This window comes from Macrotis lagotis, chromosome 1, assembly GCF_037893015.1.
Source record: "Macrotis lagotis isolate mMagLag1 chromosome 1, bilby.v1.9.chrom.fasta, whole genome shotgun sequence".
Lineage (NCBI taxonomy): Eukaryota > Metazoa > Chordata > Mammalia > Peramelemorphia > Peramelidae > Macrotis > Macrotis lagotis.
Window position 1 is genome coordinate 197,364,785 of NC_133658.1, and position 72,089 is coordinate 197,436,873.

Sequence of the window (72,089 nt, forward strand, 5' to 3'; positions counted from 1 at the left end):
CTATTATTACAATTTTATTTTATTTTGGGTCATTTTTTTTTCTTTTTGGGGGGGATTCTTGCATGGCAGTGGGGTTCAGGTGGCTTGCATGTCACATGGCTGGGTTGATTGTTGGGTGTACCAGGACAGATGTGGGCTCGGGTGCTCATGGCTCCAGGGCTGGTGCTGTGTCCATTGCACCACCTGGCCATACCTGCAATTATTACTTTTTTTTAAATTTTAGCTTTTTCTCTCCCCTTTACTTTATCACTCAAGCAAGTCTATATTTATTGGGGGAGGGGTATTTCATTTACTCTTAAACAAGAATATTTTATTAATGTAAAAAAATTATTTGTACAAAATGAGAATAAATATTAAATAAAATTAAGTTGAAAGTGAAAAAAAAATAAAAATAAAAATAAATGAACTCAGGTACTCCTGACTCCAAGGCCAATGCTCTATCCACTGAACCATCTAGACATCCCTATCCATATATTTTAGAAATAAATCCTTTATCAGAAAAAAACTAATTGTAAAATAGTTTTCCAACTTACTGCATTCTTTTTAATCCAGCTTATATTGCTTTTATTTGTGCAATAACTTTTTAATTTAATGTAATCAAAATTATCCATTTTGTTTAGATAATTTCTACATCTTGTTTGGTCATAAACTCTTCCTATTTCCATTGATTTTAGAGTTAAACTATAAATTATTCCTTGTTCTCCTGATAGGTTTATGATATCATCTTTCATGTCTAAATCCTATTCCCATTTTGACCATATCTTGGTATAGGGTGTGAAATGTTCTAGGCCTATTTTCTCCAAACTAATTTCCATTTTTCCCAGAAGTTTTTGTAAAAGAGTGAATTCTTATCAGATAATTTGGAGTATTTGAGTTTGTCAAGCAATACATTACCATAATGATTTTCTCCTATTCCTTTTTACCTAATCTACCACAAATAGGGCAGCTATGAATATTTTTGTACAAGTGATATGTTTACCTTTTTTCATAATCTCTTCACGGTATAAACCCCATAGTGGTATTGCTGTAACAAAGGGTATGGCTTTTGAAATTTTTTTTGCCCTTTATGTATAATTCCAAATTCCTCTCCAGAAATATTTGATGAGTTCCCATATCACTTCTATGAAAGCTCCTTTTATCCTTATGGTCTCTCAGGTTTTCAGTGAAAATTGGTGCTGTATTTTGTCAATGAATTTTACAGCATCTATTGAGAGGATAATAATTTTTTTAATTTTGTAATTGATATTGCCTATTTACAGCGATTACTTTTCTAATATGAATCAACTGAGATTAACTCATATGAAGTATATTTGATCCTAGTAACAACTTATTGTTTCTGTTAAATTTCATTTAAAATTTTTGAATCAACATTTATTAGTGAAAATGGTTTATAATCTTCTTTGTTTTGATTGTCCCTGGTTTAGGTATCAGTACAATATTGGTGCTATTTAAGGAATTATGAGAACTTTTTTTTCAAATAGTTTTTACCGAATTGTTCTTTAAATGTTTGAAAGAATTCAATTGTAAATCCATCTGGTCCTGAAGATTTTATGTGCGGGAGTTCATTGACAGTTTGTTCAATTTCTTTTTCTTTAATCGGGCTTTATAAGGTTTAATTTCCTCTTCTGATATTCTAGGCAATTTATAATGGAAACATTCATCATTTCACTAGGATTATTAGATTTCTTGGCATACAGTTTGGCAAAATTGCTTCAAAATTGCTAGTTTAATTTCTTTATCATTGGTGATGAATTCTCACTTTTCACTTTTTTTGCTTCTGGCCATTTGGTTTTCTTCCTTCTATTTTTAAAATCAAATTAGTCAAAATCTTATTTATTGTATCAATTTGTTCTTAAAATCAACTCTGAGTTTTATTAGTTCAACAGTTTTCTTACTTTCCATTTATTTTTTATTTTGTTTAATTTTCAGAATTTCTAATTTGGTATTTAGTTGGGGATTTTTTATTAGTTCTTTTTGTAGTTTTTCGTTTTGTTTTGTTTTGTTTTAGTTTTTTTTGCAAGGCAAATGGGGTTAAGTGGTTTGCCCAAGGCTACACAGCTAGGTAATTATTAAGTGTCTGAGACTGGATTTGAACCCAGGTACCCCTGACTCCAAGGCTGGTGCTTTATCCACTACGCCACCTAGCCACCCCCTGTAGTTTTTTTTTAATTGAATGAACAAACCATTGATTTCCTCTTTGTCTAAATTATTCATGTAAGTATTTAGAGATATAAAATTTCCCCCTATAATTTCTTTGTTACTGAACATGTTTTGGTATATTATCTCATTGTTTTCATAGTTTTGAACAAAATTAATTATTACTATGATTTTTGTTTGATACACTTATTCTTTAAAATTAAGCTATTGAATTTCCAGTTATTTCTGTCTTTCTTTTGCCTTTTAGTACACATGTTTTTTATTCATCATGATCTTAAAAATGCATTTAATATTTTTTTTATGTCTGCATTTGATTTTAACATTTTTATACCCTAAAATATTGTCAATTGGTGTCTATGTGTCATCTACCACTGGGAATAAGGTATATTTTTTCTATGCAAATTCATTTTTCACCAGACTTTTATAATATCAAACATTTTGATAATTCTATTCATGTCATTTACTTTATTTTTGTTATTTTCAAACTGATCTGATGGTAATTCTGAGAGAGAGAATTTGAGGTCTTCAGTCTATATGATTTTGCTTGCTATGTTTGCCTGTAACACATTTAGTTTGTCCTCTAAGAATTTGGACGGTATAGCACTTAGTGCACATATATCTTTAGTATTGCAATATCTTCATTATCCATGTAACCTTTTAGGAAGAATTCCTAAATAAATTTCCTTCTTTATTCCTTTTAAGGAGATATATTTTTACTTTTGCTTTGTCTGAATAAGGATTGCTACTTTCTGCTTTTAAATTTTTAATTGAATTATAATGTATTCTGCTCCAACCTTTTACATTTATTCTGTTATAAATGCGTTTCTTGTAAATAACATTTTGTAGCATTCTGTTTTCTCATTCACTTAGTATATTTTATTTAATGGACCAATTCATCCCATGTAAATTCATGGTTAAAATTACTAACTCTTTGATGTCCTACTTCCTATCTCTCCTCATTAGTACTGTTTTTCTTATAAATACATCTTTAGAAAGAAATCTAATCTGTCTATTTTCTTCCTCACCTTGTTTATTTCATTTTAGTTTTTTAGTTCTTTTTTGATTTCCATGATTTAGACTCCAGCTCCAAGTCAGTTTCTTTTTTCTAGTGCATTCTTTATGTACTATTTATTTTGGTTTTAATCACAATTTCTCTTCCAGTCCCGACTGTCAATTTGTATTTGTTAGAATATTGATGAAGGAAAAATGCAATTTGAACTCTTCAAAATGAATAAAATAATATGCTGTCACTTTATAAGTATTTACTATGTTCTATGTGTTTTAGTAGATTTAAGAAAAGATTGAAATAACCTTAAAATATAACTTTAATAAAAATTACTTTATATTTTACACTTACATGGATTTCCATGTTATTTTCTGTATTAGATACTTTGACAAAAATAGGTCTTCTAGTGGGACCTTGGAATAGAGTAAATAAAACTCCTCTCACACAAATATAATCTTGTTTCAGTGTCTAAAAGATTTCTAATTTTATCAGTCATCTAATAAGTATTTATTAAGTACTTATTTTGTTTTGGATATAGCATTGTAAAACAAGTTCAAAAGGAAAAAAAAAACAATATTCTTTAAAGATGGATTCTCTCCTCCAAATTCTACAATCATTCTTTTGCAGAGTAAAAGATGTGATTAGTCTTTGAGCTTTGTTGAGTGAATGAAAAAGGCACTTCACAGAAAATTTGTTGATGAGTCTCTCTGAACTTCACATGGCTGGTCCCTGGAAAACATATATGCACTTTATCATTTCCTAATGTATAGCATATTTCTCGCTTGATAGGATCTGCTGGTTTGTATACTCTTGAAAACTCTGGATCTTCTTAATGCCACAATTAAACAATGAGAAAGCTTAAGTGGATTAAGCAGTCATACTGAAAAAGTAGTCAGAAGTCATTCTAATTTCCAAAGATAAAATAAGAAAGCAAAATATCCATTGAATAACAGCTGTGGTTAATTAAGGAGAAATTCCATACCTTAAGTCTTTCATGAACGTAAGTCCAGGTGTCAATTAAGGAAGAAAAGAAAAAAGTTAGTATCCACTTGGAACATTTTCAAATGAGATGCATTATTTCATTAAAGTTTCATTTTAAATTAGCATATGGATGATTAATTCTTCTATTAGCTAAAATGTCTTTAAAAAAAAATTTACTCTTAAGGAGTTCTGGACAAGATAGCAGAGAGAAGATAGGCATTATTCTGATCTTCCCTCATAAATGATATGAAAAAAAATTGTTAACACAAATATGAGCAACAAAACCCAGAAAGAGAAGCTAGGAGAAGAACATCTACCTAAAGGTTTTCCTTCCAGGTTCATGGGTGAGCCTAGGCACAGAGGGTGGACACTTCCAGGAGTACAGGACAGTGTGAGAGCCCGAGAGCCTGAAAGCAGGAATGACCTGATCTATGGAAGGCATGGGGGCCAACTGGGGAGTAGAGGCATTGGTGGTGGCACTGACTATCTGGAGCTTTCTGGCAGGGTTGGAGGGTGAGTTCCAATGTGGGAGAGTTGCAGACATTGATCCCTGGGCACCTTTGCTCCCTAGGAACTTGGGGTCCATATGTTCCTTTCAGATGAAGCTTCTTCCCAGAACAAACACAATTACACCCTACCTCTTCCCTAGGTTCAGGTGTGAACAGCAAAGTTCCCTCAGTTCTAAATACATTGTAATTACTCTTCCCTAGGGCAAAACCAATCATAGTTCAAAGATAAAAGTTTTCATTAGCTTTCACCACTGCCTCCAGGCAAAGGGAGAGGGCCTCAAATAAAGGTCACAGTTACTCCAGAAAAAGCAACCAATGTACCCTACAGGATGGTACACATGAAGTTACTAAACCCAGTGAGTAAAGCCTGTACGGATCCCCAAACCTCTGTGAACCAGCCTCTCCCCAACCCAAGGTCTTAGGAAAATGAAGAAAGGCCAGCAATATTGAGGGGTCATAGAAAAATTCCTAGAAGAAAAGACCCTAACTCAAGAGACCTAGAACCTCTGAGGAGAATATGATCTGAACCCCATCACAGAATGACTTCCTCGAAGAAATCAGGAAAGAGTTTAAAAATCATTTGGAAAGTTTGGGAGAGAAAATTAACACTTTGAAACAAGGAAACAAATCCTTGGAAAATACAATTCAAGTAATACAAAATAAAAATAATTCTCTCATATCCTCAATTGTGCAGATGGAAAAATAAAATAATTCTCTCAAAACCTCACCTGGTCAAATGGAAAACTCTTACAAAAATAGAAAAGACCATTTGGAAAAGGAGTTGAAAAGGGCAAATGAAGAAAATTCTTCTCTAAAAAATAGAAGGGAGTTTGTGGAAACTAATGACTTTATGAGAGAGAAAAAGAGTGTTAAACAAAACCAAAACATCAGAAAAATAGAAGAAAATGTAAAATACCTTATCAGCATAACCATTGACATCAAGAATAGAACAAGAAGGGACAACCGAGAATTAATCATCTTCCTGAAAACATTGAAGAATAAAACAGCCTGGACTTAATGTTACCGGATTTAGTGATGGAAAAATGTCCTGATATCATGGAACTACTGGGCAAAATAGTTATTGAAAGAATCCATCGATCCCCTCTGGAAAGAGATCATACAATGGAAACACCAAGGAATATTGTGGCCAATTTCCAGAACTATCAGTTAAAAAGAGAAAATCCTCCAAGCAGCCAGGAAAAAAAAAACAATTTAGATACCAAGGAACCACAGCAAAGATTACACAGGACTTGTCTGTATCAACATTAATGTATCAAAGGGCCTGGAATGAGATATTCTGAAGAGTAAGGTAGTTTGGAATGCAGCCAATAATGCTCTACCCAGCAAAATTTAGCCTTCTCTTCCAGGGGAAAAGATGGACATTTACTGAAATGCAAGACTTCCAAAATTTCCTGATGAAAAGTCCAGACCTAAATAGAAAATTTAGACATCAAACAGAAGGCTCAAGAGACACATGAAAGGGTAAAGAAAACAGCAAAAAAAAGGGTAAAGGAAAAAACAAAACTGCTATCCAATAAAATGAAACTGGCTATATCCCTATATCCTGGGAGAAAGACTCTAAAAATGCTCAAGAATTGTAACTCTATTAGAAAGAATATACTTAGCAAGAAATGATGGAAACTTATGACTAAGATACAATGATTTAAAAACAATACTTCCCTAAAAAAGGGGACAATGATAAGAGGGGAGGGAGGAAAATACTTAGTTGGATAAATAGCATTATATTAAGAGGTACAAAAGACCTATTGTAATAGAGGGGATGAAGGGAGGAGGTGAGAATCACCTGAATCTTCCTCTCATCAGACTCATCTTAAACTTAATTTATACACACACTCAGTTAACTGAAGAAATTTATCTTACATTTCAAGTATTAAAAAGGAAAAAGGTGAGGGGAAAATGGGAAGAGGGAGGAAAAGGGGGAACTAATAGAAGGAAGTGCAGTAATAAAGAGAAAAGGGAAAAGGGAAAGAAAGGGTAGAAGGATTGACATAGGAGGGAAAACCCACTGAAGGGGGCAGTATTCAGAAACAAATTACTAGGCAATATGGATAAAGTGAAAAAAGGCAGAAATACAAATAGAGGGAAGATAGCATGGAGAGCAATAAAGGGTTAGTAATTATACTTTGAATGTGAATGGGATGAATTCTCCCTTAAAATGAAAGTGAATAGCAGAGTGGATTAAAAGCCAGAATCCTAAAATATGCTGCTCTATTGAAACACATTTGAAGTAGAGAGATACATATAGAGTAAAGGTAAAAGGTTGGAGCAAAATATATTTTCTTCAGCTGAAGTGAAAAAAGCAAGGGTAGTAATCCTTTTCTTGGACAAAGCACTTGCAAAAATAGATAGCATTCAAAGAGATAAGGAAGGAAACTATATCCTCCTAAAACATACCATAGACAATGAAGTAATTTCAATACTAAATATGAATGTACCCAATGGTATGGCATCCAAATTCTTGGAGGAAAAGTTGGAAGGGCTACAGGAAGAAATAGACAGCAAAACTCTACTAGTGGGAGACCTCAACCTCCTGCTCTCAGATTTAGATAAAACGAATCATAAAATAAACAAGAAGGAGGTTAAGGAGGTAAACAAATGGTTAGAAAACCTAGATATGATAGACTTCTGGAGGAAAGTAAATGGGGATAGAAAGGAATATACTTTTTTTCTTCTTCAGTATATGGCACTTACACAAAAATTGACCATGTACTAGGGCATAAATTCAAAATGTTCAACTGCAGAAAGGTAGAAATAGTAAATATGTCTTTCTCAGACCATAATGCAATAAAAATCATATACAATATTGGTAGAGGGAGATTAATTAAAATCCCTCCAATTAAATACCAAATTAAAAATTAAAGGAGAAATCAATATAATTGAAAGTGAGAAAACTATTGAAGTAATAATCAAAATCAAGAGTTGCCTTTATGAAAAAAAACAATAAGACTGATAAATTTCTGGTCAATTTGATTAAAAAAAAGGAAGAAGAAAACCAAATTGCTGGCATCATGAATGAAAAAGGTGAGCTAACCACCAAACAAGGAGGAAATTAAAGTAATAATTTGGAATTATTTTGCCCAACTCTATTCCAATAAATTTGATAATATAAATGAAATGGATGAATATTTACAAAAATTTAAACTGCCCAGGTTAATTGAAGAGGTAATTAAATACCCAAACAACCCTAATCTCAGAAAAAAAGAAATTCAGCAATCCACTATTGAAAACCCTAAGAAAATATCTCCAGGGCCAGATGGATTCACAGTTGAATTCTATCAAACATGTATGGAACAATTGGTTCCAATTCTGTATCTTTGGAAAAAATAGGTGAAGATAGAACTCTACCTAACTCTTTGTATGACACCAATATGGTGCTTATATCTAACCATGAAGAGACAAAACAGAAAATAAATATAGACCTATCTCCCTGATAAATATAGGTGCAAAAAGTGTAATTAATATCTTAATGAAACAATTGCAGAAAGTTATCATTAGGATGATACACTGTGACTGGATTTATCCCAGGAATGCAGGTTTGGTTCAATATTAGGAGAAATGATAGTTTAATTAACTTTATCAGTAAAAAACACTTATAAATCATATGATTATATCAATAGATGCTGAAAAATCTTTGACACAATACAGCCCTCATTCCTAATAAAAACACAAGAGAGCATAGAAATAAATGGATTGCTCCTTAGTATAATAAGCAGTAACTATCTGAAGCCATCAACATGAATTATTTCTAATGGGGACAAATTAGAGGCACTCTCAATAAGATCAGGGCTACAACAAGGATACCTATTATCACCACCACTATTCAATATAGTATTAAAAATGTTAGCTTCAGCAATGAGATGAAAAAGAAATTGAAGGAAATAGATTTGGGAAGGAAGAGACAAAACTCTCACTCTTTGCAGATGATATGATGTTATAAATATATACCTAGAGAATCCCAAAAAATCATGTAAAAACTACTAGAAATAATTAGCAACTTTAGTAAAATTTCAAGATGTAAAATAAACCCTCATAAATCCTCAAAATTTCTATAGACAACTAGGAAGATACAACAGAAAAATCAAGAAAGAGAAACCCCATTCAAAGTAATCTCAGGCAATATAAAATACCTGGGAGTCTACCTGCCAAGGCAGATTCAAAGACTTTTTAAAACAATTACAAAACACTTCTCATAGAAATAAAATCAGATTTAAATAACTGGGCAAAAAACAACTGCTCATGGATAGGTCAAGTAATATATTAAAAATGGCAATTCTACCAAAACTAAACTAACAGTATAGTGTCCTACCATTCAAAATTCAAAAAAAAAATTTTAATGAGTTAGAAACATTTGAAAGCAAATTCATATCAAGGAATAAAAAGTCAAGAATTTCCAAGGATTCAATGAAAAAAAGTGCAAAAGAAGGTGGCTTGGCATCTACCAGATCTAAAATTATACTATAATGCATCATTCATCAAAACTGTCTGGTATTGGCTAAGAAATAGAGTGGTGGACCAGTGGAATAGACTAGGTGCAATAGCAGGAAGTAATTATAGTAATGTGCTGTTTGATAAACCCAGAGTCCAGCAATTGGGATAAAAATTCTCTCTTTGATAAAAAAAAAAACTGTTGGGAAAATTGCATGCTAGTATAGAAGAAACTTAGATTAGACAAATACCTCATAACATATACCAAGAAATATCAAAGTGGATTCAGGATCTAATCATAAAAAACAACATTATAAGCAAAGTAGAAGATAAAGGAGTAGTTTACCTGTCAGCTCTATGGAAAGGGATGCAGGTTATGACTATAGAGAGTATCATTAAAAACCAACCAGATAATTTTGATTATATTAAATTAAAAACCTTTTGCACAGACAAAACCACTGTAACTAAGATCAAAAGAAATGTAAATTGGGAAACAGTTTTTACAACTATTATTTCTGGCAAATGACTCATTTATAAAATATACAAAGAACTGAGTCAAATTTTCAAAAAAAGTCATTCCCCAAATTGACTAATGATCAAAGGATATGCAAAGGCAATTTACAGATTGTGAAATCAAAGCAATCCATAGTCATGTGAAAAAATTGCTCTAAATTATTTCTTATTAGTGACATGCAAATTAAAGTATCCCTGTGGTACCACCTCACACCTCTTAGACTGACCAATATGACCAGAAAGGACAAGGATTGATGTTGGAAAGGTATGTGGGAAATCTGGTACTTTAATTTTTGGAGCTGGGAACTCATCCAACCTTCTGGAGAGCAATTTGGAACTACATCTGAAGGGCTACAAAAATGTGCATACCCATTGATCCAGCAATACCAAAAGGGGTCAAAACATCACTTGTACAAAAATATTCATAGTAGCACTGTTTGTGGTGGCAAAGAATTGGAAATTAAGTAAATGTCCTTCAATTGGGGAATGGCTTAACAAACTGTGGCTTATGTATGTGATGGAACACTATTGTTGTATTAGAAATCAGGGGGGATGGGAATTAAGGGAAACCTGGAAGAATTTGCATGAACTGATACTGAGTGAGATGAGCAGAACCAGAAAAACACTGTACATCCTAACAGCAATATGGGAGTCATGATCAACTGTGATGCACTTGCTTATTCCATCAGTGCAAAAATCAGGGACAATTTCAGAGACATTTAATTAGGAAAAAAACTTATTAAATAATTTTGCTATCTCTTATACCTTACTTTTCTTCCTTAAGGATATGATTTCTCTTTCATCACATTCAACTTAGATCAATGTATACCATGGAAACCAATGTTAAAGACTTACAGATTTACTTCACTGGGGGGGTGGGGGGAGGGAAGCAAGATTAGGGGAGAATTGTAAAACTCATATTAAATAAAATCTTTCTAAAAAATTTCTTTCCTTTGGATTTTTTTTCTTTTTGGGGGTGTGTGAGGAGGAATGGGTGGGTAGGTGGCTGCATGGAATCAGAGCAATTAAGAGATATAAAGGGGGAAATCGCATCATTGTCTAAAAGTCTATATTTTTCAACAGCAGTAAGGTTATTAGTATATATATATATATATATATTTATATGTATGTATATATTTATATGTATATATATATATATATATATATATGAATTTATATTAACTTTTGAGCTAGAGGAAAGGATTCAGTCATTGACCATTGAATTTATTTAGTAATTCCCATTCTCCTATTCCATCTACATTTCTTATTATTAGTCAGGGAAGTACAGAAGCACATCTAAATATCAGCAGATGTAATGATGTGATTTAATCTCATTAGGTTATTTAGAATTTTGTCTTCTTTCAGTCTGTCTCTGTTTTATATCATATCTAGATTGGTGGGCTTGTGTTTCTTGTCTGCTTAATAAATTAAAAAAGAACATTCTTATTTATCTTCCTTAACTTTCTACTTTGACACTTTTTGCATTTTTGCTGGGAAATAATTTATCAGTGCAAAAGTGAAACTAGATAATTCTATATGGAGAGTTAGAATTTGGCCTGTAACCTGTGTTCTTTTTCTGATGTTTATCTATATCTCCTAACCCTGAAATATAAAGTAACAAAATGTGCAATCATAACATTGGGGAAAATATGATGCAATGAATCATGGTGTAACAAACACCCTCCCCTTTCTTTCCCTTTCCCCTTTTCTCCTTCTTCCTTCTCTTCCTTCTGTTAGTTCCCTTTTTTCTCCCCCTGCCTGTCCCCCCCCTCCCCTTTCCCCCTTTTAATACTTGAATTGTAAAATAAGCTTCTTAACTGAGTGGGTATGTGTGCAAGTTAACTTTAAGCCAAGTCTGATGAGAGGAACATTCAGGTGCTTCTCACCTACTCCCTTCTTCCACCCTACTACAATAGGCTATTTTACACCTCTTATAATGAAATGAACCTTACCCCATTCAGTCTCCTCCATTCTCCCAACTTCTTTTTGTCTCCCTTTTTATGTAAGTATTGCTTTTAAATCATTCAGAGTCACAAAAAAAGTCATGTGTCCATCACTTCTGGTTAAGTATATTCTCTCCAATAATTTTTCAGTTTTCAAGAGTTATCAGAATCTTTCTCCTAGGTGGGGCTATAGCTAGTTTCATCTTATTGGATAGAAGCTTTTTTTCTTATACCCTTTTTATCTTTTCTTGTGTTTCTTGAGCCTGTTAAGAGGTTTGTTTCATATTATTTATGAGGGAATATCAAGAGATTAACACAGTGCCTATCTTCTCTCTGCCATCTTTCCTGGAAATCCCAAGCTTCTGAGGGATTTGCAGCTGTTTCCAGGGAGCTCTTGGCTCTCCTAAGCTAGGACTCTTCTAACTTGATTTTCCCCAGTATAATATTGAATGATAAATTTTCCTACCTGATTGATCTTAAGCCCAGAAATGCAATTTATTATCTTTATAAATCCTCCTATAATTATCATCAAGTTATGGGAATATTTTCCCCTTTTTATTTTATGGAAAATTACTATAATCCTGGTAGATTGTCAGGAAAAAAAGATGATAAATCTGTATTTAATTGACTAAGGCAGTAATACTTCCGAGTTCCTGTGATAGCCATGAAAGTTCTCATAATCTTGGCTACTAAATCAAAAATTATAATACTTTTCTTAATCCTACAACTGACAGATGAGCATTTGGACTTTTCATTTGCCTTCTGGTGATTATGTATACCTATATAAGACAAGGTCCTTGAAAAATCTCAAAATGGCATTAGAATAACTAGATAATGATGCAAACAATTGTGAAGCTAGTATTTACATCTACTATTTAGCAACATTGATCAGAATTTCAGTTCATACATTTCTCTTAAAGGTTAGTAGCATGTAGACTATCCTATGTTACCATAAAAGGACTTAAAATTTTATTTAGGTATTGTTTAATTTGGAATTAATATATGTTCACAGAGCATGTTATTGATGTGCACTGTTCTTCATACAGAATTTGTCTGGCATATTTCTCTGAGTCTTTTGTTATCACTGGTGTCATCTTGGAAGAAAATTTCTTTGGGAATTTTCTTCTTATCAAAAGTCTTTCTTTACCAATTCTTTAATGTGTGGATCATATGCTTATCAGTCTCCCTGCTGCCTAATGGATGAATTAATCAGGATTAATTTTTTATTATATAAATATTATATTTCTTTTCCAACCTCCCTTCTCTCCCCCCACCCACCCACAGAAGGTAATATTATAATCTTTACACTGTTCCCATGCTATGCATTGATCATAATTGAATGTGGTAAGAGAAAAACATATGCTTCAGGAGGAAATAGAACCTTAGAGATAGTAAAATAATGTAGTACATAAGACAAATTTTTAAAAATTGAAAGTAATAGTCTTTGGTATGTGCTTAAATCCCACAATTCTTTTTCTGGATACAGATGATATTCTCCATCACAGATACCCTAAAATTGTTCCTGAATATTGCACTGATGGAATAAGCAGGTCCATTAAGGTCCATCACACTCATGCTGCCATTAGGTGTATAATGTTCCACTGGTTCTGCTCATCTTGGTCAGCATTATTCATGCAAGTTTTTCGAAGATTCCCTGAAATTCCATCCCTCCTGGTTTTTAATAGAGTGTTCCATAAAATGCATATACCACAATTTGGTCAGTTATTACCCAATTGATGGACTTCCCCTTGATTTCGAATTCTTTGCTACCACAAACAGAGCTGCTATGAATACTTTTGTACAAGTAATGCTTTATCATTTTTCATGATCTCTTCAGGATATAGACCCACTAGAAGTACTGCTGGATCAAAGGGTATGCAAATAACTCTCCAGAAAGGTTGGATCAGTTCACAGCTCCACCAACAATGCATTAGTGTCCCAAATTTTGCACATCCCTTCCAATATTGATCATTCCCCTTCATGATCATATGGTCCAATCTGGGAGGTGTGAAGTGGTACCTCAGAGATGCTCTAATTTGTATTTCTCTAATCAGTAATGATTTAGAGAAATTTTTCATATGACTATAGATAGGTTTTATTTCCTCATTTACAAATTGCTTTTGCATATCCTTTGACCATTTGACAATTAGGAAATGGCTTTTTTAAAAAATTTGATCAGTTCTCTATATATTTTAGAAATGAGTCCTATGTCAGAAACACCAATTGTAAAAATTGTTTCCCAATTTACTACATTTCTTTTGATCTTGGTTATAGTGGTTTGGTTTGTGCAAAAGCTTTTTAATTAAATATAATCAAAATTATCCAGTTTGTTCTTAATGATGTTCTATATTTTTTTTCTTGGTTATGAATTTTTCCCCTTTCCAATGATCTTAAAGGTAAACTATTCCTTGTTCCCCTTGTTTGTTTCAATTTTCTTTTATGTCTAAATCCTGCACCTATTTTAATATTATCTTGGTAAAGGGGATGAGATGTTATTCTAATCCAAGTTACTTCCATTCTATATTCCAATTTTCCCAACAGCTTTTGGTTTTTGAAGAGTGAGTTCTTATCTCAGAAGCTGGACTCTTCAGGTTTATCAAACAGCAGATTACTATGATCATTTCCTCCTGTCTCTTTTATTTACCTAGTCTTTTCCACAGATCCACAACTCTATTTCTTTGCCAGTACCACACAATTTTGATGACTGATGCTTTAAAATATACTTTTAGATTTGGTAAGTCTAAGTCACTTTTTTTTGCATTTTTTCATTACATACTTTGATATTCTTGATTTTGTTTCTCAATATGAAGTGTGTTGCATTTGAGTACTTTCTCCAAGATTTTCCCTCTCTTCTATCACCTACTCCCCCTCCACTCCCCCCATTCCCCATTATCCCATCACTTTCCTTTCATTTTTCTCTAAGGTAAGATAGAATTCTACACCCTATTAAGTATGTGTGTCATTTCCTCTCTGAGCCATTTGTGATGAAAATGAAGGCTCAGACATTCCCCATCAACTACCACCATTCTACTCCATTGAAAAAGGCTTTTCTTGACTCTTTTATGTGAAATACATTAGCCCTTTATTCCTCTCTATTTTATTCCTCCCAGTTCTTTCCTTTTCACCCATTCACTCCATTTTATACACATATTATATCATTATATTGAACTCCCTCCTGTGACTTGTCTGCATATGCTCCTTATTTTTTCCTTTAGAAAGATTTTATTAATTTGAGTTTTACAAGTTTCCCCCCCCCATTCTTGCTTTCCTCCCCCCATGCTCCACAGAATGCATTCTGTTAGTCTTTACATTGTTTCCATGGTATACATTGATCTCAGTTGAATGTGATGAAAGAGAAATCATATCCTTAAGGATGAAAAATAAAATATGAGAGATCACAAAATTACATAAGATAATTTTTTTTGTTTATTTTCTAAATTGAAGGTAATAATTTTTAGTCTTTATTTAAAGTCCAAAATTCTTTCTCTGGATACAGATGGTTTTCTCCACTGCAGATAGAGCACTGAAGGAATGAACAAGTCAATTAAGGTTGATCATTACCCCATGTTGCTGTTAGGGTTTACAATGTTTTTTCTGATTCTGCTCATCTTGTTCAGCATCAGTTCATGCAAATCCCTCCAAGCTTCCCTGAATTCCTATCCCTCTTGGTTTCTAATAGAACAATAGTGTTCCATGACATACATATAACACAGTTTTTTAAGCCATTCCCCAATTGAAGGGCATATACTCAATTTTCAATTCTTTGCCACCACAAACAGGGCTACTATAAACATTTTTGTACACATCATGGTTTTACCCTTTATCGTCATCTCTTCAGGATATAGATCCAGTAGCAGTATTGCTGAATCAAAAGGTATGCACAGTTTTGTTGTCCTTGGGCATAATTCCAGATTTTTCTCCAGAAAGGTTAGAAGAGTTCATATCTCCACTAAAAATGCATTCATGTCCCAGATTTACAACATCCATTCCAACATTGATCATTGTCCTTTCTGGTCATATTGACCAGTCTGAGAGGTATGAGGTGGTACTTCAGAGATGCTTTAATTCTCATTTCTCTTATAAGTAATGATTTAGAGCAATTTTTCATGTGACTACAGATCATTTTGATTTCCACATCTGTAAATTGCCTTTGTATACCGTTTGAACATTTGTCAATTGGGGAATAGCTCATTTTTTAAAAAAAATTTGACTCAGTTATCTGTATATTTTAGAAATGAATCCTTTTTCAGAAATATTTGTTGTAAAAAATGTTTCCCAATTTACTTCATTTCTTTTGATCTTGGTTAAAGTGGTTTTATCTGTGCAAAAGATTTTTAATTTAATGCAATCAAAATTATTTAGTTTTTTAAATAATGTTCTCCATCTCTTCCTTGATCATAAACTGCTTCCTTTTCCATAGATCTGACAGGTAAACTACACCTTGATCTTCAAGTTAGATCATAATAATTTATCAATTTTGATCTTATCTTGGTATAGAATGTGTGGTGTTGGTCTAATCTAAATTTCTTTCATATTAACTTCCAATTTTCCTAAGAGTTTTTATCGAAAAGAGAGAGTTTTTATCTCAATAGCTGGATGCTGGCTTTATCAAACAGAAGTTTACTATAGTCATTTTCTGCTATTGCACCTAATTTATTCCACTAATCTACCACTCTCTTTCTTTGCCAATACCAGACAGTTTGAATGGCTGATGCTTCATAATACAATTTTAGATCAGGTAGATGCTAAGCCACCTTCTTTTTTCACTTTTTTTTCATTTAATCCTTAGAAATTATTGACGTTTTATTTCTCCATATGAATTTGCTTAAAACTTTTTCGAGCTCAATAAAGTATTTTTTTCGATTTTTGATTGGTAATTTAGTTGTGGTAGAATTGTCATTTTTTAAAATTATTTTTTATTAAAGATATTTGAGTTTTACAATCCCCCCCTCCCAATCTCACTTCCCTCCTCCCACCTTCCCATGGAAAGCGATCTGTCAGTCTTTACTTTGTTTCCATGTTGTACCTTGATCCAGATTGGGTGTGATGAGAGAGAAATCATATCCTTAGAGAAGAGACAAGAATTCTAAGAGGTAACAAGATCAAGAATTGTCATTTTTATTATGTTAGTTTGGCCTATCCATGAGCAGTTGATGTTTTCCCAGTTATTTAAATCTGACTTAATTTGTGTGAGAATTGTTTTATAATTGTTTTGAAAAAGTTTCTGAGTCTGCATTGGCAAATAGACTCCCAAGTGTTTTATATTGTCTTAGGTTACTTTGAATGGGATTTCTCTTTCTAGCTCTTTCTGCTGTGTATTGCTAGTCATATATAGAAGTGTTGTGGATTTATGAGGGTTTATCTGCAACTTTGCTAATGTTGCTAATTGCTTCCAGTGGTTTTTTGTATGATTTCTTGGAATTCTCTAGGTAAACCATCATGTCATCTGCAAAGTGTGAGAATTTTGTCTGTTCCTTCCCAATTCTAATTACTTCAATTTCTTTTTCTGCTCAGTTGCAGAAGCTAACATTTCTAATATGATATTGAATAGTAGTGATGATAATAGGTATCCTTGTTTCACCCCTGATCTTATTGTGAATGCCTCAAGCATAACCCCAATGCATATAATGCTTGTTGATGGTTTCAGATAGATACTGCTAATTATTCTAAGGATCAAACCATTTATTCCCACACTCTAGTGTTTTTAGGAGGAATGTGTGCTGTATTTTGTCAAAAGATTTTTCAGCATCTATTGATAGAATCATATGATTTCTTATAGGTTTGTTTTTGATATAATTAAATATACTAACAATTTGCCTAATAGTGAACTAACCCTGCATCCCTGGAATAAATCTTACTTAACTGTAGTGTATTATCCTAGTGATAACATTTTGTAATTGATTTGCTAAGATTTTATTTAAGATTTTGATATCTATATTCATTAGGGAGATAGGTCTATAATTTTCTTTCTCTATTTTAACTCATCCTGTTTTAAGTATCAGCACCATATTGGTGTCATAAAAAGAGTTAGGCAGAGTCCTGTCTTCACCTATTTTTCCGAGGAGTTTATATAGAATTGGAACCAATTGTTCCTTAAATGTTTGATAGAATTCATTTGTGAATCCATCTGGCCCTGAAGATTTTTTCTTAGGGAGTTCAACAATGGCTTATTGAATTTCTTTTTCTGAGATGGGGTTGTTTAGTTTCAATTTCCTCTTCACTTTACCTGTGCAACTTATATCTTTGTATATATTCATCCACTTCACTTAGATTGCCAAATTTATTGGCATAGAGTTTGACAAAATAATTCAGAACTTTTACTTTAATTTCCACCTCATTGGTGGTGAGTTCAGTTTTTTCATTTATGATGCTAGTAATTTAGTTTCCTTCTTTCTTTTTGTAATCAAATTGAGCAGAGGTTTATCAATTTTATTATTTTTTCATAAAAGCATCCTTTGGTTTTATTCATCAGTACAATAGTTTCTTGCTTTTGATTTTATTAATTTCTCCTTTAATTTTTATAATTACTAATTTGGAATTTATTTGGGAGGTTTTAATTTGTTCTTTCTCTAATTGTTTTAGTTGCATATTTAGTTCATTGATTTCCTCTTTCTCTAATTTATTTATATAAGCATTTAAGAATATAATATATACTGATAACTTCCTTGAGTGAATACCATAGGTTTCAGTATGTTGCTTCAGTATTGTCATTATCTTGTAATAATTATTTTTTTCTATAATTTGTTTTTTATCCACTCATTTTTAAAATAAGGTTATTTGGTTTCCAATTAGTTTGAGGTCTGTATCTCCCTCTTCCTGTATTGCATATGACTTTGATTGCATTGTGATCTGAGTAAGATGTACTCACTATATCTGCCTTTCTGTAGTTTATCATTAGGTTTTTATGCCTTAGTATATGGTTCATTTTTGTGTAAGTGTCATATACTGCAGAAATAAAAGCATATTCCTTTCTGTCCCCATTCTTTTTCCTCCATAAGTCTATCATATCTAGGTTTTCTAACAATCTTTTTATCTCTTAACTTCCTTCTTGTTTATTTTATGGTTAGATTTGTCTAAATCTGAGTGAGAGATTGAAGTCTCCAACTAGTAGTTTTGCTGTATGTGTCTTCCTGTAGGTCTAATAATTTGGATGCTATACCATTGAGTGTATACATATTCAGTATTAAAAATATTGTCTATGGCACCTTTTTAGGAGGACATATATTCCTTCCTTATCTTGTTTATGCTATCTGTTTTTGCAGCTGCTTTGTCAGAGATAATATTTGCTACCCCTGCTTTTTTGCTGTTCAACTGAAACAAAATATATTTTGCTCCAACCTTTTACCTTCATATGTTTCTCTCTGCTTCAAATGAGAGTTTCTTGTAAGCAGCATATTGTAGGATTCTAGTTTTGAATCCACTCTGGTATTTTCTTACATTTTTAGGAAGAGTTCATCCCATTCACATTCAAAGTAATAATCATTATCTCTTTATTACCCTCCATGCTTTCTTCCTTCTGTTGGTATTTTCCCCTTTTCTCACTTTATCTATATTCCACATTATTTTGTTCCTGAATACCTCCCCTTTCAGTGTGTTTGCTCTCCTATATCAACCACCTCCCCCTTCTTTCCCCTTTCCCTTTTCCCCTTTTATCTCCCTTTCTTCTGTTAGTTCCCCTGTTTATCCCCCTCCCTGTCCCCTCCATTCTCTTTTCTCATTTTAATACTTAAATGGTAAGATAAGTTTCTTAACTTAATTGAGTATTTTGCAAGTTAACTTTAAGCCAAGTCTGATGAGAGGAAGATTCACATGGCTCTCAGTTCCTCCTTTCTTCCCATCTATTACAATAGGTCTTTTGTACCTCTTAATGTAATGAGATTTTCCCCATTAAATCTCCTCCATCCCCCTGTTTCTTTACTGTCCCCCCTTTTAAAGGAGTGGGACAGTAAGGAGAATATTTTTAAATCACTCAATCTGAGTCACAGAAAAGTCATGAGTGTCCATCACTTCTGGTTAAGTATATTCCCTCTAATAGAGTTACAAATTCTCAGTCATTATGAGAATCTTTCTCTCAGGCAAGGATATAGTCAGTTTCATCTTATCTTATAGCAGTTTGTTTTCTACCTTTTCATGTGTCTCTTGAACCTCCTCTTTGATGTGCAAATTTTCTATTAAGTTCTGGATTTTTAATCAAGAAATGTTGGAAGTCTTCCATTTCATTAAATGTCCATCTTTTTCCCTGGAAGAGAAGGCTCAGCTTTGCTGGGCAGTGGATTCTTGGCTGCATTCCCAGGTCCCCTGCTATTCAGAATATCTCATTCCAGGACCTTTCATCCCTTATCTTTGATTCAGCTAGGCCCTGTGTAATTGGTACTGTGGTTCCTTGGTATTTAAATTGTTTCTTTCTGGCTGTTTGCAGGACCCTGGCTGCTCCCTTGCCTCTGCTTTGGTATATAGATGACCACAGGTGTGCCCCTCTGCCCTTGATCTGTGAGAAGGGTTCCTGCATGGCTATGATAGTATGGGGGTCCAAACTGCAACCTGAATGTGAGACTGGGCTTATAGCAGAGTCCTGACACAGGGAGGGCAGAGTGACCTCTCCAGTCCCCACCCCCACTCCCATCTCACCAACCGTCTATGGACTGGAAGCTCTGGAAGTGCTGGGTGATTTTGCCAATTCCCTCTGTAGATTCCAACTGCAGGGCTGCTCTGAATCCAGTGCTCCACTCTTTGCTCACTCTGGTATAGCAGAGTTTTTCACCTCCCCTTCAAGCTGTCCTCAGTGAACCCTGGTCCAAGAGGTCTGAAAACTGTGCCCCATGCCATGGACCCTGGTGTCCCAGGGACCCACAGCTCCAGGCTGTTGGTAGAAGGCTGAAGCTCATTTGTTCCAGCCAACATGCACTGTACTGCAGCTGCAATGTCACTCTTTCCTACCCCTTGTCCCAGAGAAACAGACTTTTCATATAGAACTTCTAAGTTGTCTTGTACTGAGAAATTGTATCACTCAGTCTTTCTGTGGGTTCTGTCCATCTAAATTTTGGCTAGAGTTATAATTTGATAGAGTTTTGGGGGGAACAAGTCTTCTGGAATTCCTGTTTTCATGCCACCATCATGGCTCTGCACCTCTTGAAGTTATTTTAAATGGGATTTCTCTTTCTATGTCTTGATGTATGTATGTATGTATCTTGTTAGTTATATATAGAAATGTTGAGCATGCATGTAAATTTAATATATATCCTGCAACTTTACTAAAGTTGTTAATTATTTCCAGTAGTTTTTCAGATGATTTTTTCAGGTTCTTTAGGTATACCATCATGTCATCTGCAAAGAGTGAGAGTTTTGTCTCTTCCTTCCCAATTCTAATTCCTTCAATTACTTTTTCTTCTCTTATGAAGCTAATATTTCTAATATTAATGGTGATAATCAGCATCATTATTTCACCCCTAATCTTATCCCTATTGTAAATAATGCTTGCTGTTGGTTTCAGAATGATACTGCTTATCATTCTAAGGAAAAATCCATTTCTTCCTATGCTCTCTGACATTTTTACTAGTAATGGGTGCTGTATTTTGACAAGGTCAAAAAAATACTGTTGAGATAATCACATGGTTTCTGTTAGGATTTTTTTTTCTTTTTGCAAAGCAATGAGGATAAGTGACTTGCCAAAGGTCACACAGCTAGGTAACTATTAAGGGCCTAAAGCCAGATTTAAACTCAGGTACTCCTGACTCCAGGGCCTATGATCTATCTATCTACTGTGCCACCTAGCTGCCCCCTAGGTTTGCTATTTATAAAGTTAATTATAGTGACAGTTTTCTAATATTGGACTAATCCTCCATTCCTGGAATAAATCCAACTTGGTCATAGTGTATAATCCAACTTGTAATCATTTTGCTAAGATTTTATTTAAGATTTTTGCACTTATGTTCACTAGGAAAATTGGTCTACAATTTCCTTTCTCTGTTTTGACTCTTCATGGTTTAGATATCTACACTATATTGGAAGCACAGATGAAGTTAGAATTCCATCTTCACCTATTTTTCCAAAGATTGCATGTAGAATTGGAATCAATTGTTCTTTAAATGTTTGATAGAATTAATTTGTGACTCCATATGGCCCTGGATATTTTTCTGAGGGAGTTCTTTGATGGTCTGTTGAATTTCTTTTTTGGAGATCAGATTATTTATATATTCAATTTCCTCTTCATTTGATTTTTGCCATTTATATTTTGTAAATATTCATCCATTTCTCTTAGATTATCAAATTTATTGGTATACAGTTGAGTAAAATAGTTCTGAATTATTAATTTAATTTCCTTCTCATTGGTGATGAATTCACTTCATTCATTTGTGATGCTAGTAATTTGGTTTTCTTCTTTCTTTTTTTAATCAAATTAAAGTTTTATCTCTTATATTAGTTTTATCATAAAACAAACTCATGCTCTTATTTATTACTTCAATCCTTTTCTTGCTTTCAATTTTTTTATTTCTCCTTTAATTTTTAAAATTTCTAATTTGTTTCTAAATTGGGTTTGTTTTAATTTTGTTCTTTCTCTTTTTTAGCTGCATGGTTAGTTAATTGATTTTTAAATCAATTCTTTTATTCATTTGTGTTTTATGGGAGAATTCATCCCATTCAAATTCAAAGTTATAATTACTTATACTTTATTGTCCCCCATGCTATATTTACTCTGTATTTTCACCCTTTCCCCCCCTTATTCCTGTTCCCACTATTTTGCTTCTGAATACCACCTCTTTCAGTGTTTGTCCCCTTATGCCCAAGCCCCCCTCCCCTTTCTTTACCCATTCCACTGGCCCTTCTTTCTTCCCTTCCTTTTATCAATTGCTCTTTTCATTCCCTTCCCTCTCCCCCTCTTCAATACTTGAAAGGTAAGATTCATTTTTAAACTTAACTGAATGTGTGTGTGTGTGTGTGTGTGTGTGTGTGTGTGTGTGTGTGTGTGTGTATGCGTTAATCCTTTTTTGAGTCATATGTGATGAGAGTAAGATTTGGCCGATTCTCACCTTCTCCCTTTTCTCCTCTATTGCAATAGGTCCTTTCTTCCTCTTCATGTGATGTAATTTATTTCACTCAATTTCCTCCATCCTCCATCTTTTTATCCTCCCCCCATTTTTCAGGAGATATTTTTTGCAATTCTAATTTATTTATTTATTTTTGAGTTTTACAATTTTTCTCCTCATCTAGCTTCTCTCTCTCCCCAGACCCTCACAGAAGGCAGTCTGATAGTCATTACATTGCTTCCATGCTACAAATTGATCAAAATTGAATGTGTTGAGAGAGAAATCATGTCAAGGGGGAAAAAAAAAAGAAAATATAAGAGATAGCAAGATTAGATAATAAAATAACTTTTTTTATTAAATTAAAGGTAATAAATAGCTTTGGTCTTTGTTGAAATTCCACAATTCTTTCTCTGTATACAGATGGTATTCTAGATCGCAGAAACCCCAAAATTGCCCCTGATTGTTGCACTGATGAAATGAGTTAGTCCATTAAGATTGATCATCACCCCCATATTGCTGTTATGGTGTACACTGTTCTGCTCGTTCTGCTCAACTCACTCAGCATCAGTTCATGCAAGTCATTCCAGATTTCTCTTAATTCTCATCCCTCCTGGTTTCTAATAGAACAATAGTGTTCCATAACGTACATATACCATAATTTTTTCAGCCATTCTCTAGTTGATGGACATTCACTCAATTTCCAGTTTTTTCTACCACAAACAGGGCTGTTAAGAATATTTTGTACAGGTGATGCTTTTACCCTTATTCATGATCTCATCAGAGAACAGACCAAGTAGCAGTATTGCTGGATCAAAGGGTATGCAAATTTTTATTGCTCTTTGGTTGTGATTCCAAATTACTATGGAGATATTATTTTTTAATCATTCTATCAGAATCACTACCAAGTCATGAGTACCCTGGCTAAGTATATTCATTCTCTCTAACAGAATTACAATTCTCATGATGTATGAGAATATACTTAATCCTCAATCAGTGATGGGGAAGGTCTGTTGCAGACACCCAAGTCTTGGGAGTTGGGATGCTTTTACTGTGTTTGTTCTGGAAAGAGTCACTTTATCCCACAGGAATGGAAAGAAGTGTATTTAACTGGAATCACAGAAACTTCATTGAAAACATGGGGAGGCTCCTGGCCCTGGTCTTCTAGATCAATGAAACTGACCATATTTAATGTAATTGTAATTGGGTTAAGTTAAGCATAATTAAACAAAACTGAGTAAAATTTTTGAGAAAGCAATATTTAATATATGAGCATTCACCTACATGTATGAGTTAAAATATTTTAATAATTCTCTATCTTCAGTGGCATTTTACATTACTTAGCCTTCAGTTTCTCAATCTTTTTTGAAATTTTTAAATATGTCAAATGATAGTTTCTTAGCTTACATCTTAGAAATATAGCCAATGCTAATTTTGAAACATGATTTTAACCTAGTTCATATATCTAATTTGGAAAAACTTAAATCATTAATTAGAAAAACTTGTATTCAAGTGAGTTTCTCATAAATTTCTAAGTTTCTTCAGTCCATTTCTTCAAACAATGTTCATATGTCAGATACAGTCTTTAGAAAAAGGAAAGAAATAGTAAGAATTATTTTAATGACTGAAATTCCCTGAAATTTCAAAAGAACTATGGGTTACTAATTTCATATTTCTTTTCTAAGACTGTATTATTAATATGAATCACAGAGTTTAAATTAATTTAATTATTATCACATGACCTAATTGTAAAAGAAGTAATGTTTAAGAGGTTAAATTGTGCTTAGGTTTGTTTTGTAAAAGATTTCATCAAGAACATTTAAGAATCTATAAATGATATGGAACCAGAGAAGCAAATCTACTAAAGAGGAGTCAGCTCAAGAGCTTTCCTGTGGGAAGATATCTGGAAGGCAGTCATTTCTAAATATCAGATAACTACAAAGAACATCTGTAATTTGAGATTATGTGTGTTGCATCAAGAGGCACAAACTTCCTATTTCATATAGGAAAATAATGGACATGTTGAAAATGACTTGAATCTTATTCTCATCAGATTAGGCTAAAAGAGTAAATAGGGATTTAGGAGGAGAAATGGAAAAGTAAGGCAAGGGAGGGGCTGATAGAAGGGGAGCTAAAGGAAATGTAGAAATAGAAAGGGAAATGAGAAAGAGAAGAGAAAGGGTAAAGAAAAGACAAAGTATATGTATGAAGGTGGTTGTCAGAAGCAAAATACTGATGAAGAGGGATACAATGCAATGACAGAAAAATACAAATAGGTGGAAAAGGATAGATGGGGGTGGTGATACAGAGTTAGGAGTCATAACTGTGAATGAGATTAGGATTAACTCTCCCATAAAATGGTAGTATAAAGAAGAGTGAATAAAAGCAAGAATGCGCCAGTATGTTGCTCTCTATAAATACATCTGAAGCAATTTCATACAAAGTAAAAGCAAAAATAGACTTAGCGAAAAGGGACAAGGAAGAAAATTATAGCTCACTAAATGATAGTAGAGACAATGAAGTAATATCAATATAAATTGTAAGCACAAAGTAGTAGAGCAGTTAGATTATTAGAGAAGTAAAATGAGTTATAGTATGATATAGACAGCAAAACTCTACTAGAAGGGGACTTCAAACTCCCTCTCTCAGAAGTAGACCAATCTAACCACAAAATAAATTAAAAGAGAAGGTGAGATGAATAGAATTTTTGAAAAGTTATATATGATAGGCTTCTGGAGAAAATTGAATTGGGATGGAAAGGATTGGTACAAAAATATTGGGTATAAAAACCTCACAATCAAAAACAGGAAGTATGAAAATAGTGCTTTATTTTCAGATGGACAAAAATTACATGAAACAGAGGACTGGAAAAAGATTGGATAAAATTTTAATGGAAACTAAATAATCTATTTTTAAAGAAAGAGTTGTCAAACAACAAATGATAAAAATAATCAGTGATTTCATTCAAGAAAATGATAATAATGTGACAATATATCAAAACATATGGGAAACAACCAAAGTTATGAGTAAATTTTATATTTCTAAATTCTTACACTAATAAAATGGAGAAAGAGGAGATCAAGGAATTGAGAAAGCACATAACCTAAAAAAAAAAAAGAATAAATTTAAAAAATCCCCCACTTAAATATCAGATTAGAAGTTCTGCATATTCAAGGATAGATACTAAAATTAAAAGAAAGAAGACTATTGAACTAATAAATAATACTAAGAATTCTTTTTTCTGAAAAAAATATAAATAAAACTTTGGCTAATTTGAAAAAAAAGGACAGAAGAAAACCAAATTGGCAGCTTCAAAAAAAGGAAAGTGTGAATTCATCACCAATGAAGAGTAAATTACAGTACTGATTCAGAAGTAATAATTCAGTTGTATACTAATTAATCTGACAATCTAAGTGAACTAGATGAATATCTAAAAACCAATATAAATTGTCCAGGTTACTAGAAGAGGAAATAACCCCATTTCAGAAAAAGAAATTGAATGAGCCATTATCAATGAACTCCCTAAGAAAAATTACTAGAGTCAGAAGAGTTCATAAGTGAAGTCTACCAAACATTTAAAGAGCACTCAATTCCTACTAGTGGCACAGGTGGATTAAACAGTATGCACATGTTCATAGCTGTTTGTGCAAAGTTCCAATTAGCTTTCCAGAATGGTATGATTCATTCACTCCACCAACAGTGTATTAGTGTCCCACTTTTCCCACCTCTACTTTGACATTTTTCATTTTCTTTTTTTGTCATTTTAGCCAACATGTTAGGTTGATGTAATTTGTTGGAGTTGTTTTATTTTGCATTTGTCTATTCAATAATGATTTAGATAATTTTTCATAAGACTATAGTTTTAATTTCTTCATCTGAAAACTTTCTATTCTGATCTTTTGACAATTGGAGAATGCCTTCTATTCTTAAAAATTTGACTAAGTATACTATATATTTTAGAAATTAGTCCTTTATTGAAAACACTAGCTATAAAACTGCTTCCTAGTTTTCTGCAATTCTTCTAATCTTGGTTACAATGGTTTTATCTGTGAAAAGTTTAATGTAATCAGAATTATCCTTTTTTGCATTTTATAATGTTCTTTGTCTCTTGTTTGATTATAGTTTTAAGGAAAACTCCACTTCTACCTATGATATCAAATGTTTTTAATAGGAATGGGTGCTATATTTTGTTAAAAGCACTTTCCACATCTCTTGAGATAATCATGTGATTTATGTTCTTTTCTTATTGATATGGTAAATTTTGTTGATTGCGTTCCTAATCGTGAAATCTCCCCTCATTCCTGATATTAACTCTATCTGACATAGTTAAATATCCCTTTTTAAAAAAATATGTATTTTTGGCAATGGGGTTAAGTGACTTGCCCAATGTCACACAGCTGTGCAAGTATTAAGTATCTGAATACAGATTTGAAATCAGGTCCTCCTGACACCAGGATGGTGCTCTCTCCACTAGCTGCCTCATAGTTTAATGAACACTAGTAGATCAGTGTCCCAAGGAGATCATAAAACATGGGGAAAAGACTTATGAGAACAAATTTTATAGCAGCTTTTTTGGTTGTTGCAAACTATTGAAAATTGAGGATTTGCTAATGAATTCAGGAATGACTGAACAACTTGTCAGATATGATAGAATACTGTTGTTCTATAAGAACAGGTTACTTTCAGGATAACCTGGAAAGACTTACATAAACTGATACTGAATGAAGTGAGAAGAACCAAGAGAATGTTCTACACAACAACAGAAATATTGTGTGATTATCAACTATTATAAATAGCTCATCTCAAAAATATAATGATAAAAGGCAATTCTGAAAGACTTGTGATGAAAAATTCCATCCAAATCCAGAGGAAAAATTGTGTACTTAAATATAGAGCAACGCATACTGTTTTCACTTTTTAAAACTTGTTTTATTTTCTTTTACTTTTTCTCATGTTTTCCCTTTTGTTCTGATTCTTCCTTCACCATATGACTAATATGGAAATATGTCAAACATGATTTTCATATACAACTAATATCTGATTAATTACTTTCATGGAACAATGGAAGGAATGAAGGCAGAAAAAACATGGAACTCATTACAAAACATATTGATATCAAAAACTATCTTTACATGTAATTGGAAAAAAGTTAAAGTTTTAAAAAGGTGATATATGTTCATTACATGGATATTGTGATATACATATATATATATATATATATCTCCTAACCATAGCCACTTGATTGAAAGATCTGACTTTTGGCATTTATAACTCAGAAGTTTGTTTCCATGGCAAGATTGAATTTAATTCCTCCCACTTTTGGTGGCTCTTTTGGCTTTAAGATGCAAAATATTTCCCTTTTTCAAGGACACCTCACTCCTTTCTTTGCAATTTTTTGTTTGGAAATTTAAATTTGCCTGCATATCCCTTCTAATAGTAAAGGATCTGTGTTTCTGATCCAGTCACTTCAACAGCAGATTGACCTTCTTTCTTTATTAATTTGTCTTCATCTGCTTGTAGGAGGACAATTTCATCAAAAAGTTTGTGTGTGTGTGTGTGTGTGTAGGGGGCAAGCAATGTGAAACTGAATTGAAAAATCTCCCTTTCTGGACTTTGAACCATCCTGTTAGTTCAGAGGATCTAACAATGATGCAACAGTTTCATTAGGGCTTTGTGATTTCTGTAAACCAGTCCAAGCTGTGCTATGAAAGACTGCTGAATTTTAAGAGACTTGGTTAAACCTGATTCCCAAAACTATTTGTTTCTTTGCTGTTCTAACATTTAGACTAGTTTCTCCCTCCCCCAAACTCACTTAAAAATGACTCCACAGTTAAAGTAATAAAAAGCTTGTCCTTCAATGTTACGTGTGCCTATTCAGTCACCTCTCCTAATTGTATATGACATTTGTTTTGACACCTCTCTCTGGGCATACCAGGCCCAAATTATAATTCCTTGGTCCTGAATGAATGCCCAATTAAATTTATTTATTGATAACATAGTTTAACTAAGTTTTCTTTCTTCTTATCAATAAGACTCAATTAGGACCTGGGTAACTTGGTATGAGACACTTAATTTCTCTAGGTCTCAGTTTCTTCTTTAATAAAATGAGGTGGGGGAAGCTAGATGGCACAGTGGATAGAGCAGTGGCCCTGGAGTCAGGAGGACTTGAGTTCAAATCCAGCCTCAGACACTTAATAATTACCGAGCTGTAAGTCCTTTAGCAAGTCACTTAACCCCATTGACTTGCAAAAAAAACTAAAAATAAAAAAAATAACATAAAATTATGGGAATCAATTAGATGGCATCTAAACCCCTTTCCAGAACTGAATATGATCCTGCCACTTAGAAAAATTAACTTTATGTTTATAGGGTGGGATGGATTTTAATATTCCACAGATTAAATCTAGACACCTAAAAGAAATAAAAAAGAAAAAAAACTTTGGTCAAATGTCTAGAGTAATTTGCCAAAATCATTCCTCACATCATTTCCTAAAGAAAGGAGAGAAAAAAAGACTATTTCAAAAGCCTTAGATTAATTTTGATTAAATATATATATATATATATATATATATATATATATATATATATAGTGGCCTTTAAGTAGTAATAAGTTATTACTCAGACTTACCTTGTTTCATCAATATTCCTTTCATCACAAGGTTATTGTGAGAATTAAACAAGATAACATTTATTAAGTGTTTAGTACAGCATCTGGGACTTATAAAAGCCTAATAAATGTTTTTCTCTTCCACCCCTAATACATAATGTCTTTCTCTCTACACGATACTAGTCTTGTGAAGAATGATTACTAATATATAGTGCAGTTTCTCTCTGACACAAAATAGAATAATGGAGTTGAATGAAGGAAAAAGGAATAAAATGTGTTTTAGGTTTTATAAAGAATTTTACCTGTATTATCTTATTTAATATACACAAAAACTCTTCAAGTGAGATGTTTTAATTATCTTCAATTTATAGGTGAAGAAACTGAGACTGAAAAAGAGCAGAAAATTTTACTGGTTCATCCTTAGCTAGTAAGGATGGTGATAGCATTTGGATTTAGGTTTTTTAGATTCCAAGTCCAAAACTATATCCACTATGCCTTCTAACTGACTCTAAAGAAAATGAAATATTAGAATCGGTGATTTTGCTTCAATTGAATGAGAAGAAATTTATGAATATGTCTGAAATACAACCAATATTTAGATTTTTGTCTTTAGATTTATGATTTAATTAATTTAAGAGAGGGAAATTCCTATGTAGAGACTCACTTAGCTGCTATAGATCATCAACCAACCCAAAGAGATAGTTAATTACCAAGAGAGGCTGAGTGATTTGTCCATAATCAACAATTAGTGTATGTGAAAGAGAATGTGAATGCTGATTCATAGACCACTCTTCTAGCTATAAAGTCATAGTAATATGTGTCTACATGAATGTGTGGTGTAAGTGTTAACCCTCCATAGAATTGGATACTTTAGCAACTATCTGTCTAAGCAATGATAGAGGTGTCTAAAGTTTTTATGGGACATGTTTTCATGAAATCAACTGGAACCTTCAGAATTTCCTTCTTGACATCCCTTCTGGGTTGATCTCAAACCATGGTAACTACTCAATTATGGTAATTCTTTTACTACCAGTTAACTGAATAACCTGTAAAAGTCTCAAACTCAACATGTCTAAAGCAAAAATGATCCTTTCCCTATACTTTCCTCTCTTTTTGCCAAGAATGTTATATTCAAAACCAAAGGCCCACATCCATCTCTTTCTATATCTTGTCATTTCTACCTTCATTATGTCTCTCTGATAAGTCCTCTTCTTTATATTCACATACTTACTATCCTAGGATATATGATCTTAATGTATCACCTTACTCTTGAAATATTGCTATAACCTTTTAACTGAACCTTATTCCTCAACTATTTTTACATATCAGTCTACCTTCCAGTCAGCTGCTAATGTAATTTTCCTAAAGAAGGAAATTTAGACCTCATACAAGCTCATAATTTCCATATATCTAAAACTGGGGGAGGTATTCAGGGCAAAATAGTCAAAGCCCTTCATTTTAAAGATAACCAGAGACCCATGGGAGTTAAGTGAGTTGCGTAAACCACAAAAGTGTTAAGTACCAATGTTGAAATCAGCTCCTCTGAGTCTGGAAGCAGTGTTATTTCAAGTGTACCATGCTACTGAAAAATGTTCTAGCAATTAAGGCTGTTCAAAGTAGAAATGGGCTAAAAAAAAAATCCTGAGGTTTTTGTAAAAAAAAAAAAAAAACAGTGTGTTTTTAAAAAAAAAATAAAATAAAATAAAGGAATTCCCTGTGCTAGAGGAGTGGTGAGTAGTCCTTTCTTCGAAATCTTTATGCAAAAGTGAGATGTTTAGTTGTACAGAATTTTATAAAAGCAATTACTTTTGTTTTTAATTGAAATTCAAGGCTACTGTTTTTTTTTAATTCTATAATTCTTCAAAGACTGAGCAATCAGAACTATTTGAAAAATACTCGTAAAATAATTGAAAAATATTTGGAAACCAATGAAGAAATGGTTGTACTTATGATTCACTTAGAAAAGCAATATATCAGTTTATCCATTATAAAGACAGAATTTTGAGTTCCAGTGGAGTCAATTTCTTTCTTAACAACATAAATTCTACTGTACCAAAACCATAATCTTCAAATTATTATCTATTAATGTGGTTTAAATAGTTTCCTTGTCATATCTCAAAGAATATCTCCCTTGTCTTGATCTTCTATAAGAAAAAGTTGTTATTGGTAGAGCTGTGAACTGATCCAGTCTTTGTGGAGAACAATTTGGAATTATGCCCAAAAGACAATAAAAATGTGCATAACCTTTGATCCAGTAATATCACTACTGGTTCTGTATCCTGAAGAGATCTTAAAATAGATAAATATCCAAAAATATTCATTGCAGTTGTTTATAATGGAAAAGAATTGGAAAGGAAGGAGATATCCATCAACTGGGGAATGGCTGAACAAATGTGTAAGTGATGGAACATTATTGTACTATTAGAAAACAGGAGGGATGGGATTACAGAGAAGGCTGGAAAAATCTGCAAGAACTGATACTGAGTGATATGAACAGAAACAGAAGAACATTGCACACCTTAACAACAACACAAGGGGCAGCTAGGTGGTACAGTAGATAGAGCCAAAGCCCTGGAGTCAGGAGGACCTGATTTCAAATCTGACCTCAGACACTTAATAATTAACTGTGTGACCTTGGGCAAGTCACTTAATCCAACTGTTTTACCAAAAAAAAATTAAAATTAAAAACAACAACAATGACAACAACAACACAAAGTGATCATCCATCTTGGCCATGCTCACTCCATCAGAACAGTGATCAGGGACAATTTTAGCGGACCTGGGATAGAGAATACCATCTGTATCCAGAGAAGGAACTATGGACTTTAAACAAAGACCAAAGATTATTATCTTCAATTTTTAAAAAAAGTTGCCTTATTTATTACATGATTTTGTTATCTCTAATGTTTTCTTTTTTCACTAAGGATAAGTTTTCTCTCTCAACACATTCAATTTTGATCTATGCATATCATGAAAACTAATATAAAGACTATAGCAGATTGTGTTGAGGGAGGGAGGGGAAGAGAGGAAGGGTAAAAATTGTAAAATTCAAAACTTTGCAAAAAATGATTGACTGAAACTACTATTGTGTATAATTGGAAACCAGATAAAATATTTATATAATTTAAAAAATAATAAATAAGCAATAAACCAAAAAAATGAAAATGATAGCAATTTGCATTCAAATATTGCTAATCTTACCTTCATTTCATTTCTAAGTAGCCTGTGTTGTCCTGATCCATTTCTGAGAAGTTTTACATATAAATTTTACTCTTTTGTAGCAAGCTCTACCTAATACAGCATTAAAATGCAGAAAGAAATCTTATCATTATGATTAAAACAAGACCAACTTTTTTTAATGACAAGGTCTAAGGACTCATGAAAAAGAAATAAACATTTTTTTGTTAATTTATTGAAGCATATCCAAATTAAAGTAATCATTTTAATGCAAAACTACACAACATTTGTCTTTGAAATGAAAGAATTTGTGCGTATTTTGTTTCTCTGATATGTATCATTCATTAATTTCTGGCAAGTCATTTACTTCTCTAGGTTCCAGTTTCACTGGCAAAATGAGACTTAGACTATTTAACTTTGAATATCCTTTCTAGTTCTAAACTATGAACTATTAGTGTTTTATAAGTCAGGGGATTTTGAAAATTATTGCAAAAGTTACATTTTCAAATTTAAAAAATAATTTTAAACATAAAATTGCAAATTTTTATAGTAATTATCAATCATATATATATGTAACTTAGTTGTTAAATAATTATTTGTGTACATTATGTCATTAAATCCTCACAATAGGCCAGTGAAGATGATAACACAAATATTGTTATCACTATTTGACAGAGGAGGCAGCTGAAACTCAAAACAGTTATACCAAGATATGTGTGTGTTTATATGTATATATATATATATATGTACATAAATGTGTACATATATGTGTTTATATTTCTTATAAACTCCTACATACATGTTTATATAGATAGATGGATAGACTGATAGAAGAAATAGAGATTTATTCAAATTCTAGTGCTCATCCCATTTAATGCTATACAGTGCCTTTTTGTAATGCCCTGTCATTCTCCAGCCTTCAAGATCATTCTCTGAATATCATTTATATTCTTATCCTTCATTCAGCCATCCCTTATAATAGAGAATATAAAAGAGAAAAAAATCAAGAAAACTAACCAACATATAAAAATCTGACATTAAATGTAGCACTGCACTTTTTAAAATTCATAAATATGGGCTATTTCAATGAAAAAGAGTCCAAAATGTTTTTTTCACTTGCTCCTCTGTATGGTAAAGAAAATAACACTGAAATAGCACTGTGAAGACTAACTAATCAGATTCATGGATGTGAACTTGATCTCAAGCTGAGTATTATGAAAAGAGCTAATCAGTCTCCTGTACTTGAACCTTTATAATGATGTAGGTAAGGATAATGACAATGTGATAAGTGTAAAGATAATGTAGGAAGTTCTTGCCCAGAAGTAAGATAGTGGTGCTGAGCATGAAAAGGAAAACTAAGAGAAATGAAACTTCCCTAGAACTCAAAAGAAGGGCAAGTAGAAGATGATTAGGAAAGAATAGATGGTTTAAAAAAAACTGAATTGTTTAAAGTGATTACCTGTATAATTACCACCCTTGGGACTGGAATAGTTATTATAGACAGAATTCAGAATCAGAAGACTCTGGTTATATTTTATTCAAATTCTTGAAGAATCACAAGAATCATAAATCCTTCTCTATCACTCACATTAAACCATAAGCATGATCTTTTCCTACTATTATCAATGTACACTAGTCAATTTCCAAGGAAAGATTTCTAGCTTTCACTCGTGCTTTGTTTATCTGTTTTGATAATTCTATTTCCTGTAAAAATGTATACATAAAAATATCCATTATTGTACCCTCTTCCAGGATGATTATTAAAAATCACAATAAATATTTTATTACACATATTGTATTTGCATAAAATTTATGAAAATGAATCCATCACTTAATATCTTGGCACAAGCATAGCATAAAATATACAATAAGACAAAATCTTTCAATATTGTAATAATCATTCCATATACATTAAGGACAGATAAACTTGCTTGAAATTAAAAAAAATAATAATCCCTATCAGGAAATGTTCAGAAAAACAAAGTGAACCCAGTATTGTTTTTAAATAAATAATATATAAGATAAAGAAAAATGTGGAAGTGGGATTTGTTTAAATTCAGCACTCATTTATTTCATGTCCTATAGTGAAGGACTGCAGTTATTTCCTTCAAGTTTATTCATTCTTTCACTATATGAAGCTCATAAAAAATATTTTTAAAGTATTTACAAAGAAATATAATTTGTTACTTTGAAAGGGAAAAATAGTATCACATATCCTTATCTTCAAAGGCCTCATAACCTTTAAATTATATCAGAAGTAATATTTTAGTCTTTATCATCTGCTCCTTTTTAATTTCTTATTATTTTCTTCCAGTATAATCTAATGTAACATTTTTCATTTTAGAACCTGCTTCTTCTGTCTTTAATCTTTATGTTATGCTTAGTTCTAGAAATCAATGTAATATTGGCAAATATATTCCAATATTCAGTATTGATACAGATATATATATATATATATATATATATATATATATATATATATATATATATATTTAATTCCCTAACAAACATTTCTAAATTTTCTGCCGAGGAGTCATTAATACATACAATGGATCATCAGTTCCATCTAATTAGGTGCTTGCTTGGCCTAATGAGAGATAAATACATTAAATAACCATAGTCTTTTATTTTCCCCTATTCTCATTTTCTACACCTGACTTCTCCTTGCCAGTAGAACTAAGTTGTTGAAAACTCTGGGAACTTTAATTCTTCCCAGTATGGAAAAAGTGTACACTAATATGAAATCAGGATTAGGTCCCCCCTCAAGAAAAATCATCTTTATGGAACTCAAGTGAAGAATAGAGGGGAGAGAGATCCTGCAGCTCCCCTGACACATGAAGTAAAACAAAAATAGCTGTGGCAACATGTTTCATCCTTGAAGATTTTGGGGGTAAAAGCTAAAGTGGGAAGGTCATTGATTCTGGGTGTGTGGGTATGTGGGTGTGAATGCATTTATACATGTGTGTTTAAACTCCTGGATATCTCAGTTGACTTGAGTGTTGAGAGGAAAAGAATAAACATCCCTGCCAAATCCTCTGTCCTACATTCCAAAATCCCAATATATCTAACCCCTAAAAGTCCCTCCCCAACTCTGTTCCCTAGTTTTCTCACTTCGCCACATGTACAGAAGACTTCTACACCCTTCAGATTTACATGTTTCCACTTCAACCCTGTTGAGAATAAGCTTCCAACATTTCCAACCTTCCATCTTCACCTACTTTTTCTGTATTAGATCTTCCTTTCATGCCCAATTTTTATAATAATAAGTGGTGTCACCCCTAAGAAGAAGTAGCTTTTCTGCTAAAATGGAGACCAACCATTCTATACTGGAAACAAAACAGATTGAAACTTTTATGTATATCATTAGTTGAGTTGGACCTCTCAATGTTCACTCTACTTCCCATCATTGAAATAATAAGATCTAGTTTCTTAAAAAAAGAATAAAATAATTATTAAAAATGGAAACAGATCTCTGATGGTTCAAGACTAAAAAATTCATTTCTGCTTCAGAAAAGAATAAAATAATAGATATTAAGACATTCCAGAACAATTAAAAAGAAAAATGACAAGGAAGAAAAATTTCAGACTTTATTGTTTATAGATAGCAGGAATAATTAGGGTAATAGAAAAACTACATTGAGTGGGAAAATCTTCAAAGAAGCAAAATCTAATATAAACCTTTTAGGAATATTAAAAATAACAATAAATGAAGGAAAATCTGCAAGTCAATGACTTCAAACATAAAAAAGTCAGAGACAATTTGATTATTTAAAATATCTCAGAATAACATAAGAAAATGAAACAACATTAAGGCATAAAATAATATGAAATGATTATCCAGAACTTTTGTATATAGCAAAAAAGATTATCACAATTTAAAGAAATGGCAATTTATTTAATAATTCCATTGACAACACAAAGAAAGCATCCAGAATAAAGACTTTCAAATATAAAGTAATAAAAAAATTTAGAAACACAAGGCTATTTTGTTTTGACTATAAAGTGCATGAGGAAATGAAATAAATTTTTAATATTTTGAAGTAAATATTTTTAATATTTTGTGAAGAAAAATTAAAATTTCAAGATAAAACCTTAAATGACCTACCCTACAAAATTGGGTTCTAATAACCAAAGGGAAAAAAGATACATTTAAACAAAAACAGCTTTTGGAGAACTTCTGCAAAATAACTTTTAATAAAGTATATTTGAACATAATAACTTGAAGTATAATCCTCATCAAGAAAACAAAACAAAACAGAAAAACAAAAAATAGCAAATAAGTTCAATTGTTAAGAAAAAATAACTATTGATGGAAAACAGATAAAGCTTCAGATATGGGATACAGTAGGGCAGGAGTCCTTCTGTTCCATCACAAAGTCATACTACAGAGGTGCAGCAGGGGCTTTACTAGTGTATGATATTACAAGGAGAGATGCATTCAACCACTTGACAATTTGGTTAGAGGATACACACCAACATTCCAATTCCAACATGGTCATTTTGCTTATTGCAAATAAAAGTGATTTAGAATCCAGAAGGGAAGTTAAAAAAGAAGGTGAAGCTTTTGCCCAAGAACATGAACTTATCTTTATGGAAACTTCTACTAAGACTGCTTCCAATGTAGAAGAGGCATTTATTAATACAAAGAAACTTATGAAAAACTCCAAAAAGGAGTTTTTGTCATTAATATTGAGACCTAGGACATTAAAATTGGCACTCCGCATGCTGCTACTAATGCAACATATGCCAGCAGTCAGGGAGGACAACAAGCTGTTGGAGTCTGTTACTGAGTCTATTTTTACTTTCTAGCTGCCTGAATGAGGTCTACTAACTTGTTCTTTCACCTTATCACCCACTGCTCAGATGAGACATGAAACTATTGTGAAATGGTTTTATGTCATAGAAGACTTTATCCTTCAGATTCTTGTATAACTTTGAATAAATGCTTAATGTTCACTTAGAAGACAGATTTTGGAGATTGTATTCATAAATATTTGCATTTGATTGCTTGTTCACTTGATGTGATTATTTTTATTAAATGTTCTCTTGTGCCCTTGACTACAAACTGAATTGTATTAAACAATACAAAAATTCATTCGAATATTTTAAATCAGTTTGTGTAGTTAGGGTTTAGAGCTTGAAGACAATGACTACAAAAGCATTGTGAGGAATTGCTTGGAGACTGAATTTTGAACCTTTTTGACATTGTTAGCATGTTCATCTTTTTCTTATTATCCAAGTCCAAGAAGAATTATCCAGATATATATATATATATATATATATATATATATATATATATATATATATATATAACTAGAAGCTATACATATGTGATAACCTATTTTAATGTCAAATGTTTGCTGTTGGAAGACAGTTTCCATAACACCTCTTCAGAAATGCATTAGTTTGTTTGCCATAGTGAATACTGTAGATAAAATCACAGTATAACTACATAAATACAAGAGGAATTAATATGTGCCACAATAGCACCACAGAGAATTAATATTCAGATTCAATGACACATTATGAGGACTTTAATCTTTTTCTCAAACGTAATAATGTTTTGTGTGTTTTTTCATTTATTGATGTGATTTCTAATTATTTTTTCATGCAGGACAGTTTTTCAGCCTTGATGTATAGTGAATGTGTAAAGGTTTTCCTTTGGTGGCAGCCTGTAATCTTCAGTATATGGTAAGCATCTTGTCTGTATTCAAAAAGGTGATGACAATAAATCTACTAGATAAAAATCCTGATTTAAAAAAAAATCTAAAAATGGAAAAGTTTTGGTAATTTGCTAAATATGGTGATTTTTTTTGTTTTGTTCTTCCTCTTTTCCTTAGCCCATAATGAAAAACTTTTAGCTGTGCAAAATAAAATCCTATGTATAAAAAAAGAAAATAAAATAATTATCTTAGCAGTAATATTTTTAAAAGAAAGAACTGAATTATGTAGTCAAAGGAAGTATTAGGAGATTATGTTAAACAAAAACATTCATCATATAAACGTGATAACTATTTAAGTAGAATTTAAAATAGGAAGAAAGGTGAATCAGTACTGCAACTTCATGGACTAAAACTCACAGTACTTTAGAAATGAACAAAAGGATTGTGTATTACAAAATAGTAGAATTAGTGGGAAAATAAATAAGAAGATGGGACATGGAAAATGGAAGAGATAATGCGATGTTTCATTATCAAGTTCATGAGTAAAAAATGTTAGGAAAATAACTCCTACATTAGAGAAAAGTTCATCATCTGACAGTTTCAGATCTAGTTCCTATGCTAATGCAATCACTGATTGTCTTATATTTTAAGAACTTATATTGGATGGTTAAGGTATATTTCACTGGGATCATGCCATTTTGAGCCATTTTCCTGATGAAATATATCATCTTTACAATGAACACCACAGTGTAGCAAATAACTCTAAGAATACATCCTAATATGGAGTGAATAATTTCTGCAACAAGGTTGCAGTGCTGACAAGTGCTGCAACTAGGGCAGTGCTAGCAAAACTCTGTCCTATCACTGGCAAGACTTTTAAAAAAGGAGTTGGGAAGGGTGGGGAGAGTTACCATGCTTCCCTGAATTTAAGACCTGGTCTTTTATTAAGTTTTGCTTCAAAAGACATTATTTTCATGGGATATCTTTATGTTGATTTGTGTGTTTTTCATATACAACAAATAATTTTTATTCATTTACTCATGTTCAGCTATGTGACTCAGTGGATAGAGCACTGGCCTTGGGGTAAAGAGGAAGGAGTTCAAATCCAGACTCAGACATTTTGCCACTTACTAGTTGTGTGACCTTGAGCAAGTCACTTAACCCTGGTTGCCTCACATCCAGGGTCATCTCCAGTTGTCCTGATTGATATCTGTCTATTGTACTCAGAAGCTCTGGAGGAGAAAGTGAGGCTGATGACTTAGCACAGCTCGCTCCCTACTCAAGTCCAATTCCTGGACTTACCATGGCATCACCTCCCTAATGTTATGGTCTTTTTTGAAAATGAAGGAGAAGCACCATGATTTTAAGTATTGATGTCAATATTACTAATTATTTATATTTAATTATATATTAATATTATTATTTTATAATTCAAAATGTCTCTCATGAGTTGCAAAAGATATATTAAATGTATCCATATGGCTGATGATCTTAACTGTGGTTCATTTTTGGGATAAGGCTTATATTACAATCATCCTGAAAAAAATCATGCTAAATAATACTAGGGTTTATTTTTGTGAAAATACAGTAGATGGTAAACCTTAATATAAGGAGTTTTCTTCTTCCTCTCTCTGGGTCTTGTCTCTTTGCCAATGGTTCCAAAGTCATAACCCCCTATATTCATAGTATAACTACTCCAACATAGGTTGTTGTATCTCAGGGTTTTTTCCTTTGCTTTGTTTTGCTTTGGTTTTTCTCGACACGCCCTTCTCTTAGACCCCACCTTCCACTATTGACTATAATTCTCCCTTCTGCCTTCACCTATCCATCCGACTGCTAAGAATTTAGGGTCATGACTATAATGGTGTCATATAGACTACATTTTCTAAATAATAATCTGTCCTTCCTTTGATAAGATTGAATTTAACCAGGGATAAATTATAGGTCTGGGGGTGGATTTTAATTAATGAAACTCATTAAGCCACCCAGTTAAGCAAGGAATCAGGAACTCTTGAAGTTGCCAACACTGCACCCAAGGTAATATCATTTGACCATTTTATTCTCCTTGTGAAATCCTTCCTAGACTCTTTTGCCCTGTTCCCATTTGTCTCCTCAGAGGCAGTCTATTTGACAAACTGACTAACTAAGGTTTGCTTTAGAATATAAAAATAGCAGCAATATTTCTTTTTGAATATTTATTTATGTCATTATGTTTACTCTTTAAAATATGAGAACATTTAAAAATTTAATAAAAATTCAAATAAAATTCAATAATTTTCTTCTGCATATTTATAATACAGTATATCTCCAAATATATCTTGGTCAGGTAAGTAGTTATTTTCCCATAAATCTATGCACATAAATTCTACCAGTGTGTGGCACAGATTCTTACTCATGTTAACTATAATAGGATACTATTGCTCTATTAGAATTCAGAAGGGATGGGATTTCAGAGAAGCTTCAATAAACTTGCATGAACTGATTCTGAGCAAGATGAGCAGAACCAGAAGAACATTACACACCCTACAACAACATGGGGGTGATCATCAACCTTAATAGCCTGCTCATTCCATCCTTACAATATTTAAGGGCAAGAATACCATTTATATCCAGAGAAAGAACTGTGGAGTTTAAAGAAAGACCAGTGATTATTACCTTCAATTTTAAAAAACAATGATGTCTCATGTACTATATAATTTTACTATCTCTGATATTTTATTTGTTCCTCCAGGATACGTTTTTTTTTCTCCCAACACATTCAATTTTGATCAATGTATAGTGTGGAAACAATGTAAAGATTATCACATTGCCTTCTTCAGGGGAATGAGGGAGGGAAAGAAGTGTAGAGGAAAAACTGTAAAATTCTAAATCTTAAAAAAATGAAAGTTAGAAGATACTATTGTATATAATTGTATTACAAATATATTATTTTCATGATAAATTAAAAGAAAAACATATAAGCTGCAGAGCCCAGATTCCAATTAATCACTCTTATGCATCTAAAGTACAAGTTTGGTCTCAGCCTTCCATTGTGATGAAGGCTTATGATGCTTCTGGACATCTTATAACTCTATTTTTCAGGGATTTTTTTATCTTCTGAGATGAATGTGATCTTGTTTGGCTATTATTTTATCTTTTTCTTCATTTTATTAATATGGTTAGCTATTTGCAAAGATAAGAGTCTTTTCAAGATATCATTGATATTGCGACAATCTTTTAGTAGTATGAAGGAAGGAAAGTAAGGACATAGGATAAGAGTGCAGTTGGTAAGGCAGAGCTCAGCCTCACCTTATCCCCTTCATCACAAGACTCTAAAGGAGGGTCAATCACATACGGCAAAGGATTACATGGTTCTTAATTGAATGGGCTTCAACATCCTGGAGGAGATGCCCATTTCTGGCCTAGTCAGGTCAAGGCCTGAACTCAATCCCACTGGACTGCTCTCTATGCTGCCTTCAGTATCTTAGCCCAGAAGACTGACATATTGCTACCCAGACCGGTTACTGATCTTGCCCCTGCCACTGAACACCAGAGAGTGAGCAGACAACAGGGCAACAGTAATCTTGGTTCAATGAAACAGTCTGGATATTTACTTCTGAGAATTTCTCATTTCTTCATTTTAAAAATGGTATATATTAGTTGAAGTAATCTTGCATAGTGGATGTACAACAGAAAAATTTGCCTTGAATAACAGGGTTCAAATCCTATCTCTAATACATACTGAAAGACTCTCTCCTTGGAAACAGGGAATGTCTTTTACCTTTCTCCATATCCTTGGTACTTTGCCTAGGACTTAATGTTTAATAAATAAATGTCTTTTGATTGACTTGCTGTCAAAATCATTTAGTCTCCCTTGGACTATGAAAAACAATTAAGTTGTAGAGAAAGTACAGATTTGCTTAGTAATCTGCTCCTAATCCTGATTCCTACATAGTCAGAAGAATAAATTTCTCCTAGCTATTTTTTCTTTTTTCCTCAACAATTATTCACTGAATAAAATGACAGTAAAAATTTTTAGCTTTATGATTTCTCAGATCTCACACATTAGCAAAATATTTAAGTCATCCAATGGAGTAGTTTAAGATTATGTAATTTTTTATAATTAATTTATTTGTTTATTTTCACATTTCCATGAGAGTTTTGTTGTAAAAGTAAATATAATCCCATTCCCCCTCACAAAGACAGAGAAACCTCAAGAAAATTAAAGTGAGAAAAAAGAAAAAGTGTACTGAAGTCTGTGTACAGATACCATTGGCTCTGTCTCTGGGATGAATCTCATTCTTTGTCATCATTAAATAAGAAAAGTTGCTTGAATATCTTCACAGTTGCTATTGCTAGCTGTATTTCCCTCCATCCCATTCCTCCCCAATTCCATTTATTCTATTTTCTCTTTCCTTTCACATTGTCCCTCCTCATATGTGTGTTGTACCTGATTAACCTCTCCCATAATCTTCCCTCTCTTCTATCTTCTACACCCTCCTTTCTTCACCTATCAACTTTATCACATCCTTTTCCACTTTTTTCTTCTTCTAGTATAAGATAGATTTCTATACCCCATTGATTGTATATGTTATTTCCTCTCTGAACCAGAAAAACATTGTGCACCCTAACAGCAACATGGGGGTGATGGTCAACCTTGATGGACTTGCTCATCCCATCTATGTAACAATCAGGCACAATTTCAGGATATTTATGATGGAGAATACTAACTGTATCCAAAGAAAGAATTGAGGGGTTTGACAAAAAGACTAAAGACTGTTACCTTTAATTTATAAAAAACCACACTATTTTACTATGTAATTTTGCTATCTCTTATACTTTATTTTTCTTCCTTAAGGATATGATTTCTCTCTCATCACATTCAACTTACATCAAAATATATACCATGGAAACAATGTAAAGACGAACAGATTGCCTTCTATGGGTGGTGGTAGGGGGGAGGGAAGCAAAATTAAGGGGAAAATTGTTAAATTCAAAATAAATAAAATCTTTCTTTTAAAAAAATAGTTTCTAAACTTAACTGAATATGTGTGTGTGTGTTAATCCTTCTTTGAGCCAAATCTAATGAGAATAAGATTCAGTTGGTTCTCACCTCCTCCCTTATTTCCTTCTATTACAATAGATCCTTTCCATCTCTTCATGTGATATAATTTACCGTACCAAGTCTCCTCCATTCTCTAATCTTTTTACAATCCCCCTTTTTTAATGAGACTGTATTTTTAAATCATTCTATCAGAGTAATGAGTGTCCATTACCTCTGGCTAAGTATATGCTCTCTAATAGAATTAAAATTCTCCAGAGTTACAGGAATCTTTCTCCCAGATGGGTACATAGCCATTTTCATCTAATTGGATAACAGTTTTTTTTTTTTCTTTTCCCTTTTTTACCTTTTCATGTATTGCTTGAGTCTCCACTTTGAAGTCCCAATTTTCTATTTAGTTCTGATAGTCTCAACAGGAAAAGTTCGAAGTCTCCTATTAAATGCCTATCTTTTCTCCTGGAAGAGAAGGCTCAGTTTTGCCAGACAGTGAATTCATGGCTGCATTCCAAGCTCTTTTGCTCTTTGGTATATCACACTCTAGACCCTTCCATACCAATTTGCTGATGTAGCCAGGTCTTATGTAATACTTATTGTAACTCCTACGTAATAAAATTGTTTCTTTCTGGCTGCTTGCAGGTTTTTCTCTTTCATCTCATAGTTCTGGAATTTAGTCCCAATATTACTTGGTGTTTTCATTTTGGGATCCTTTTCAGGAGGGTAATGAGCTGAGAGACTTTTTTTCTCTTTGATGTTTTCAGGAAGCCCAGTGATTATTAAATTGTCTCTTATGGATCTACTCTCCAGATCAATTGTTTTCCGTTGAGGTATTTTACATTTTCTTCTATTTTTTCGATTTTTTGGTTTTGTTGAACAGTTTCTTATTGTCTCATGAAGTCATCAGTTTAGAGAAGGATTTTCTTTATTTACCTTTTGCAACTCCTTTTCCAGTTGGTAAATTCTATTTTTCATGTTTTTCATATGCCCAATTGGGGTTTCAGAAAATTATTTTCTTTTTTGCACTTGTCCAATTGTATTTTCATGTTCTTGTTGCAAGATGATAATTTTCTCTTGCAAAATGTTAATTTTCCCTTGCTTTTATTTTCTCAATTTTTTCAATTGATTTTTAATCACCACCCTGATCTCTTCTAAGAAATTTTTTCTGGGCTGGAGACCAATTCATATTAATCTCTGAAGCTCTATTTCTCTCTGATTTAGGGTCCTGGAGTTCAAGATAACATTCAATAGACCCCACTTTTCACTGGCCTTTCTTCATTTTCCTAGGATTTTGTGTTGGGAAAGGGAATGGATCACAAATCTTTGGTGTTGAGTTCTCTAGAGGTTTTGCTCACTGGGCTTAAGAGCTTCAAGTGGAACAGTTAGTACATGATGCAAATTGATTTACTTGAGTGTCTGTGACCTTGATAAGTGACCCACTGCCTAGGTCTGGGGGGAGGGGGGAGAGGAAGCAGTATGAGCTGGCCTCAAACAAAGTGAGATGGACCCCTGTGCTAAATTGTTAGTCAACTTAATCCTCAATCAGCAGTAGGGGAGATTTGCTTCCCACGCCTGAGTCTGGGGGGAGGGCTCAGGGGCTCCTACTGTGTTTGTTCTGGGAAGAGTCACTTTCTCTCACAGTAAATGGGCCAGGAGGGACTCAACTGGAAACTCAAAGACCTTGCTAAATACATTGTAGCTCACTGCCCTGGTTTTCCAAACCAACCAAGCTGTTCAGAGCAATTTCTAGTCACCAAGCTTGATCTTTGCCACCCCACACAGTAAAAGATTGTGTGCTGGAGCTCTCTTGGAAACTGTGCACACAGTAAACAATTCTACATCTGTTCTTAGGTTAGTCCCCAGGTCTTACCTTGCCACCCCTGTGCTGGATCTCTGTTCTCTTCCCTTGCCAGTCCACATTCCCCTGAGACAGAATTTATTGCTAGATATTCATCTCCTAGGTTCTTCTCTGGGTTGGGTTCTGTCGATACAAATTCTGTTAAGAGGCTTCATTCATGTTGCTCTGAGGGAAAAACCAGGCGAATTTAAGACTGTGCCTGGCTTTTCTCTGTCACCTTGGTTGGAACTTCCTCTGGGGCTTATTTGGCTAGATTACCTTGCTTGAGTTATTTAATATCTCTGGACCTCAGCTCCTCACATAGAAAATAAAGGAATAAATTAAATGACTCAGAGGTCCCTTAACCATTACATTTGTGACTCTGAAAGTCCATTGGTTACAATCTTGAATCTCCATCTCTACAGCACTGAATCAATGGTTAGGTCTTTAGCTCTTTTTTAGCTCATATCTGAGCCTGCAGATGAAGAAACTGGAATCTTCCCATCAGGAATTCATGATTTAATAACTATTTATAAAGTATCTGGTGGTGGAATACGTTTTAGGAATAGAAAGACATAACCAACAGAATGGTATAACAGTGAAATAGCTTAGATATAAAATAATAATGACTCCTTAATTTTTGAAGACTATGACATCAGGGATGTGTTGTCATGATAAGCACATGAATTTGATTTGAGTGAGGCTGTGCTATGTGAATCAAAACATTGGACATGACCCTGGATGTGAGGCAATCAAGTTAAAATGACTTGCCCAAGGTCCCACTACTAGTAAGTTTCATGTATCTGAGGCAAACTTCAAACTCCCAACCTCCGGACTTAAAGTTCAGTTCTCTATCTACTGTGCCACCCTTGGAGCTAGGTGGTACAGTGAATAGAACCCAAGTCTTGGAGCAGGAGGATGAGAGTTCAAATCCAGCCTCAGACACTTGATACTTATCAGGTACAAAATCAATAGTAGTAAAAGCACTTTAGTAATCTACAGCTTGATAACCCTAAAGACCCTAGTATCTTGGAAAAGAATTCAATTTTTGACAAATGTTTCTGGGAAAAATGGAAATTTTATGCCAGAAACTATACATATACTGATATCTCAAACTTATATCAAAATAAGGTTGAAATGGGTAGAGGATGTAAACATGAAGGATGATACAATAAACCTATTGGGAGAACAAGGAGTAGTCTATCTAACAGACTCATGGAAATGGGAAGAATTTTTAAGGAAACAAGAGATAGAAACATTATAAAATCTAAAATGGATAATTTTGATAAAATTAAAAGGCTTTTCAGAAGTAAAACCAATGCAACCAAGATTAGAATTAAATTGAGAAAGCTGGGAAGTAATATTAACAGCTAGTTTTTTCCAATAAATAAACCATATCTAAAACTCATAGAAAACAATCAAATTTATAAGCATACAAAACACTATCCAACTGATAAATGGTCAAAGAATGTGACCAATGACTTTTAAGGTAAAGACATTAAATGTATTTTTTAGTCATACAAAAATGCTCTGAATCGTTTAGAGAAATGCATATTACAACTCTGAGGCATCACACTCATAAGATTGAATAATATGACAAAAATGAAAAATGATCAATATTGGAAGGGATGAGGGAAAACTGAGGTAGTAGTGCACTTTTTGTAAATTTGTGAAATGATCCAACCATTTTGGAGAGCAATTTGCAATCATGCCCAAAGGGCAATAAAACAGTGTATACCCTTTGATCTAGCTATGCCATACATAGGTCTCAATCTTAAAGAGTCCATAAAAAAGGAAAAAGGCCTACTTGTACAAAAATAGAGATAGTAGTTCTTTGCGTAGTGGCAAAGAATTGAAACCAAGGGAATGTCCATCAATTAAGGAATGGTTGAAAAATCTGTGGTAAATGAAGGTGATGTAATATTATTTTTCTATAAGACATCAAGAACAGGTGGATTTTAGAAATAAAAACCTGGAAAGATTTACATGAATAAATGTTGAAAAAAATAGGCAGGAACTGGAATACATTTTATACATTGTATGCATTAACAGCAGCATTGTATAATGATCAAATATAATAGATGCCTCCTCTCGATGATCAAATAATTTTAAAGGAATGGATGGAAAATGGCATCCATATGCAAAGAAAAATTATGGATTATGAATGCAGACAAAAACATTCATGTTGATTTTTTGCAATTTTTTTTCTGTCTCATGGTTCTTTTCCCTTTTGTTTCACATTTTCTTTCAAAATACTACGAATATGGAAATGTGTTGAACATACTTGTTGTGTAACCTATATCACTATCATGGGGAGGAGGGAAGGAAGAGAGAGAGACAAAAAAAATATGAAACTCAAAATTGAACAAAAAAAGAATTTTGAAAGAATGAAATTTAAAAACAAATTCATCAATGTTGCATGAAAATAAATCTATAAATAATTGGCTTACAAAAATAATTTTCAGGGCCATCTAGAAACTTAACAAGTCATTTCAAAGAAGATCTATTGAAGATGTTGGTGTGAAGCTAGCGTACTACTGGAATTATTCCCCACAAAACATTAAATGAAACCTCTACACAGACCTTAAAGCTGTAGATCGCATCTAAAAAAGAGCAAAGAATTTATCAATTAAGAGATCAAGGATGGTGTTCAGGGAAAGTCTGTGGGGTAAAGGATGACTATAGCCCAGCATAGGCAGGAGAACAGGAAAGTCAGCTGGAGCCTCTTAGCCTCAGTGCAGATCAGGCTCAGGCTCAGCAAGCCAGGTAAATAGCGGGCCAGCAGGGATTGTCCCAAACTGGGACAATGTCCTAGCCTAAGAACCCTGAGGCAAGAGACAAGGAATAAACCACAGCCTTGTATAAGGAGGAAACAAACCTCTGCATATGCAATTCCTGGAAACTGGCAACAACTTGGCAAGCAATCAGCCTGGGATCAGATCTCAGTCCCAGAACAAAAACTGGTGACTCTATGCCCTGTCCCCAAGAAGCAGAGATAAATTATCAAAATAAGCAAAATACAAAATGACCACTAATCATAGAAAGCTACTCCAGATAGGGAAATTTAAAATACCATCTCAGAAGAAAGCAGTGATAAATTGCTTATAGTGAAGCCTCAGTTGAGTTTATGAATTGGTTTCAAATAAAAAAAAAATCATGAAAGAGCTTAAAATGATTTTAAAAATCAAAGAGAAGAAAAAAATGGAAAAAAGAAATGAGAGCTATGCAAGATAATTATGAAAAATAGAATGAAGTAATTAACTCCTTTAAAAGTAAAAATGACTAAGTTGAAAAATAACATGCCTCATCAAAAAGCAAAATTAACCAACTGGATGAGAAAACAAAAATCTCATTGAAGAAAAGACCCTAAAAATCAAAATTGGACAAATTGAAAATGATGACTCCATGAGACAGCAGCATTCCAACAACAACAAAAAGATAAAATCTTGAAATATAAAAGAAATAGTAAAATACCTTTTAGGAAACACAAACAGCCTAAAAGGTAAACCCAGGACAGATAATTTACAAATTAGTGGTCTAGCCATAATGTCTTGATCCCCAAAAAAGTAGACTGGAAAATATTTTTCAAGAAGTTATCATGGAAAACTACCTTAATATGCTAGAAAAAGAAGACAAAATTAAAATCACAAAAAACCCTCCAAAAAGAGACCCCAGAATAAAAATTCTGAGAAATATTGTAGTCAAATTCTAGAATTCTCATCTAAAGTAATAGAAAAATAATATAAGCAGACAAAAAAGAAAAAAAATTAAATATAAAGGAACCACAATTGAAATTACATAGTACTTATTAGTTTCAACATCAAAGGATTGAAGGACCTGAAATACGATATCCTAAAGGGGAAAAATATGTTGAATTGCAAACAGGAATTGATTATTCTACAAAATTCAGTATATATATTTTCAGTGGTAAAGATGAGTTTTTCAATGAAGTAGAGGACTTCCAAAATTTTCTTATATAAAGACTAGAACTTAAGAGAAAGTTCAATCTTCAAATAGAAGAATCAAGAGATACATAATAAGATAAATGAAGAGGGAGAAAATGCTAATGGGGAACTTTAAGCTTTATACATCCCTACAAGGGAACAAATGCTTATACTCGAGTATTGATTTTCTCATAGGAGCATTAAAAGAAAGACATACATAGAGAGAAGGTATAGGTATAGGATAGCCACAAAAATGTTGAGCCTTTAGTCAATATCTTAGATTATGAGAGTTGAATATAGATAGAGGGATTGTACTAAGAGAATATGGGGTATAAATGAATAATAAAGTGATATTGATAAAAAGGGGTCATATTTTCTATTGGGACAGAGGGAGGAAGAGTACTAGTCATAAAGTGATTTTTTTTCCTAGATACTTTAGCTAATGAGGATTCCTGTACAATAGGGATAGAAATAGGACATAAATTGACAATGAAAAAATCTTGCCTTACTCCATGCATTAGTTAATAAGAGTTGTAGTGCTGTAGATGATGTACTATAAGGAAAGAGGGAGAGAGAGTCCTTAGAGGGACTTGTCATAAATAGATCATGAAGTGATTTTGCTTTACTTAATACTTTAGTTACAATTAGAGGGAGTATTCTAAAGTCCACTGATCTTTCCCCATCTGTGATATGAAACAAACCTCTTAACAGGAATCTGAACCCCAAAACCCAGAAAGAAAAGACAGTAGAAAGAACATTCACCTCAGGATTTGTCTTCCACAGTCATGGGTGAGTCTGGGAGTAGCGAGTGGATCAGCTGCAGATCAGCATGATTAGCCACCACCTTGGGAGCCTGAGGTCAGGAGAGCCAGACCTGCTTGAACAACGGGGCTAGAACAGACACTGGGGTCAACTAGGAAGCAGAAGCATTGGTGTTGGTGTTGATAATCTGCAGCCTGCTGACAGGGCTGGTGGGGAGAGTTCTGGTGTGGGATAGCTGCAGACATCATCCCTGGGCTCCTCTGGTCAGGAGGAACTCTGAAGCCATCCCTCCATTACAGCTGAAGCCTCTTCCCAGAACAAATACAATTATAGACTACTTCTGCCCCAGGCACAGGTGTGTGAGCAGGAGAACCAACTCAGCTGACAATAGGGAGAGGGATTAACTCAACCCAGGGTAATGCCCACCATTGAATGAAGACAAAAGGATTTAACAGGTTCAATCACTCCTTCCAGGCCAAGGGAGAAGGCCTCAATCAAGGTCATAGACACTGCAGAGAAAGCAATAAGCACCCCCTACTGACCATCTGGAGAAATTACACTCAGTTAGCAAATCCTCTAGCACCCCCTACTGGGCAGCTGGAGATATTGAACTGATTGAGTAAAGCCTCTAGGGATTCCAACACCAAACCTTTGTGAACCAGCCCCTCCTCAACTAGAGGTCTAAGGAAAATGAAGAAAGGTCGGTGGAAGGTAAATCCATAGAAAAATTTTTGGGAGGAAGAGAACCTAATTCAGAGAGACCTAGAAACTCTGAGGAGTACATGGTCTGTCTGTAGCACAGAAATACTTCCTTGAATAAATAAGGAAGGAGTTTAAAAGTCATTTGGAAAATTTGGGAAAAGAAACCCAAGAGAATATTAACACCTTGTAACAAGAAAACAAATCATTGGAAAATACAATTGGACAAATATAAAATGAGAATAATTCTCTCAGATCCTCAATGGGGCAAATGCGAAAAGAAAATAATTCCTCTCAAAACTTCAATTAGTCAAAGGGAAAACTCTTTCAAAAATAGAATTGATCAATTGGAAAAGGAGTTGCAAAAGGTAAATGAATTAAACATCTCTCTAAAAAAAGAATGGAGTATGCAGAAAATAATGACTTCATGAGAAAGCAAGGGCATTTTTAAAATACTAAAAAATGAAAAAATCGAGGAAAATGTGAAATACCTCATCAGGAAAACCACTGACCTCGTGAATAGATCAAGGAAGGGCAATGTAAGAATTATAGAATTTCCTGAAATCATTGAAGAGGAAAAAAAAAGGCTGGAACCAATATTACAGGATCTAGTGATGGAAAATTGTCCTGATATCAGGGAAGCAGAGGGCAAAGTAGTTATTAAAAGAATACATCAATCCATTCTGGAAAGAGATCCTAAAATGAAAACACCAGAGAATTTTGTGACCAAATTCCAGAATTATCAGATAAACGAGAAACTACTTCAAGCAGACAGAAAGAAAACAATTTAAATAACAAGGATTAACACCAAGGATTACTCAGGACCTGACTGCATCAACATTAAGAGATCAAAGGGCCTGCAAAGAGATATTCCAAAGAGAAAGGGAGCTTGAAATCAGCCAAGAATCCACTATCCCACAAAGCTGAGCCTTCTTTTTCAGGGGAAATGATGGACATTTAATGAAATGGAAGAATTCCAAAAATTCCTGATGAAAAGATCAGAGTCAAATAAAAAATTTGGACATTAAACAGTAGGTTCAAGAGACACATGAAAAAGTAAAGAAAGGGTGTGGTAAAGAAAAAAAACTGCTGTCCAATAAGATGAAATATGGCTTTATCCCAGCATTGGAAAAATATTTTCATAACTCTTCAGAATTGTAACTGTAACAGAAAGAATATACCTAGCCAGAAGTGATGGACTCTGATGACTTATCCATGAGACTCCTATCCAATGGGATAAAACTGGCTATAAGGTTACTTGGGAGAAAGATTTTAATAACTCTCAACAATTGTAGCTCTATTAGATAGAATATACTTAACTAGAAGTGATGGAAACTCAAAATTTTCTATAACTCTGATAGAGTGATTTAAAAACACCTCCTTCTTAAAAATGGGAACAAGAAAGAGACAGGAGGAGGGAGGGGATTGAATGGGGGTAAAACAGATTACATTGAAAGGTACAAAAGACCTATGGTAATAGAGGGGAAGAAGGGAGAAGATGAGAAACACCTGAATCTTCCTCTCATCAGACTTAGCTTAAAGTTAATTTCCATACATACTCAGTTAATTTTAAAAATATCTTACCTTTCAAGTATTAAAAGGGGAAAAGGAGAGGGGGGATGGAGAGAGGGAGGGGGAGGAAAAAAAAGGGGAAATAACAGAAGGAAGACCAGGAAAAAGGAAAGGGGAAAGAAAGGGGATGGATATAGGAGGGCAAAAATGCTGAAGGGGGTGGTATTCAGAAAGAAAATACTGGAGAATAAGGATAAAGGGCAGGGAAAGGGAAAAAATACAAACAGAGGAATGATAGCATGGAGGACAATAAAGACTTAGTAAGTATAACTTTAAGTGTGAATGGGATAAACTCTCCCTTAAAACATATGCAAATAGCAGTGTGTATTAAAAACCAGAATCCTACAATAAGCTACTTACAAGAAACTCATCTGAAGCAGAAATATACATATAGAGTAAAGGTAAAAGGTTGGAACAAAATATATTTTGCTTCACCTGAAATGAAAAAAAGCAGGGGTAGCAATCCTTATCTCAGACAAAGCAGCTGCAAAAATTGAGAGAGTTAAAAGACATAAGGAAGGAAACTTTATCCTCCTTTAAGGTACCATAGACAATAAAGCAAAGTGGAAGACATCAGCCTCCCACTTTCAGATCTAGATAAATCAAATCATAAAATAAAGAAGAAAAAAGTTAAGGAGGTACATAGATTGTTAGAAAAACTACATATAATAATCTTATTGAGGAAATTGAATGAGGATAGAAGGGAATATACCTTTTTTATCTGCAGTACACAGTAGTTATACAAAAGTTGAGCATATATTAGGGCATAAAAACCTAAAGATCAACCACAGAAAGGTAAAAATAGCGAATACATCTTTCTCAGATCATAATGCAATAAAAACCATATGCAATATTGGGCCAGGGAAATACAGACCCAGAAATAATTTGAAACTGAATAACCTTATTTTAAAGAATGAGTGGATGAAACAACAAATTATAGGAATAATTAATTATTTTATCCTAGATAATGAGAATAATGAAACAACATACCAAAACCTATGGGATTCACTCAAAGTGGCTGTCAGGGGATATATTATACCTTTAAATCCTTACAAAAATAAATTAGAGAAAGAGGAAATAAGTGAACTAAATATGCAACTAAAAATTAGAGAAAGAAAAAATTAAAAATTCCCACTTCAATACCAAATTAGAAATTCTAAAAATTAAAGGAGAAAGTAATAAATTCAAAAGCAAAAAAAAAAATTGAATTACTAAATAAAACCAAGAGTTGGTTTTATAAAAAAAAAACTAATAAAATTGGTAAACCTCTGGTCAATTTGATTAAAAAAGGAACAAAAAACTAAATTGCTAGTATCATAAAGGAAAACAGTGAAATCACCACCGAAGAGGTGGAAATTAAAGTAATAATGTGGAATTTTTTTTGCCCAACTCTATGTTAATAAATTTGACAATCTAAGTGAAATGGATGAATATTTAAAAATATACAAGCTGCCTAGGTTAAATGAAGAGGAGATTAAATACCTAAACAATGCTATCTCAAAAAAAAAGAAATTCCACAAATCATCATTGAACTCCCTAATAAAATATTTCCAGGGCTTGATGGATTCACAAGTGAATTCTACCAAACATTTAAGGAACAATTTGTTCCAATTCAATGTACACTCTTTGGAAAAATAGGGGAAGACGGAACTCTGCTTAACTCTATGGAACCAATATGGTATTCATACCTAAACCAGAAAGAGTTTAAACAGAGAAAGAAAATTGTAGATTTTTCTCCCTGATGAATATAGAGGTAAAAATCTTAAAGAAAATCTTAGCAAAATGATTACAAGTTATCACTAGGATAATACATTTTGACCAAGTAGGCATCCCAGGAATGCAGGGTTCATTCAATATTAAGAAAACTGTTAGTATAATCAATTATATTAACAAGAAACATATCAGAAATTATATGATTATATCAATAGATGCTAAAAAAGCTTTTGACAAAATACAGCACCCATTCCTACTGAAAACACTAGAGAAGGTAGGAATGAACATACTCTTCCTTAGAATAATAAGCAGAATCTATCTGAAACCATCAACAAGCATTATATTCAATGGGGAGAGACTAGAGGCATTCCCAATAAGATCGGGGGTGAAACAAAAATGCCCATTATCACCAGTACTATACAATATTGTGTTAGAAATATTAGCTTCAGCAATTAAAGAAGAAAAAGAAATTGAAGGAATTAGAATTGGGAAGGAAGAGATAAAGCTTTTACTCTTTGCAGATGACATGATGGTATACCCAAAGAATCCCAAGAAATCACTCAAAAAAGTACTGGAAACAATTATCAATTTTAGCAAAGTTGCAGGATATAAAATAAACCCTCATAAATCCTCAACTTTTCTACATATGACTAGCAAGATGCAACAGGAAAACTAGGAGAGGCTAGATGGCACAGTGGAAAGAGCACCAGCCCTTGAGTCAGGAGTGCCTGAGTTCAAATCTGGCCTCAGACATTTGATAATTACCTAGGTGTGTGGCCTTGGGCAAGCCACTTAACCCCATTGCCTGGCAAAAAAAAACCCTAAAAAATAACTGAAAAAAAGATACAGCTGGAAGAGCTAGAAAGAGAAATCCCATTCAAAGTAACCTCAGACAATATAAAATACCTGGGAATCTATTTGCCAAGGCAGACTCAGAAACTATTTGAAAACAATTATAAAACACTTCTCACACAAATTAATTGAGATTTAAATACTTGGGCAAACATCAACTGCTCATGGATGGGTAGAGCTAATATAATAAAAATGACAGTTCTACCTAAAATACTTATTTAGTGCTGTACCAATCAAAATTCCAAAAACATTACTTTGATGAGTTAGAAAAAATTGTAAGTAAATTCATATTGAGATATAAAAAGTGAAGCATTTCCAGGAAGTTTATGGGGGAAAAAGTACAAAAGAAGGTGGGTCAGCCCTAGTTGACCTAAAATTATATTCTAAAGCATCAGTTTTCAAAACTGACTGGTATTGACTAAGAAATAAAGTGCTGGACCAGTGGAATAGACTACATGCAATAGCAGGAAACAATTATAGTAAGCTGCTCTTTGATAAACCCAAAGAGTCCAGCTATTGGGATAAAAACTCTCTTTGATAAAAACTGCAGGGAAAATTGGAATTTCAGTATGGTAGAAAATTAGATTAGACCAACAGCACACACCTATTACCAAGATAAGATCAAAATGGATACAGGATTTAGACATAAAAACAATACTATAAGCACACTAGAAGATCAAGGGCTACTTTACCTGTCAGTTCTATGGAAAGGGAAACAGTTTATGACTAAGGAAGAGATGGAGAATATCACTAAAAACAAACTAGAGGGTTTCAATTACATTCAATTAAAAATCTTTTGCACAGATAAGACCACTGTAACCAAGATCAAAAGAAATGCAGTAAACTGGAAATCTTTACAGATAATGTTGCTGACAAAGGACTCATTTCTAAAATATACAGAGAACTGAGTCAAATTTTTTTAAGAAAAACGTCATTCCCCAATTGGCAAATGGTCATAGGATATGCAAAGGCAATTTACAGATGAGGAAATCAAAGCAATCCATAGTCATATGAAAAATTGCTCTAAATCATTGCTTATTAGAGAAATGCAAATTAAAGCTTCTCTGAGGTACCACCACACACCACTCAGACTGGTCAATATGACCAGAAAGGATAATCATATTTGTTGGAAGTGTTGAGGGAAATATGGGGCAGTATTACATTGTTCGTGGAGCTATGAACTCATCCAAATTTTCTAGAGAGAAATTTGGAGCTATGACCAAAGGGCAACAAAAATGTGCATACCCTTTGATCCAACAATATCACCACTTGGTCTATACTCTGAAGAGATGATGAAAAAGGGGTAAAATACATCACTCATATAAAAATATTCATATCAGTTTGTGATGGCAAAGAATTGGAAATCAAGTAAATGTCCTTCAATTGGGGAATGGCTTAGCAAACTGTGGTATATGTATGTCATGGAACACTATTGTTCCATTAGAAACAAGGAGGGATGGGAATTCAGGGAAGTCTTGAGGGATTTGCATGAACTGATGATGAGTGAGATGAGCAGAACCAGAAAGACACTGTATACCCTAAGAGCAACATGGGGCCAATGATTAACCTTGATGGACTCACTCATTACATCAGTGCAATACTCAGTGACAATTTGGGGCTCTCTGCAATGGAGAATACCATCTGTATCCAGAGAAAGAATTGTGGAGTTTCAACAAAGTCCATGGACTATTACCTTAAATTTAGGGAAAAATCCTGATATCTTATTGTCTGATCTTGCTATCTCTTATACTTCATGTTTTCTCCTTAAGGATATTATTTCTCCCTCATCACATTCAATTTGGATCAATGTATACCATGGAAACAATGTAAAGACTAACAGATTGCCTTCTGTGAGGGGTGGGGGAGAGGGAAGTAAGATTAGGAGAAAAATTGTAAAACTCAAAATAAGTAAAATCTTAAAAAAAAAGAAAACAAGGTTTGGTATAATCAGTCCATTGACCAATGGAGTTCCTAACATCTATCTCACAAGACCAGTAATCAGGTCGCTAAGATTCTCAACACCAAGGGCCTATGAGCAACTTTCTCCCCCAACAAAGACACTCAGATAGTTACCAAAAAAATCCAAAATGAATCAGAAATGGCAGGAAAGACTTGCAGGAAAGATTGTAGGAGGCCGCCCCACAGCATACCTACTGGCCTTGCAGGACATGAGATGAAGTTCCGTAGAGCAAACTCCGGGATATAGGCCAAGGAAAACCTTGGTCGCCTCAAATCCTGGGCCACAAGGAAACTGGGAGGCACCCCCATATCTACCCATCTACTTCCCTATTTCACCCATCCCTCACTTGACAAATTTCCACATAGAGACAATTGACTAAGGCAATGCAAGAGGCTCAGGCCAATCTGATATAGACCTCAGGAGATCCTCCCATACCCTGCCTCCAGATATAGAATATAGTATATAAGCTTAGAGAAGCAGAAATAAATTGGACTTGCCCCCTGATTGCCTGTGTGAGTTGTCTTTCTTTGGCAGTCCCTGAGGTTATGCAGAGGGAAGAGCCCTGCCCAACAACAAATGGTGCCAAAACCCAGGAACCAGTCTGAAATTGCAGGAAATCTCTGGCTGGTTTCCCCCCAAACCTCAACTGCCTCCTGCAGGCCCAGTAACCAGTTACACCCTTCTTATCATGCTTTCACTTTCCTGTCTTCTTTTCTTTTCTTTCTCTTATTTTCTATCTCATACTATTTCCTGAAAAGAAAGCGAGATAGCCAAAGATGGGCAACTATCCTTCTGGGTCCTGTACAGCCCAGGCACAGGTGGTTCAATCACTTCTCAAATCTCAAAGAGTAGAATGCTCCCTCAAAGAATGCATAGCTACCTTGTCCCTGGTAAAGACAATAGCTCCCTGGGTAGAGGCCTCACATGTCATGGATCCTGACATTTGGAGCCTTGTTCTTGCACTGGCCCAGAGGAGGGAAGCCTTTGGGGACTTCAAGCCCCGCCTATGCTTCTATCCCATAGTAACAGCTGTACACTCCTGCCTTTCAGGACAAGATCCTTCCCCTCCCACAATATTACAAGGCACTGCCTGTGACTTGGGTGACAGTGACTCTGAAGACACTGATTCAGAGGACGCTGCCATAGCCAGTGTGACTGAGAATAACCCAAGACAGTCAGGGGAGACTACCCAAGTGGAGGATAAAGATAAAGCCCCTAAACTCGATGAGGGAGAAAAGAACAAGAGCAAGAGGGAGACGATAGTGAGGCAGAGGAAGGGGAATCTGTACCACCCTCCCTATACCCTTCCCTCCCCCGCTATTCCCCTCCCCCATGGAATGAGGAACAGGCAACACAAACAGCAACAAGATGTGGCCCCAACTCATGTGGCCCCAGCTGCTGTGCCCAGAAGTCAGCACAGGACCCAGCCCAGACATACTAAAGAAAAGGAAAAAACAGACATAAGCACCTTAGAGGTGGGGAGCCCCCCCTTTCCCCACTGCTCCCATACTCCCCACCCCCACTTGGACAGATGACTTGTGTAGAGTGAGAGATGCCACATGGGGGCAGTGGCCACCCACTGGGAAGGACTTTCAAAGTCCTTTGTCTCCTCCCATACTGCCACACCCTGAGGCTCCTCAACTCCCCCAAGTCTCAGCTTTCCCAGTTAACACAAACCCAACACCACAACGTCCTGACAGGTGGTACCCCACTAATTCTAAACTTATGGAGAAAATGAGGAAAGTTGCTAGAGAGGAAGGTTTAGTGAGCCCTTATCTACAACAACTTCTGGATGACTGGAGGAAAGATTTATGCTGCCCTGGGGACTATAAACAAATCACAAGAACTCTTTTCACCTCTGGAGACTTTGTTCTATGGAAGTCTCTATATTATGACAAGTGTGAACAGCTCCTGAAAGAAATGCTCTGGGGTGCCAATCACAGCAGACATGCTACAGGGGGAAGGTGCCTATTCCACCACAGTGGCTCAGGCCCAAGGACCCCCTCAATATTTTGATCAGATTAGGCTCTATGCTCTGAGAGCCTGGCGCCAGATTCCCAGGTCTGGCCTAGCAAAAAGAGAATACATAAATTAATACAAAGACCCGATGAGTCTTTCTCAAAATTTGTAGCAAGAGTAGAGGAGTAGGTGTCTTACAAAGTTACTCATGCAGGGGCACAGGAAGCTATGATTAAGGAGGTACTGAAGGAAGGATGCACGGCAGATTGTAAGCAGGCCATAGAACTCACTAAAAGTCAGGAGATACTAGACTGGGTCTTGGCCTGTAAGGATATTGGCACTCCTAAATACCAGGCCACCGCCCTTGCCCAAGCTATGGCAGCCCTTCTGGTAGATAACACACCAAAGGGAAATGCCCCCCAACAGGACAGCCCAAACGGCAGCTACTTTGCATGGGGGGGGGGGTTTGGTCATGTGGCAAAGGATTGCGCTAATCACTGCAGCCCACGAAACCGCCCCTCATCAACCACAGCAGACAAGACCTGCCCTAGAATAGAGTGCCCCAAATGCCACAAAGGTTTTCACTGGGCCAAAGACTGTAGGTCAGGAAAAGGGGTGAGGGGCAGCCCTCAGCCCCACCCCAAAGAGGGAAGGACATCCTATGGACAGCCCCGATAACTTTCAAACAACCCAAGACCACCCTCCTCGTGGAGGGACTCCCTTACATGGGAGTCATTGATACAGGGGCCGACACCACGATCTTTCCTTTAGAACAGGCCCCCCACATTGTGGCCTCGTAATAACGGCCCTACTGTTCATGGAATATCTGGGTCAACCCCCAGTGCCCTGGTAACAAAGGACCTCCAATTGCCTGACCCCAGTGGCTGCTCTGGTCACTTTAGACCCCTTCTTATCCCTGGTGCTTCCACCATTCTGTGGGGTCGAGATATCCAAACCCAAATGGGTCTCATAATGACTACACACACCAATACTCACCCCCAATTCTAAGGGCCCTGGTCGATCCTCTGCCCTCATACCCAACTCCGTTCACCATTCTTCCTATGACGTAGAAGGCGGAGACTCCGGTATGGGTTGATCAGTGGCCCCTCTTGGCAGAGAAACTGTCCATCTTCAAAGACTTGGTTAAACAACAACTAACCTTGAAGCATATTGTCCCCACCACCAGTCCCTGGAACTCTCCGGTCTTTGTCATCAAAAAGAAAGCCTCAGGAAAGTTCCGCTTTCTTCATGACATTCTGGCCCCAAATTCAGTAATAGAACCCATGGGGGCCCTCCAACCCGGTCTCCCTGCCCCATCAGCCATTCCAATACACCAATCCATCATCATTATAGATATTAAAGTCTGCTTCTTCAGCATTCCCCTTCACCCTACAGATGCCCCATGTTTTCCCTTTTCTGTGCCATCAACAAATTTAGAACACCAGGCAGAACGTTACCATTGGGTCGTTCTCCCTCAGGGCATGGTCAATAGCCCCACTCTGTGTCAGCTATATGTCAATCGTGCTCTAGCACCACTTGGAACTGTCCCTAATCTTACTCTCATTCACTATAATGACATCCTCCTATCCCATCCTGACCCCTCCACTCTCCAAATGTGCTATGACTGGACTTTGGGCTCTCTCAAAGCCTCCAACTTGACTATAGCCCCTGAGAAAGTTCAGCGCATACCACCTTACACATATCTAGGATTCACCTCCAAATCTGACACGGTCCTTGTAGGAAAACCAAAACTAGATCTAAAACAGCCACTCAATCTCACGTCCCTCCAAGAAATTTGTGGAAATATAAATTGGGTCAGACCCTTTCTCAACCTCCCAACGGATGCCCTTAGACCTTTATTTGACTGCTTAAAAGGTGAGCCCCACCTGCCTAGTTCTCCTAAACTCACCCCTGAAGTGCTTAACTCCCTAGAACTTGTTAACAAAACCCTCCCTAATGCAGGCCTTAAACATTATGATCCCTCATCTCCTATTTCTGCTCTCAACTACCGACACCTCTCCTTCCTGTGGCAAGATGGACCACTATATTGGATCCACATGGTTCTCTCTCACCTTCCTCGCATAGGCTCACTTAACCATGTAATTTCTGATTTTATTCATCACTCTCTAGACTAGCCTCTCTCCTAATTTTCAGAAAAGAACTGGACTCCATAATCCTCCCTTTTCCTCTTCACTCTTTAACTATCTCTTTTGCCTCTGGGGATCTTATAGCTCTCTCCCTGGCGGGCTTCCCCGGCTGTCTCTCATGTCACTACCCTAAACACCCTCTCCTCAAATCCTTCCCCTCCCTTCCTCTCAGAGTAGTCACATGTGCCTTTCCTCAGAAACACCCTCTCCCTGAAGCTGCTACATTCTTCACAGATGCCAATCTCACCCGCTGTGGTTAGTTTACCACGGATGCAGCTATAACCCCAACCATACACCCAGTCCCACACACCCAGTCTGTCCAATGGGCGGAACTGTATGCTGTCCTTCTTGTATTTCTCCATTTTCCTTCCATCCCTTTTAACATTTTTTCTGACAGCTCTTACACAGTACAGAGTGTTTCCTCTCTACCCCTGGCCTTTCTATCCCATGACGGGTCCCCTATCTCCGCTGTTATGACTCGTCTCCAGCAAGTTCTCCACATCAGAAACCAACCCTGGTTTATTTCTCACATATGTTCTCACTCTGACCTCCTAGGTCCGTTGGCCTCTGGCAGTGCTTCAATTGACTCTGCCCTTGCATTAACCACTCACACCCTTTCCCCAATACAAGCAGCAAAGGAATTACACACTCACTTCCATTTATCTCCTAGTTCTCTGCACTCACTATACCCCTCTCTCACCCTTGCCGCTTGTAAACACCTAGCTAAGACATGCTCTCGATGTGCCCCCTTTCTACACCTAGGACCTCTTTCCCATTCAGGGGTAAATCCGAGAGGCCTCAGCCCCAATTCCTTATGGCAAGCTGATTTCACTCACGTCCCCTCTTTTGGCCAACAAAAATATGTTTTCACAGCCATTGATACCTTTTCCAGATTTTTCTGGGCCAAGCCATTCTCCAATGAAAACACCCGAGCTGCCACTCAAGGCCTTCTCTCAGCAATTTTCGTACTGGGAGTACCCCACACACTTAAAACAGACAATGGTCCCTCATTCACATCTGCTACTTTGCACCTTCTGCTCTGAGTGGACTATCTCCCTTAAACACGGTATTCCATATAACCCCCAAGGACAGGCTGTGATTGAGAGAGCTCACCGCACTCTTAAATCTCTCCTAGGAAAAGCAAGCGGTGAACTCCTATAAGACACCCAAATTCTGCCTTCTCCAGGCAATGTTCACCATGAACTTCTTACAATCTGATGACAAAGGTCTCACCCCCGACTACAAACATTGGGCCTCCCTTTTTCCCTCTTCCACCCCCCCTCCCCTTGGTATCATGGAAGGACCCACTGTCTGGGAAATGGCAACCTCCTGAACCATTACTAACCCAGGGAAGAGGTTTTGTTTCTGTTTTTCCTACAGACAGCTCATCCCCTGTTTGGGTTCTTTCACGCTGATCTCCTCCGAACATGGATCAAGACCTTCAACATCAGATGGAGCAGCTCTTCGTGACAGAACGTGACTCATCTCCTAATTCCTCTCATCCTCAACCAAGGTGAAAGAGATGCCACCTATGCTGTGCCAAAAACTCTCGCCCTGTGACTTGGGGGAATATAAAAGCCTTACAATCCCAGGCTGAAGAGACATTACACTGCCAGGGTCATTCCTCCCCTCCCCCGTATCCCTTTCTCTCATTCCCCGTTTTCCTGGCACCCCATTCCTCCCTGGCAACCCTGCGTCGATTAACAACCATATGTCATGACTCTCTCTCTTTCCCTCTGGCAGACTCCCCAACTGTCCCTAGCAAGTGGCCCCTTGAGATCTTGGCCTAGACAGGGAGGAACTATTGCCACTCACTCCTAGTTACTGGAGGTCTCTGGTTGTCCTGTACTCTCTGCAAACACCTCAGTCGACAGACCCAACAAATTTCCCTCCATGCTGAGATCCTCTCTGCCTCTTTAAAAAAGGAAGGAGGATATGTAGGAGGCTGCCCCACAGCATATCTACTGGCCTTGCAAGACATGAGATGAAGTCCCATAGAGCAAACTCTTGGATATAGGCCAAGGCAAACCTTGGTCGCCTCAAATCCTGGGCCATAAGGAAACTGGAAGGTGCCCCCATATCTACCCCCCCCCATATCTACCCATCTACTTCCCTATTTCACCCATCCCTTGCTTGACAAATTTCTGCATAGAGACAGTCGACTAAGGCAATGCAAGAGGCTCAGGCCAATCTGATATAGGCCTCAGGAGATCCTCCCATACCCTGCCTCCGGATATAGAATATAGTATATAAGCTTACAGAAGCAGAAATAAATTGGACTTGTCCCTGATCAACTGTGTGAATTGTCTTTCTTTGGCAGTCCCCAAGGCAGTCCCCGCCCGACAACACAAGATGACAGAGAGAAGCCAGACAATGTTTTAAGCTCTCCCAGCTGTCCATCAGAAAAAAAATTGAATCAAGCCTCTTAACATATTTTGGATCAACAGAACTCACTAAAGAACAGAGGGCCCATCTTCCAGCAAAGTCTGATATGGGTGAGCTTGTGGTGGGAGCAGAAACCTTTGCAAATGTGCACAGAGAGCGAACTGGGAAAGCTCCGGTGTGGCTGCCCAAGTCACTCATTCTGTCAACTTGACTTTTTTGAATTGACCAAACCCACAAACCCCTGATGTTCTTAGAGGAGTACATGGCATTCCACTGAGAAGGTCTGGCATTCTCCTCACAAATACAGCAACAGCCCCAGGTGTTCTCATCTTTCCACAGGGTCCATCTGTGGACCTCAAGACTTCCACAGTGCTAATTATCCAGAGAGACCCTCTGGCATTTCCAGGCTTAACAGTCTAGCTTAGTTAATGGGTTGCTTGAGGACAGCCAAAATCCATCCCTAAATCTAAAGAGAGGGTCATTGACACCACCAACAAAGAAAATCCAGAGAAATCTGGCATTCCTTACTGGTAGGTTCACTGAGAAATCCTGAGGTGGTCCTAACACAAGTTATCAATTACCATGACATTCACAGCACTGAAAATCCACTAACAGGTCAAACCACGTCCTTAAGGAAAAATAACATTCAAAAATGAAAAAAAAAGACCAGTGCAAAGCAGGATCTATTGAATATTGCATTGGAGGGGGCAGAGCCCAGAGGGAGGCATTGGGACAGGATTTCCCAAGAGTTTTCTTCTAAAATATTCCAAAAACTTTTAAATTATGAGTCTAATTAAAATTTTTGAGAGATAGAACATACAGAAAGATACAGCAAGGTAATTCTTCAGCCCAAGGAAACCTAGAAGATTGTGAGAAGACTCTCTTCTATGCAACTGAAGGGGGCAGCAGTGTAACCAGGATTACTATGGAAGCAAAGGAGCTTCATCCTTCCAGGAACAGCCCACAGGGTGCCTGGGTCCCTGGACTCATGGCAACAGAAGCAGTTTCCTGACTTGTCAATCAAACGAAACTTGGAAGATCAGCAGGGAAACCTCTGCTAGAGTGAGAACAGAGCCCAGGCCAACATGTCCCTCAGGGCAACCTTGATCCCAGGAAACACAGAGACACCTAGCAGGGAGCTGCCCAGCAGTTACTTTCAAAGCACTTGGCCAATGGGGTGACTTTGCCTAGCTCTCTCCTCTGTCCATGGGACAGAGGTGCTTTATCTGTATTCAGATACAGGTCATAGTCTGGGCCCCCATACTACCATAGAAGAGTAGGGACACCCCCACCACCACCACCACAGTTCCAGGGCAGAGGAGAAGTCTTGTGGTCATTCACAGAATAGAGCACAGGTTAGGAGAACAGTGCAGACTGTTATATTATCTTGAAGGCATTTAGATCCTTGTGAGGGTATACCAATAACAACTCAAAAGCTCAGAAAGCATCTCTAAAAGGCACATCCTGGGGAAATGGGTAAACTGAAAAAAAGGAACCTGACCATAGACAATTACTTTGGTCCCATGGAGGATCAAAACACACACTCAGAAGATGACAAAGTTCAAGCTTCTGCATCTAATGCCTCCAAAAAAAGTGAGTTGGGCTTAGGCTATGGTAGAGCTCCAAAAAAGATTTTTGAAAATCAATTAAAGGAGATAGAGGAAAAATTGGGAAGAGAAATGAAAGTGATGCAAGAAAAACATTCAAACCAAGTCAGCAACTTACTTAAGGAGATTCAAAAACATAAATGCTGAACAAAACAATATGTTAACAACCAGTTAGAATCAAATGGAAAAAGCAGTCCACAAAGTTAATGAGGAGAAGAATACCTTAAAAAGGCACAATTAGCCAGATGGAAAAGGAGATGAGGAAATTCTCTGAAGAAAACAATTCTTTCAAATGTCGAATGGAGCTAAAGGAAGATGATTACTTTTTGAGAAATCAAGAAACAATATCAAAAGAATGAAAAACTACAAGAAAATGTGAAATGTCTCATTATAAAAACGATTGACCCTGGAGAACAGATTCAGGACAGACAATTTAAATACTACTGGGCTACCTGAAAGTCATGATCAGGAAAAGAGCTTTGACTTCATTTTTAAATAATTTCTAAAGGAAAATTGCCCTGATATCCTAGAAGCAGAGAATAAAATAGAAATTGAGAGAATCCACCAATCTCCTACTGAAAGAGATGAAAATTCCAGAATTCCTAAGTATTAGCCAGACACAATGAAACAATCCAAATTTCCTGGAGCTACAATCAGGATTACACAGGACTTAGTAACATCCACCTTAAGGGCTCATAGGGCCTGGCATATAATATTCCAGAAGGCAAAAGAGTTTGGAATGCAGCTGAGAATCAACTACCCAGCAAAACTGAACATTCTTTTCCAAGGGAAACGTGTACATTGAAAGAATTAGGGGAATTTCAAATGTTTCTGTTGAAAGGGACAGAGCTAGACTGAAATTTGATCTTCAAGTACAGGACTCAGTTGAAGCAGAGAGAGAGAGAGAGAGAGAGAGAGAGAGAGAGAGAGAGAGAGAGAGAGAGAGTGGATGAGAATGGTAAATTATGAGAAATTTAATGATGTTGAACTGTATACATTTCTGCTTGGGAAGATGATACTAATCATATTCATATGAATGTTCTCATTTATTAGAGCAGCTAGAAGGAGCATATTTAGACACAGCACAGAAGGGAGCTGAATTTGAAGGTATAATACATTGTAAAGATGGGGTCAATGGGCAAAAAAGGAATGTTCTGGGAGAAAAGGAAAGGAAAGGCAGAATGGGCTAAGGTATTTCATGTAAAAGAGTCAAGAAAAAGCTTTTGCAATAAAGTGGAAGGGGTGCAGGTGAGGGGAAGTGAGCAAGCCTTCATTCTCATTGGAAAAGTTTCAGAGATGAAAAAACATATATTCTTGTTTTGGGTTTGTTTTTTGTTTTTCGTTTTTTAGGTTTTTTGCAAGGCAAACAGGGTTAAGTGGCTTGCCCCACACAGCTAGTAATTATTAAGTGTCTGAGACTGGATTTGAACTCAGGTACTCCTGACGCCAGGGCTGGTACTTTATCCACTATGCCACCTAGAACATATATTCTTAATAGGATATATAAACCTTGCATTACCCTAGAGGAAAAAAGAGGAAAAGCATAGAAGAAAGGGAACAGGGATGTAGGTGATAGAGGGGTGGATAAATTATGGGAAATTAGGCAGATACAACCCATTGTTTTATTTTTTTTTGCAAGGTGGTATGATTGGGTGGCCTGTCCAAAGCACTCTGCTGTGTACATGCTGGGTCGCTAGGATGGTATCTAGGTTTGGGGCCTCCCGAACCCACAGACAGTGTTTTTTCTGCTGTGCCACTTGACTGCCCCATAGCACACTTTTGAAGATAGACAGAGTGAAAAAGGAGAGATAATATAATGAATGATATTAGGCATGAATGGATGGAGAGAATTACAATTAACAATAACAACTATGGAAAAATATGAAAGTAACTTCTCTGGTAGACTTATGATAAAGAACGTGAACCACCACAGAGACAGAGTTGATTGTATCTGAATACAGACTTAAACAAATGTATTTTATTTCTTTTACTTTATTTCTCAAGAGGTTTTCTATTGTGGGATGAAGATTATGTTTACTCTCACAACAAGACTATTTTAGTGACATGTAAATAAATGAAAAATTAAAAAAATAAATCAAGGGAAACAATGTGGAAAAGCATTTAAGAACATTCCTTTTTTTAAGGATTTTTGCAAGGCAATGGGGTTAAGTGATTTGCCCAAGGCCACACAGCTAGGTAATTATTATGTGTCTGAGGCCAGATTTGAACTCAGGTATTCCTGACTCCAGAGCTGGTGCTCTATCCACTGTGCCACCTAGCCACCCCATTTAAGAACATTCTTAATAGATCTTTTCACATCAAGTGTTCAATCTTAACTTTAAAAATATAGAAATATAGTAGTAGAAATTAAAGCCATATGAAAGAGGAGAAGTAACAAATAATAGTTTCTGCTACTGGAATTTTACTGAAGATGCTTTCGGGGGAGCCTACTGAGAATGAGTTCATGTGCTAATAGAAATATAAAAGACAACTAAAATATATATCTGAGCAATAATCTATAACAGAGATGTCAAACACATGGTCCACAGATGGCTACAACTTTGGGCAGAAAATCAGATTAAAGTATAATTTGGATATCACACTATATTATAAAATAAAATTTTGTAGTTGTTCATTAATATCTGGGCATATTAAAACATAGCATTCTGTTTCAGTTCAGATAACCTTTGTTAGTCAACAACTAAAATAAAGAAGATACTTCTAAAAAAAGAATGTTACCTTGGAAATAAGGCTATCAGCTCAGAAAAGGAGGAGAGAAGAGACACAATAATAAGAAGCCTATAGGAAAATATGAATTGGTCTCACTCATTCCCTGTCCCTTACCTTCCTCTCTTACATTCCCATTGCAAAAGCTTATTCAGAACTCTTTTATGTGAAATATCTTATCCCATTCTATCTCTTCTTTCCCTTTCACCCAATATATTCATTTTCTCATCCATTAACTAAATCTTTATAATACATTATACCTTGATCTTCAACTCCCTCCTATGCTTTGTCTGTATATCCTCCTTCTAATTGCTCTAATAAATGAATGAGTACAGATTAGTTATCAGTATCATATTCCCATTCAGGAATGGAAGTAGTTCAATATAATTAAATCCCTCATAATTTGTCCTTCCTGTCCACCCTCTCTATGATTCACCTGAGTCCTATGCTTTAAAATCAAACTTTCTGTTCAGCTCTGGTCATTTCAACAGTAAAGTATGAAAGCCCCCTATTTCACTGAATGTCCACCTTTTGCCCTGATCTCTCATTCTGTACCAAGATAAGGTCAAAATTGGTGTAGTATTTAAAAATAAGAGGTAATATTATAAGTTAATAAGGAGAACAAGAATAGTTTAAGTGTCAGATCTATGGAAAAGGGAGCAGATTATGACCAAATAAGATAGAGAATATTATAAAAAAGGATAACTTTGATTATATTAAATTAAAATGTTTTGCATAAACAAAAACACTGCAAATAAAAAAAAATAATGTAGTAAGTTAGGAAATACTTTTCTACAACTAATGTTTCTATCAAAGGACTCCCTTCTAAAATATAAAGAGAGCTGAGTCAAATTTATGAAAAAAATAAAATTGATTATTTCCACAATTGATATTTGGTTAAAGGATATGCAAAGGCAAATCTCTGATGAAGAAATCAAATATCTATAATCATAGGAAAAATTGTTCTGAATTATTGATTAGAGACATGCAAATTCAAACATCTCTGAGATACTACCTCCTACTTCTCTGATTGACCAAACTGTTGAGAAAGGAAACTGATCAATGTTGCAGTAGATGTTGGAAAACTGGGACACTAACACATTGTTGGTAGAATCAAGAACTTATGCAACCTTTTTGGAGATCAATTTGGAATTATGTTCAAAGGGCAATAAAAATTGTGCAAACCCTTTGATTCAGTAATACCACTACTGGGTATGCATTCTGAAGAGATCATTCAAAAGAGTTAAAATCACACATTAAAAATATTCATCGCTCTCTTTCTGTAGTTGCAAAGCATTGGAAATTGAGTGGATGCCCATCAATTAGGGAGTGACTGAACAAATTGTGGTATAGGTATGTGAGAGATTGCTATTTTTCTATAAAAAAATCATGAGTGATGGGATTTCAGAACAATAAGGAAAAGCTTACATGAATTGATGTTAAATGAAATGAGTAGAAACAGAAGAGCATTATACACATTAAGAATAACATGGTTTGATAACCAACCATGGCAGACATGCTCATCTCAATAGTACAATAATCAAAGACAATTTAAAAAACTTTATCATGGAAAATACTATCTATACACAGAGAAGAAACTGTGGAGTCTAAATGTAGATCCAAACTTGTCATCTTCAATTTTTAAAAGTTCTCATATATAATGTCATTTTTTCTATCTAATATACTCTTTCTTGTATTTGAATCTGATTCTTCACTCACAATATGATCAATATGGATGGCTTATAAATATAGAGTCTATATCAGAGGGAGGGAAGGAGAAAAATGTAAAATTCAAAACCTTGAAAAAATAATTTATAAAATACTACTTTTGCTTGTAATGGGAAAACAAAATAAATGAAATATTAAAGAAAATACAGAAAGGGCAGAGGAAAACAAAGGATCTGTTGAATGTTACCTTGGAGATAAGGATGGACAAATCATTAGTTCAGAAAAAGAGAGCAGAAGGGGTGCTACATGTGAAATCAAATGGAAAAATTGGTTAAAGTAAGAGAATATTATCAACTTGTACCAAAAGGTGACAAAAGTAAACAAATTCTTTAAAAATACAATTGGACAAATGAAAAAAAGGAAAATTCCTTCAAAAGCACAACTGGACAAATGGAAAAATACAACAGCTCCTTTAACATAGAATTCACCAAATGGAAGAAGAGACACAAAAGCTAAATGAAGAAAAATACCTCCCTAAAAACAGGCAAAAAATTCTGAAAATACTTGCATGAATTGATGCTGAATGAAAATGGGCAGAATCAGAAGAACATTAAACACACCATCAATAGCAAGGGGCAAATGTCAAATAAGATGAAGTTTATTTCAGTTGTACAATAATCAAATACAATTCTTAAAGACTTGTGATTGAAAAGATGATCCATATCCTGAGATTTCAATGGAAACCAAAGCTTACTGTCTTCAATTTCTAAAATCTGTCTTATAAATTATGTCATTTTTCACTCTATTTTTTTCATTCCTATCAATTTGATTCTTCCTTCATTATCATTATGGATCTAGGCTTAACATAGTTATAAATGTAGAGTCTATATTAAATTCCTTTCTGTCATGGGGAAGGGGAAGCAAAGGCAACAAGGAAGAAACATGTAAAACTCAAAACTTTGTAAAAACAATTGGTAAAAAAATAAATAACAAAATTAAAAAAATGTAAAAGTAGAAGAAAATATAAAATACCTAATTGGTATACAAACTGACATGGAAAATGGATTGAAGAGATATAATTTAATAATCTCTTTTATTACCTAAAAGGCACAAACAAAAAAAAGAACTTGGATAGCGTTCATCTGAAATTCATCAAGGAGAGTTACCCTGATATCCTGGAACAAGAGGGAAAAATAGTTATTGAAAGATTCTACCATTCACATCCTGAAAGGAATCCCAAAATGAAACCGCCAAAGAATAATGTAACCAATGTCCATTATTATCAGACCAAGGATAAATCGTACAAGTAGGCAAAAATAATCCATTCAAATACTGAGGAGTCACAGTCAGGATTTCATAGGACCTGTCTTCATCTGTATTAAAGGATTGAAGGACCTGGAATATTATATTCCAGAGAGCATGAGAGATTGGATTACAACCAAGAATCAACCACCCAACAAAATTAAGCATACTCTTTCAGGGGAAAAGATGGCCACATAATGAAATAGGTGACATCCAAACTTACATGATGAAAGGGATACAAGAAATAGCAAACAGGGGGAAAGAAATACAATGGTCTTCAATACAACTAAATTAGTTACATGCCTACCTAGGAGAAATATTCTCATAAATCTTGAGAATCATAACATGTTGGGAATCATTGTGTATGGGAATATTGTGAATTATGTTCACCTGGTGTCCTTCTTGAACACCAGAATCTTATCTTACTAAGTGCCACAGTAGTAGGAGTGGATTAGAGACTGGAAAGGTATTTAAGCACTGGTGTTTTGTTGGAGTACCTGTCACCTTTGTCATCCTTGTCTCCCACCCCTCCAACCCTCACTTGGGGAGATTGAAGGAGTCCAGAAGTGGGACTCAACATAAGAGTCCAGAAAAGGAACCCAACATATGGCATCCAATAAGGACTAAACATAAGCTATAAAGGCATGCTATCTGAGTAAATTCCAGAAGAAGGACATAGCAGATATAAGCAAGAGAAGCAGGTGACATCCCAGAGTGGAGGAATCTGGAGAAAGTAATAAGTTGATTTGTTACTTAGGGGGCTGATTTTAAACAAAAAGAAGCCAGCTAAAGTGAGAAAACAATTGAGTATTTAATATTGAGGAGTTAGAGGTAAGTAGAGTCTCCAAGTCAGTGCTGCAGGGTAGGAAGTTTCTTGCTCAGCAGGTATCTTTACCAGCACAATGACCAGATTGCAGAGGACCTGCCTGCAGCTCCTTTTTGCCAGCCTGACTGCACTATGCACCGTAAGCATGATCCAAACTCCTATACCTAAGGGCAACTTTAGAGACTTCTCATGGTTACCTCAGACCCTGATATTGACACAGACCTTGACACGGAGGATTAGTTTCATTCTGGAAGACACAAGTTTCACTTGCCAGTCTACAGCTGGCTGCAATTCTGCCATTGCTTGGACAGCAGAGGGCTGTGAATGGAACACTAGCTGTGCTACTTGTGTGGAGAGTGAAGGTATCACATGCTATTAGACAGTTTGTATTGTTGTTAACTACTGTTTACAAAATGCAACAGCTCCAGATTGTACTATCAAACTCTTAAAAAATTTCAAATGCTTTCTCTCATTCTCTGTCATCCCCACCCTCTGCAGAAGGAGGTGGGAGGGAGAAGGGATTCTTCCTTTTTGGAACTTCAAAACCCAATGCCATGTCTCAAAAACCTTATTTTAGGAATCAAGAGACCCCCATTTGGGAAGCTTCATGGTTCAATTAGTTTAGGAAAAGAGGGGAAGAAGACTTTTTTCTGGGATTGGGAAATTTATATTTTGAAGCCTGTGCCTATGGCTTATATTTCTGTTGATCAGTCTTGATTGGTTATGTATGTATGTGTGTATTTGAACATCTATGTTGCATTTTACATCTCTCTACTGGCCTGGAGAAGTGGGAGAATGTTTCTATATTCTGAGATTTTGGTGTTGGCCAGGGTGTCCAACAATCTCACTGTAATAAGTTTGAAATATAAAAGAGTTGTTTCTATGTTGAGAGTGTGTTAGTGTCTAAACTCTGAAATAGTTAGGTAAAATTAAAAGTTAATCCTTTTAGTTTCCATTTTGAATTTGATTTCTTTGAAAGGTTTTTTTGTTGGCAACAGAAAAACTTTGTAATCTTTGTCTGATTGTCAGTGGGGGATAAAATGTATTTTAAGGAATTTGGGAGTATTGGTT

The 72,089-nt window shown here is 35.0% G+C and overlaps 1 pseudogene; it reads left to right on the forward strand.

Annotated features, from left to right (window-relative positions):
- Window positions 1–4,415: 4,415 nt before the first annotated feature.
- LOC141520758 (ras-related protein Rab-2A-like) lies at window positions 4,416–37,150 on the forward strand (annotated as a pseudogene).
- The last annotated feature ends 34,939 nt before the right edge of the window (window positions 37,151–72,089 follow it).